At 32.6% G+C, this 70013-nt stretch overlaps 7 protein-coding genes across 11 annotated transcripts; 6 read left to right on the top strand and 1 right to left on the bottom strand.

Moving 5' to 3' along the window:
• The first annotated feature begins 10321 nt into the window (after window positions 1-10321).
• On the top strand, window positions 10322-21542 carry FAAH (fatty acid amide hydrolase). Of its 2 annotated transcripts, none has more exons than XM_022303237.2 (20): window positions 10322-10769; window positions 10895-11004; window positions 11115-11175; window positions 11605-11795; window positions 11911-12040; window positions 12149-12226; window positions 12306-12453; window positions 12946-13058; window positions 13241-13316; window positions 14273-14344; window positions 14892-14943; window positions 15495-15575; window positions 15664-15747; window positions 15923-16026; window positions 16531-16623; window positions 16852-16920; window positions 17705-17769; window positions 18825-18886; window positions 20413-20508; window positions 21201-21542. In XM_022303237.2, exons 1-20 carry the CDS (start codon window positions 10691-10693, stop codon window positions 21255-21257), a joined length of 1821 nt encoding a protein of 606 aa, XP_022158929.1. In that variant the 5' UTR covers window positions 10322-10690; the 3' UTR covers window positions 21258-21542. The 2 variants fall into 2 exon arrangements, with proteins under 2 accessions (XP_022158929.1, XP_022158930.1); XM_022303238.2 differs by having other exon boundaries at window positions 10325-10759.
• A 3404-nt stretch (window positions 21543-24946) lies between these two features.
• TBL12 (trichome birefringence-like protein (DUF828)) lies at window positions 24947-29009 on the top strand. Of its 2 annotated transcripts, XM_088123034.1 has the most exons (5): window positions 25394-25587; window positions 26127-26205; window positions 26348-26485; window positions 28060-28309; window positions 28391-29009. In XM_088123034.1, the coding sequence occupies exons 1-5, from the start codon at window positions 25542-25544 to the stop codon at window positions 28673-28675; spliced, it is 798 nt and encodes a 265-aa protein (XP_087979160.1). In that variant the 5' UTR covers window positions 25394-25541; the 3' UTR covers window positions 28676-29009. The 2 variants fall into 2 exon arrangements, with proteins under 2 accessions (XP_022158933.1, XP_087979160.1); XM_022303241.2 differs by lacking the exon at window positions 26127-26205 and having other exon boundaries at window positions 24947-25587.
• Window positions 29010-29075: 66 nt separating this feature from the next.
• LOC111025389 (glutamyl-tRNA reductase 2, chloroplastic) lies at window positions 29076-31904 on the bottom strand. The gene is made up of 3 exons (XM_022303240.2): window positions 31275-31904; window positions 30542-30783; window positions 29076-30452 (listed from the first exon to the last, which is right to left on the bottom strand). The coding sequence occupies exons 1-3, from the start codon at window positions 31534-31536 to the stop codon at window positions 29325-29327; spliced, it is 1632 nt and encodes a 543-aa protein (XP_022158932.1). The 5' UTR covers window positions 31537-31904; the 3' UTR covers window positions 29076-29324.
• A 3490-nt stretch (window positions 31905-35394) lies between these two features.
• LOC111025385 (peptide methionine sulfoxide reductase B5) lies at window positions 35395-37898 on the top strand. The gene is made up of 3 exons (XM_022303236.2): window positions 35395-35779; window positions 36799-36955; window positions 37492-37898. Exons 1-3 carry the CDS (start codon window positions 35472-35474, stop codon window positions 37654-37656), a joined length of 630 nt encoding a protein of 209 aa, XP_022158928.1. The 5' UTR covers window positions 35395-35471; the 3' UTR covers window positions 37657-37898.
• Window positions 37899-40584: 2686 nt separating this feature from the next.
• Window positions 40585-52827, top strand: KEA3 (K+ efflux antiporter 3). Of its 2 annotated transcripts, none has more exons than XM_088122692.1 (19): window positions 40585-40792; window positions 42041-42439; window positions 43524-43625; window positions 43952-44032; window positions 44661-44762; window positions 45374-45451; window positions 46757-46825; window positions 46992-47042; window positions 47269-47382; window positions 47466-47567; window positions 47659-47793; window positions 48196-48377; window positions 48469-48604; window positions 49423-49494; window positions 49613-49714; window positions 49913-50074; window positions 50186-50275; window positions 50400-50561; window positions 52306-52827. In XM_088122692.1, exons 2-19 carry the CDS (start codon window positions 42071-42073, stop codon window positions 52573-52575), a joined length of 2379 nt encoding a protein of 792 aa, XP_087978818.1. In that variant the 5' UTR covers window positions 40585-40792; window positions 42041-42070; the 3' UTR covers window positions 52576-52827. The 2 variants fall into 2 exon arrangements, with proteins under 2 accessions (XP_087978818.1, XP_022158931.1); XM_022303239.2 differs by having other exon boundaries at window positions 40585-41057.
• Window positions 52828-55946: 3119 nt separating this feature from the next.
• Window positions 55947-66201, top strand: LOC111025391 (putative sphingolipid transporter spinster homolog 2). 2 transcript variants are annotated; one of them, XM_022303244.2, is made up of 16 exons: window positions 55947-56424; window positions 57589-57720; window positions 58132-58233; window positions 59680-59784; window positions 59911-59986; window positions 60232-60306; window positions 60503-60605; window positions 60674-60739; window positions 61614-61683; window positions 62572-62663; window positions 62796-62872; window positions 63297-63410; window positions 64028-64147; window positions 64781-64909; window positions 65455-65533; window positions 65778-66201. In XM_022303244.2, the coding sequence occupies exons 1-16, from the start codon at window positions 56306-56308 to the stop codon at window positions 65909-65911; spliced, it is 1593 nt and encodes a 530-aa protein (XP_022158936.1). In that variant the 5' UTR covers window positions 55947-56305; the 3' UTR covers window positions 65912-66201. The 2 variants fall into 2 exon arrangements, with proteins under 2 accessions (XP_022158936.1, XP_022158935.1); XM_022303243.2 differs by lacking the exon at window positions 55947-56424 and adding an exon at window positions 56532-56840.
• Window positions 66202-67891: 1690 nt separating this feature from the next.
• Window positions 67892-68377, top strand: LOC148211690 (uncharacterized). The gene has a single exon (XM_088122546.1). It carries the CDS (start codon window positions 67892-67894, stop codon window positions 68375-68377), a length of 486 nt encoding a protein of 161 aa, XP_087978672.1.
• Window positions 68378-70013: the final 1636 nt, after the last annotated feature.

Raw genomic sequence — 70013 nt, 5'->3', positions numbered from 1 at the left:
ATTTTATTAGTTGCAAACTTTATTATTATTATTTTACCATTTATAAATGAGTATGCACAAGGAAGGAAGGTGGTTTGAAATTTCTTAATTTTTTCAAAGAGATTACTATTTTTGTTGGTATGGCCCAAAAATTAACTAAGGAGTCAAATTATTAAATTATGAAAAGTGGCCTCGATCTATGAAGTTAATTTTAATTTTGACAAATTAAAACCAACTACCTAGATCTTGTATATTTTAGCCGATTAAGAAAATGGTGATCATTTGTAGGTTAAAAAGTCAACCACATCATAAAACACAGTAAACGAGTAGTTTTAACTACTTTAAAATCGAATTAAAAAATTTACCATGAATTAACATCATTAATTATTTATTTATTTTTACCTAGTAACAACATGGTTGAAAAGAGACAAGAGTTCAAATTCCAATGATAATTATCTAAGTAGGACAAAAAAAACTTAATTTTTCTCGACAACCTACAATGGTATATTAGTGAGAATAATTGATGCACACTTAAAGCTACTTCAATAACAACAATTTACACGTTGAGTTGGTCAAATTATTTATTTATTTATTATTATTATTACTTGAGTTTGTTCCGTGACGTCGTTATTTTAAATTAATGACAAAATTACATTTGGGATCGGTTACAAATTGACACGGGTCTCCGAATCAAATTAAAAGACATGGAGATTAACAAATCAAATAAAGTTATTTGTAATTGACAAACACATAAACTGATCTAAAATCCACTCAAGACTTCAACCAGCTATAAAGACTGAATCAATTAGATGAGTCCAAAAGTCGAAGGTCAACTAAGATCAAGGCTCGAGTTAGCCCAATGCTCAAGTTAGCACGAGACTCAAGCTAGCGCAAAATTTGCTACTGATTAGGGGTCAGCCTTCATTATGTGGAGAATAATATTTCCTTCCAACAAATTTAAGATTCTATGGAGAACACAACTCCCATAAGACTTTTGATCAATATTATAAGACCGGGACTTTTGATCAATATTATAAGACCACAATAATTTGATCCAAGCTCGAGAACAACGTCTTGACCCTCAAGTCAAGTTCAAGAGAAAAGAATAAGAGAATAAAGATTATAGATTTTATATAAATTAATACAAAATAAAGTTAAAATACTTGAATTAAGCTTCTTTAGAATTATCGTGTTGAATAAAATATGAAAATGATAATTTGAATCTCCAATCTTTTGATAAAAATATATACCTTAACCAATTAAACCACGTGAAAGTCGTGAATAATTGCATAAAAAGAATATGCCTGTGGAGCCCCATAAAAGTTTGGGTTCAATGAATTTATAGTGGAAATTAAAGCTGCAAAGGAAAATGCGTAGGGATCTCATTCCCTACTTTTCCACGTCCATTGGAAAATGGGTAGTTGGCTATTTCACATGTGATTAAGCTTCCATTTTTATAAACTTTGTTTAAGTCAATTTACTTGTATTTTCAAATATTCTTTTTTGGTTATTTATTTACTTTGATTTCATTATTTTCCCTAAATTTTTTATATTTCATTTAACAAAAACGTTTACCTTAAAACCAGAGCTTTTTATATATAAAAAAAAATGTTTTGGTGCATTTAACAAAAACTTTTTGGTTACAACTAGAGTTTAGTTTTTATTTAAAAAAAAACATTCAATTTCATCCTTTAATTTTTTTTAAACTCATGCTCCTTTGGTGGGAGATATATACTAATTACTATTGAACTATACTCGGTTTGACATATATTTTGAAGTCAGAAATATACATATTTTGCTTTAAAAAATACATATATTTTGAAGAAGTTTGTAATATATACCTCTTAATTTTTTTGTTTATTATTATTTCTTACTAGGAGTGATATTATTTTTTTCTCATTTATTTATGTTGTTATAAAATTAAAATAAATTAAAAGTACTTCGTATATGTGCGTGGTAACGAACTAGGATTTGGTTGGAGAATTTTTTTTTCTTTTTCTTTTTTTAATTTAAAATTTTAAAAATTATTTAAAAAAAAAAAGACTCTTATCCAATATCCAAAAAATGGACACTAATTTAACGTAGAGTTGGTGGAAGTGGGACCAAAGCATTTATTATTAGTGCCAGATGGAATGGGGAAGCCAGCCGATGGCATCACCTAAAATTTGACAACAAATTAAATAATTAAATGAAATAAAATATCTCCACCTCATAGATACTCATTATATTTACTATATTAAATATCCCTTAAAATATCCTATTAATAACTTACAATTTTTCGTTGAGAAAGAAACAATTAAAATTTGCATTCAATAAATAACGACAATATAACTCAACCGGTTAAAGTATCTATTATCGATCAAAAGATCGTGGATTCGAATTCTCACCTACATATTATCATAAGATTCTCAACAAAACTTAAAGACGTGTAAACAAAATAACTGATCACGAGAGCCGTATTCTCATTAAAAGATTATCAAAATAGCAATTACCTTCTACTTATATAAGTGAAGTAAAACACCTTATAACAATAAATTCAGTTTAGTATAATTCTAATAACTTATAAAGCATGTTGTACATAAAAAAGTTATTCACTTGTCTATTTATTTATTTGCATGACTCAATTATAATAAACTTTATAATGAAAACGATTCAATTGTTACCAGGATTAGATTATTAAAAAATATAAATGAAAAAGAGTACAAAAGCTAGAATGTTATCGAAAAACTTTTTGGATTAAAAATGAATTTTTATTTCCAATTTTAAAATTTTCAATTAAACAAGAGGGGATCAGATGATCGATTTTTAAGATGATAATAGGTGTCTTATCTACTTAGTTTTGCTCAAATTGACCAATTAAAAGTGATAAAATGATGTTGCTTTATTGAGTTTGTCGTGGATTAGATTGAGTTAAGGAATTTTTTTTTTATCTAATTTAACTATTCAAGTTGTAAATTTATCTTATATTATCGTCCCTAGTTAAGATAATACACCAAACTAACTTCACAATTAAATACCAAAGTAAGTATAACTTAACGCTAAAACGAGCATAGCTCAACGGTAATTGACATATATCTTAAAAAAATATAGTTGAATTCATGGGCATGCCTTCGTGTGGCAGCAAGAGGGCACGGGGAGGGGCAAAGTTGGAAAGTGGGTTAACGCGTGAGATCCGGCGTGATGGAGATGAGAGTAATCTGGGGATCCATTGGGCGTGATGAGTAAGAAAATGACAAAAAAGGACTTGGAATTGTAATGGGTATAAGTTGGAGTGGTTGGAAGAAACAAAAAGTCTTTCCTCTTCCCTTTAATGATTCAAAAGCAAAGCAAGGAATCCAATTTCCCCATCTCATGAGAGCTATAAGCTATTCAAGGGAAATTAAAATTTCTAAAAAAGTCTTTTTGGAGTCTTTTTCATATTCAACCCATTCGTGATTGATTGGTCGAAAAGAAGACAAAACGAACTGGATCAAAGAAATAAAATCGAAATCGTCTTCTTTTTTTTTATTTGCTAAAAGTTCAACCCTCAACCGATGTTACATTCATCGCTCGTGAGATCTTGATTCTCATGATCAGTATTTGGAGGTTGACAGTTGTATTTGGTTTAAATACTATTTTGATCTATATATTTTTTATTTTGGTTTATTTTGGTCGTTGTACTTTTAACTATTCAATCCTTACACTTTGATTTGAACTTTTTTTTTTTTGTTAAGGGCATGTCATTCTAATTTTGTTTCTTATTTTCAATTCCGTGAATATTTGTTTGGTAGATTTGTGTTTTCGAATCCTATGATCATAAAATTCTAAAAACAACATTTTTATGTTTTCAATATTTTTATATTTTGAATTTGAAACTTTAAGAGACATAATTAGCTCAAAACGAAGAAAAAATATAAATATACTATATTTCATATTATAAACTCATTTCATTTTTTTAAAATTAAAACATAATATATTATAAATTATATAATATTATAAAAAAATAATTCTACAAAATCTGTTAATAAATAAATTAATATTAACTTAGATTGAACTAAACAATTAGTTAATAACTAGTACTAATTTTAAAATAAAAATACATTGAACAATCTTTTTAAATTGAGATTCAATTTCCAAATTTGATACCAAACACATATTCGAACACACTCAAAACATGGAATACAACTCTATTTTTTATTGAATCTCTTCTTTTCATTCAGATTACCAACCAAATATCTCGTAAAATTTTAACTTCAAAGAAGTAATTAATGTCTTATCCACTAAGTTATACTCTTATGGACTCAAATGAAGCTTTTCTCGTATTTCATAAGGTTATAAAGTGGGGTTTATTTTAAAAAATAAAACAATTAAACTTCTAAATATTTTTTTAAGATAAATGGTATTAAAAAAAAGAGAGAGATGATTTACTCTTAAAAGAGAAAATTTACTTTTTTTTTTTTTAATCCTTATATAGGAAAGTAGTCTCTTATCTAGAAAGATGAGTTTAGATAAATTAATATCTCTTAAAGAAATTATTTACCTTTATCCAAAATTGGGTCTTAAAAAATATTTACATGCTGACTTAAGCATGCTACATATGTTCAACTTATCAAAGACATTGAATTATTTTTCTTTGCATTTCAATATTCTTAAAAATATATTTATATTAATCAAAATATTTAATGGTATAAAAAAAATGAACCTTTTCCCAACAAATTTATGGAAGTCACCTTTTGTTTGTTGCAATAGACTTTTGCATGTGATTACCTTTTGTTGGAATAGAAAAAGCCAAGAGAAGAAGTGGTCAATCTAGGACTCAAAAGGGAGGAAAATAAATTCTAAATCTAATCCACAAAACTTTAAACATTATATTTATTTAGTTCTGAAATTTTTTGTAAAATACTTTCTAGAAAAATACCCGTATCACAACAAACTTTTAATTTCATCAAATGAAATCTATATATTCCATGTTGGTTAATTCACTCAATAGTTTTAATCCAAAAACTGTAAAAATCTCAAAAATTTACTATTGGGAACTAGAAGGATATTGGATACATATGATGAGAAAGGACACGTGACTCCTTTTGTGATAATGACGAATGACAAGACGGTCACATGCTACTCGAGTTAGAGCATAAGCTAGTGTAGAGATAATCAAAGTCCAAGTTCTTGCCTCAACAAAAATAAATGAATTAAGCTATTTAGATTCATAACCGCTTAGGTTATTTGCTGAATCTACCATATTAAGCGCAATTTATAAATTTCACTAGGTAAGTGGCCACCATGGTTTGAATTCATTCCCTCTAAGTCCTTTAGTGTTTACAAAAGCCCTCATTGACCACTCGAGCCATCCCATGATTGTTGAAATTGATTTTTTTAAAAAATACAATATTAAAAATAACTATATATATATATATATATATTTTAAAAGTGCATTCTAATTTCTATGCATTTTCTTGTAATGTCATTGAAATTTGAATGATGTACTATACTAAGTCAATAAATATATTAACTCATTGGTTGACAGATGTGAATTTATGATTAAAATAGTTATATTACAAATATACTGTACACTATTTTTAAAAAATTACGTTTTAATCTTTGTATGTATGCAAAGGCTAAACATATAATTTAATCACTAATGTTTGGGTTTATTTTTTAATTTCCTCCTTTTTTTTATACAATAATTGAGGTGGAAGATTGAACTCATAATCTCTTGATCAGAGAGACATGTGTCAATTATCGTTGAACTAAGCTTATATTAGATTAATTTCGTCCTTTAACCTGTCATAAGTTTCGATTTCTCCTTTTATGTATTGATTTTTTAAAAATCAAATGTCTTTTGGTCACAAAATATTAAAAAATTCATTGATAAAGCAAAAAATCATTAATAAAATGTAATGTGATGTCATAAATTTTTTAATAATTGAGTTACAAAATGGACTTGTTGAAAATGTTATTAATATAACAACAGGAGCCTAGTAAAAATATATATCAATTTTGAACTCACACCTTCTTATTTAAAAATATTTAAACGATGAAATTAAAATTTTGGAATAGATATTGATATGAGTTGACGAGAGACAAAAAAAACAAAAGGTCCTTAAAATAATATGCTATAAAGAATATATAAAAATGTTAAAACTAAAAAAGCGAGAAATGGAAAAGTGAAAATGAAAATCAAATATACAATATATAGTCTTCTAGAAATTAGAATAGGACGAAGAACTAATGGGTAAATACAGTAGGTCAATCACGAGACTCAACAAACACCAATCGTATGAAAAAAGTGAATAGAAATTTGACAGAAAAATTTTATGTGGAAAAATAATAAAAAAAATCTATTTATAGATTATTTGTAACTATTTAAATACATTTTTTAAAAATATATAATTTTGTCTTTCGATAAAAGTACATATGTATTTTTTTTTTCTTTTATAAATAAATGATCATAGTCGGATAAATTTTATTGAAAAAGTTTACTCATAAATTCTTACAAATAATCTACCATGACAAAGGAAAAACACTTCATCCCATTTAGGTCCCGTTTACTTGTAATGAAAACTTATCAAATCGTAGGAATGTAATCAAATGGTGGTTGGATCCACCTCAAACTTTGTAATCCCATATAAAAAGATGTAATCCAATTACACTCCTACACCCCATCAATCTCATTCTCATTCCTTATTCCGTTGACCCCACATCAATATTATAATTAATGTATCACTTTTACCCTTTCTCTCTCATGTATGGATTAGATCCGTATAATTTTTAATTAGTTTTTTTCCTACTTTTATAATTTCTTCTCTATTTATACTTCAATTTTTATTAGTTGGTGTTATTTTATTATATAATATGATAAATTAATATTAATTAATATCAATAAATTTTTTAAATGAATATTATTTACTTTTAAATATTAGAATAATAAAACTTAATAATATATTATATTAAAGTTTGGTTGTTCTAATAAAAAATATTTTTTTAATATGTAATTTTAGTTTAATTATTCATTATGGATTAATACTATATTTAAAAAAGATTAGCACAATAATATATTTGTAATTAGCTAAAAAGGGGAAAGAGGTATATTAATAATTATTATATATCTGATTCCGATTCCAATTCCGATTCTAGATAGTTTTAGTAAACAACATCATCAAAGGAATTCTAATTATGATTCCAGAAAAATTCTAGTAAACAATATCAATAGAAGAACATTACGATTCTGGTTGATTTTATTACGATTGATTTTCATTACAATTGATTTCCATTACAGTTACGGAGAGGTAAAGGTGGTTTTAATGGAAGAAAATATCACATCAAAATTCAAATCTCCATGTCAAACTATTACTTTTGAAGAAAATTAATTAGTCAAGTAAAGTAGCTTACCATATCCAACTACCTTCCATGTCCTATTAAATGCCCAGCGTTACGTAGATTTTGGAGGTAATGTTTATTATCTTTTAGAACCTATATATATATATATATTTTTTTTTTTTTTATTGAGGGAGGGTAAAGGTTCTAGAAATAAACTTGGGATGTATATACACTATGAAGACTCGTTTTCGCTACAGTTTTGGTGACTTCCCTAACAAAGCCACTACCTGTGAGTCGTTGGCCCCATATCCCTTCCGTGTGGTGACATGAGGGTCAAAAAAAGAAAAGAGAGAGATGAGGTTTCTCTCGTTTTTGGTATAACGGCTCCTGGACGTGTGTATATATATATAAACGATATAACGGCTCCTGGACGTGTGTATATATATTTATTTATTTATATATGTGCAATTCTAATATCCGATTAAAAATAATAATGTTTCATTGCCACATAAATTATCATGTTTTCCAGGTTTCTAATTATATAATGGATGTTGTGATTAATCTGAAGGTAGGGGTTGTTCGACCATTGTATTTATGATATAATATTTTTTAGAACAATTGTAGAAATTATGATATAATTATAATGTTTAAATATGAATAAAATATCATCATTATCCACAGGGAATAGAAATGAAGGGATGGAAAAAATTCATTTTTTTTTATGGTGGGTGTGATTCACACAAATTTTTCATTTATTTAAAAATGGGTAATTACATTTCTCTCTTATACCCTAATCAATCCATTTCTATTTATTATTACGTAGGTCCGATATATTTATTGTAATTACTTTTTATTTATTTCTCATTTATACTACTAATAATTTTTCTTCTAATAAAAAGTTATACCACAGTTGATGTGATTTTATTATAAAATATTATAATTGATATTTATTTTAAATTTTTAATTCATCATAATAATAAAAAACTAGAATTCATTATTGTTAAATATTATAATAATAAAAATTTAATAACATTATTATTAAATATTATAATTACAAAATTTAATAATATTTATATCAAAATGATGATGGTTCTAATAAAAAAGTATTTTAGTCAATGTAATTTTGTTTTAATTATTCATTATTAATCAATATTAAATAAATTGTCATGATACAAAATATTTACTATCTAATATTTACCAAAAATCGGAATGGGCATGAATTGAAATGAAAATCAATCAGAAGAATAATGAGAATGTTATTCATTTGATGTTGTTTACCAGAAATTTGTTGAAATCTGAATCAGATTTCTTTTGATGTTATTTACTAAAATTGTCTGGAACTGGGATCGGAATCGAATATATAACAATTACTAGTATACCTTTTTCTCTTTCTAGCTAATTACAAAGATATTGCTGTACTAATATTTTTCTAATTACAATAATAATTTATTTTATTAATATATTATTGATAGTAAATATTTTTTATTATAACAATTTATTTAATATTAATAAATAATACATCAATTAAAATATTTTTATTAGAAATATTATTATTTAATATAAAATATTATTAGATTTCATAATTATAATGTTTAATAATAATGAATTCTATTTTAAAAAATGTATTGATATTAATTAATATAACAAAGTAAAATTTTAAATTTTTAAAAAATTAAATATAAATTTATTAATATTTTATAATAAAATCACATCCATTAATAAAAGTGATATAAATTTTTATTAGAAAAATATTGTATAAATGAATAAAAATAGAAAAGTTATTGCAATAGATGTGTAGGGACGGGAGGATTGTCACACTTTTTTTAATATATTTTGTTTATAACCTGGACAAAGAAAAATATTAAAATATTAAAATATTAATTTACACACAATTTCAAAACTTAATTCAAACCACGGAGAACTCCTAATTCAGAACAAATATTAAATTTTACAATATTAGTCCTCCAAAGTCCACACAAACATAAAAATTAAAATTTTAAATCTTTGTTAGAAACAACAATTCACATCACGAGCAACAAGTTAAAAGATCTTGATCTTTGATTCCATAATTTGTATGTTAGTCATAAAATTCAAATACAATAGCAACCATTAGTTTTGAAATATCAAGGATAAAAATAAGTATTTATCATTAAAATAATATTTAATTATTTTAAGGATAAAAAAAAAACCAACTCAATCATACTTCATAGTCTACTTATTATAAAAAAGTAAGTTAGAAACTAAATTAACATTATTAATATATACTTCGTAGTTATGATTCAGATTAAAATAATTAACAACAAGGTTAATATTCTCAAAATCAACTCATTTAATAGTCACTGAGGTGTTTGTTTCAGCAAGAATCCAAACTTCTACTTGAACAAAATATGAATATAGATAAATGAAGTCTCAAATGTAAAATTATAACTTCAGAAATTCCTCATTCAAATGATTAAAGTACGTCCAGAAAATAATAGCCACTGATTAACGGAGACGACTTCCTTCACTGATGACGAACGGATCCACTTCACAGACGGATATGCTTTCAACACATATAATAAAATAGTTAAAAATCATGTGATAAAAATATAAAGCAAAAGAAAAAAAAATGCTACTGCCATTACCTCCTTCACTAATGGCGACCGAAGCTGATGTAGAGGAGTGGTGGGACGACAACTGTGTAGTGGGCGGACGATGGAGTGGCGACAACAGAGACCAATCCGAGACCCAACCCCACTCGATCGAATTGGAAATTTTCCAACCCAACCCAACCAAATCCTTGATTTGTTAGATTGTTTTAATTTTTGAACACCTCTAAATAAGAATGAAAAAATTATGTGAATCCCATAACTTTACTCCCATTCATTCTATGAGAGAATGAAAAAATTCCTTCCTTCACTCCCATTCCCTTGAACATGGCCGTGGAGTAATTTGTTGGGCTCAATTTGGATTTAGTTACACTTGGATGAGCTTTCCAAGATTTAGCCAAAAAAGTGAAGTGGGGTTGAAGATCAGAACTCAAGAGTGAACAACTTTTTTGGAATTTTCCTGTTTATGAACAACATTTTTTGTATTTTCTCTCACTTCCCAAATCACAGAAAACTTCAAATTCAGTTCAATTCAATTCACTTCAACCAATGACTGGCCCAACCAATTCATTCGCATTCATGCTTTGACTTAGCGAGCAATTTGGGCGGCATTAAACCTGCTAGAGCCAGCCATATGATCCCTCGACGGCTCCATCTACTATTTTCAACTTCGAATTCGTCGCCTTCCAATTAACCCTTCAATCATCCGCCATTACCGTCTTTCCCAGACTCGCTTCCCAAATGCAGTGACTCTGCTCCGGTGATTTTGCGTCTTTTTCTGTCTTCCCCTTCGTTTTCCGGCGAAGTTTTCAAGCCCCCTTGAGATGGGTAAGAAGCGGGTCATGGTGCCGGTCGAGAAACTTGACTTATCGGCGGTCAAATATGAGAAAGAGGTGATCCAAGGTCATCTTCTAAATCCCATTTCCAGCTTTTTAATAGTTTGATTTATTTTTTGGACGAATTTCGATTCAGTGATCGAAATTGATAGGGGAGAAGTGGGGTGAAATTTGATTTTTATTTGGTGGCAGCTCCTCATCTGGCTGGGTTTCTCTTCAAGCTTTTCGTTGGGATTCTCGAAATTCCTGTTATCGGTTCTTTCGTAGTCTCCATATTGAAGAAGCAGAATAAAATAGTTGAGGTGTTTGACTGCTCATTTCTTTCTTTCTTGTCTTCTTTTTGTTTGATTGTTTTAGCTACTATTTGTGGCTAGAGATCATTGAAGTTTCTTTCTGCTTTTCCCATTGGCAGTTGCTGCTGAATACAGTAATACCAGAAGCACCCATGTTCAAGCCTGAATTTCCTCCTCAAGGTCATTTGTTTTTATTGATTCAGTGCTAGTTAGTTGCTTAGTCGTTCAGCTTATATATTAAACTTTATGCTATTATATCAGTATTTTTCTTGAGATGACCTGGTCATGATTATGAAGAAAACAACTTCTGATAGTGTAATAAATTTTGATTTAGTTTTCATCATCATATCTATACAAGAGGACATTTACATGAATTTACTGTTCCTTTGTTCCTTGCCATTTAAGATTGGATGTGAAATTCTGTCGCATGCATGGAAGGGGAGTTGAAATGGTGAAAATTTGTCATATACTGGGATAAAAATTGAAAAGTAGTTATAATTTAGCTAGGCATTTACATATGGTCAACCTTTTGAACAACCAAAAGGCATCCAAATAATGTGTATTATCGTCCCAGCTCTGAACTGCTCAATATCTATCATATGAATTTAGAAGAAGAGCCTGTTATATCCACCCTTGACGAAGATGGGAAACCCGAAGACCGAGTAGACATAGCTGTGCGGTGTCTTATGCATTATGATCCCACTTCCCATGTTAAGAGAGACCCGCCTTCACCATTCAGATACTGGAAAATTCGTGACTATGCTTATGCTTATCGGTCAAGGCTTGTGACCCCTTCCATGGTATTCCATAATTAGCTACTAGTTTCTTGAATTTTGTTGAGGTGTGGTTAACTCATTTCACCAACTGAACCAAACCAACTAAAGTTTTTCCATTATACTTATGACATTATAATAGGTTGCAGAACAAATAATTCCAGTTATACAGGAGTTCAATCACAAGGAACCACCAGCACCATTATTGATTTCTTTTGATCCCGAGGAAGTCATGAAGCAAGCTGCTGCTTCTACACAGAGGTTTGCAGAAGGTAATGGCTCATTTTTCTTATCCTTTCTGCACATTCTTTGCTATTTCTTGTGATAAGGGAAGGTTTAATATAAGTTGCAATAATCACCTATATGCTTTGGCTGTTCAGGAAACCCATTGTCTATCTTGGATGGGATATTCATAGCAATCAAGGATGATATAGACTGTTATCCTCATCCAACCAAAGGTTAACAATCTTGGGTAGAACTTAAGCCTAAGGCCTTCTGTGAAGAGTTGTAGATTAAGGTTTTCATTTTTGCTAACAGGTGCATCAACATGGATGCATGAGGTACGCTCCGTGGCGAAGGATGCAGATTCTGTTTCAAGGTTGCGTAGATGTGGTGTCATATTTGTAGGGAAAGCAAATATGCACGAGCTGGGTATGGGTACAACTGGAAATAATCCAAATTATGGGTATGTGCATTGCTTATGGACTTGAAACGTAAATTGATGTTTGAGATGCATTTAATGTCAGGCATAAGTAATGCTATATCACTTCAACTGAGAATAGATCTTGTTCAGTTATCTTTTAGGCCCTATTGATAGCTATTTGGTTTTTGAAAATTAAGCTTATAAACACTACTTTTACTTATACGTTTCTTAGGTTTTTTTATCTATTTTTTAAAAAACGTTATCTAATTTTAAGCCCAAATTTGGAGACTAAAAAAAATAGTTCTTAAAAGTTTGTTTTGTTTTTGAAGATTGGCTAAGAATTCAAATGTGTCCCTAAGAAAAGTGAAAAATATACCAAAGAAATTGTGAGGAAGCCAGCATAATTTTTAGAAATAGAAAACAAAAATTAAAATCGTTATCAAATGGGTCTAAGTATTGGAGGTTGCATTCTTGGTTGTATGATTGGAAATTGTCTTGAGTCTTTAATTATCATTTAGTGGTTTGGGATTGCAGAACAACAAGAAATCCGCATGCACCTGATAGGTATACAGGAGGATCATCCTCGGGTCCTGCAGCAATTGTTGCTTCTGGTCTTTGTTCTGCCGCACTTGGTACAGATGGGGGAGGTTGGGAAAATACTTACTAGGTTTTGTATTCTTCATTTTCTGTAGATTACCTTTTTATGTAGCACAATGTCCAAGGATATTTCATTCCACTGAAAAAGGTTTATTCTCTTCCAGCTAATAAAACTGGAAAGTCATTCATTGTGAGTTCAGAGTGAAAATTTTAAGATAATGTATAATTGCAGGTTCGGTTCGTATTCCTTCCTCTCTTTGTGGTGTTGTGGGCTTAAAAACAACGTATGGGCGGACAAGTATTAAAGGGTAAGCCCTTCAACTACTATATATTCAAGAAATATACTTCTATTCTACCTTCAAATTGCCTTTCCAATCAGACCAGGAATTTAGGTGCTTAAATATTTGATAGAATGACATAGTGGACGCCAGGAGATGTACTGGTATATCATAATAGGAATTCTGGAATTCCTTTCTGACTTCTTTGCATTTCACAAATTCTTACCTGGTCTCTTTGTTTTCCTGAGTCCAATTGTGCAATTGACATTCATCAGATCTACCGAATTTGGTACCTCTAAATGTTAGTTTGCAATGTTCCATTCCAGGCCATGCTATGCCGATGAAATGAATTTGATACCTTTTCATGTTGGAATTAAAAAATTATAGTTCTTAATTTAATCTACGTTGTGATTTTATTGAATTGATCTATGCGCTTCAAAGGTGAAAATTCTCCTGAAGTTAAGGAAGGGAACAGCAGAAAGAACTTCATCCTGATCCTTTTCATCTAATTGCCTAGGCTTAACTAATATCTTGTTCTACTTTTGACTGTAATGTACAGAAACACGAATGTTGCATTCATGAGTATTACCGTTCTATCCTCAAAACTTATGACATGTATAACTAGGATCTGGCAAGATGTAAGATGAAATGAACTTTACCAAATGAAGTGCAAGACAAATATAGTACACGAAGTCTGACTTTATACAGTACACAATCACATAGGATCTGGCACGAAGTCTAACTAAAATTTTAGTTGGTTTGGATCTTCCATAGTATTTTCTTGCAATACATTTTGAAAAGTAGTTTTTAATAACATGTTTTTGTTTAAAAAGTTTTGTTAAGAATTAAGCTTAATTTTTAAGAATGAAAAAGTAAAAACAAAATTGTTATCGAACATGGCCTTAATTACTTAGAGTATGATCTATGTACTCATTCTACTCTCATGGAAAAATAACGAATCTCAATGCTGAACTTTTCCATTGCAGTTCACTATGTGATTGTGGGACTGTCGAGATTATTGGACCAATAGCGTCATCAGTGGAAGATATCATGCTAGTGTAAGTGATTTGTATTGGGCGTCACCATATGTTGTACCGCATCGGTCTAAGCATCCTCATGCCATAGGTGACATTCTGATCACATTGCATTACTTAACAATTATAATAAGATGGGGTTGGCAAAGGCTTGAGGTCTCTTAGTCATGCTGGCTTAGAGGTCTCAAGCTCAAACCTTCCGATAAGCTTAATACCAAAAACTCTTGATGTCTCCTGGATTTAGGCCTTGGGATGGACGTTAGTGCCCCTGGATATAGGGGAGCAAAGTTCTGACTCCCAGTTACAAAAAAAAATAATGATAATAAGAGAGACGAAACTAAATAAATGCCATGGCAGATTGTATTTAACCTTCAATGGCTAACTGTATGACATATTTATTCGGTCACTGTTGTGATTACTTTCTTGAATAGCTGGTGCTGCTAATCAAACAAAATCATACACGAATCTTTAGATTTTGAACTATATGCTGACCATTGTTATTATTTAGTAACATACTAACATGTTGACTTAGAGCACTGGTTACAGTCTTCCCCTATATGTCTCTTATCAGGTATGCAGCAATATTGGGTTCCACTCCTGAGGATAAAATCAGCTTGAAACCAGTAAGAATTATAACCCAGTGAATAAATAAAGATAGAAACTTGAAACCAGCAAAGGTCTTTGGTTCTGTTTTTTTTTTTTTTCCTCTTCAAGGAAACAATACTTTTCAGTGATAAAATAAAAAATGTACAAAAAGCTACTCGGAGATAAGAAAAACTTAACCCAGAAAAAACTAAAAAAAATAGTAGTTATGGACCTGTATATGAATATGTATAGAACAGCTCATCTTTACCCAGACCCTTATTGTCGAACTTCAAAACTATATCCCATAGGGTGACCCTGGTGGTTAAGGCTTGTAGCATCTGGATGGGTTCTCTCCAAGGTTTTGGGTTTAAACCTCCACTATAATGTTATTAAAACCCGTCTTCCCCAGGATTTATTAGGACGAGCCATAAGTGTTAAGCAAGGAGTGGGGTCTCCAATTCTCCAATTATGCATCTGGATGAGTAACAATTGGGCTGTTATTGTTTCTACTGATGAACTGTTGATTAAGATAAATATTTTTCTTTCTTATATCAATTTACAACTAAATCATTGCTATGCACATTTCTAGGCTCCACCTTGCTTGCCGATTTTATCTTCACATGATAATTTGAATGTTTTGGGGTCACTACGACTGGGAAAATACTCACCGGTAACTTATTCTCTTGTGATCCGCTTGGTTATTTTTTTTATCATTATATGTATCAAATGTTCTATTGAGCATAAAACTCCTCTGGCAGTGGTTTAACGACGTCTATTCAACCGATATCTCTGAAAAGAGTGAGGACATTCTTGAAAATTTGACAAAATCCCATGGTTGTAAAGTAAGTTCACTGTCGCTGTTCCTTTCCTATCGTTCATTGTCATAATCTAATTAAAAAATGGCTTTCTGAATCTTAGCTCTATAAAGTATGCTGAGAGCAACGTCTTGTTTTTTCATCTAATGCATGTACTCATTATGCTGACACATTTTGTATGCTTTATATTGAAACGTGCAAGATTATAGAAGTTGTCGTGCCTGAGCTGCTTGAAATGCGCACTGCCCATCTTGTTTCGATTGGTTCTGAATTTCTTGCTTCAGTGAATCCTGATTGTGAGGATGGGTATGTTACTTTGGCGTTTTGAAACTGGCACTGGAAGATTTATCACATTTCCTCCATATTAAGACAATCTGGTACTCTTTTAGGTTTTTGTCCCTGGAAAGAAGTTCCCAAATTTGAAAGAATTCCTATTAAAGAGATTGAAATTTTCACAACAATGAACTTTAAACTTTTGTTTCTCAACGAAAAAGAATTTAAGTTTCAAAAAATTTGATTTCCTTTTAGGAAGAGTCTAATTTTCAGACAAGGCTCTTATTTCGGTGATTATTTAGGCAACATGTATGCTTAAGACTTTTTTTCGCTACAGCTTTCTACAGCAAAAACCAGTAAAGAGACCTATTAAAACTTCACTGTTATTTGTATGGAGGACCAACCTTATAATTATGCCTGCCACACTAAACACTTTTTCCTTGTTTAGCTATCTGAAGTGTATGGGGGACTTTTTTTCTGATAAAGATCATATACAAAGTTTAATTTCCTTATGATGTGAATTTCTATTTTCTTCAGAAAAGGTAAAAGATTGACCTATGACAGTCGTACTAGTTCGGCACTATTTCGGTCATTTACTGCATCAGATTATGTGGCTGCCCAGTGTCTCAGGTGAGATAGACTAGTGACCAGAAAACCATCCATAAAAGATTTTTCTCAAATCATTAGACTTTATTGTTTATTTTGTTCCATTAGTTTCATATAGATATTGGTAAACATCTTTGTATCTTCGAAATTTAGTTAGTTTTTTTGTGTGTAAGAATGTTTATCTCAATGATCTGCTCCCTTCTAATTCTCTCCCCCACAAAATGTGGATTATGAAGATATATTTTGTTTCAGGCGAAGAATAATGCATCATCACATGGAAATTTTCAAGCAGGTTGATGTAATCGTGACCCCGACAACTGGGTATGTTTTTTAGTACACTCCTGTCAGTGGACTGAGTCTGTTTTAATGCACTTGATCGTGTAGAGTTCTGTCGTCACTCTTTAGATAGTAGATACAAAGAGACTTCTCATTGATATACAAAATATAGGAAAGAATCGAAAGATGGATCATAATCAAAAACGAAAAAGAACATGAATTCTGTTATTACAATTTTTTTTTTTAATAAAATTCTGTTATTACATTGATATCATGTTATGAAAATTTTGTAACCAATCCATTGAACAAAAGAATCAGTATACGTCATTTATTATTATAATGTTATGAGTATTACCGGGAATATATTAGGGATGTTATTAGGATTCTAGTAGTGGCATAATAGTAATTACTTGGTAATCTGTGAGGGTGGGTTATAAATAGAAGAAGTCAGGGAGATGGGAGGTGGACATGGTAACTTGGTCTGTATAGAATACAGAGGATATACATAAAATTATCATGCAAGGAAGTATGAGCAAGCATACCAAATAATCTCAGATGTATAATATCTAACACGTATTGACATGGATGCAATTTCATACGTCCCGATTTTTGGGGATCTACTGCTTCTGATCTTTCAAATCAAATGTCCATGTTCTTTAGAATCTCTATATCTGTTGAAAATTTGAGTTACTAATCAGACCACATTCTGTTCTATGTAGAAAGATATCAAACAATAATTTATCTCCCTTTGCTAGCAATAATTGCCACTCTAGACTTGCTTGTGAGTTACATTTTCTGTATCTAAATTATGCTCCTTTAATTATAACAGCATGACTGCACCACTTATACCTGCTGATGCTCATAAATATGGCGAGACGGATATGCCGGTTACAGGTTTGTGATCATTCTACAAATTATGGTTTAAGTGTTCTCTGTTTATAAGTTTATGAGTTTGAAAAACAATTGTTACTATCTTAGTCTGATATGATTTTTTTTTAAATGAAAAACCCAAAAAGAAAATGTTCTCAAACAAGCCTTCTATTTTTGGAAAACATGGCACCTAATGAACTTTTTTAGCGTATATTTATGTGTGTGTGTATATATATACACTTTGAATTCATTCTCTATAGTCCACAATATCTTCACAAGGTTAATGCCGAACTTTAAGGGGTCGTTTGGTGTGTTTATGCTACCCATTTCCTAATTTTTGTTTCCAACTTGTTTGAAATATGAGCATTTGCCAACTGCTACAGTTTCTTGTTTCTCATTTTTAAGAAATGTTATTTTGGAAAACAACAAAATGGGTTTCTAATATTTATAAAATGCATAATAAAGTATTTATAAAAAGAATATACAACATAAAATTTCTAATATTTTATTTTAAAATATTAATTTCGATGTGAAACTCTTATTTTTAAATTTAATATTTGAGAGAACAAAGAAGCAATAAATAGTTACCAAAATACATTTCTATTTTTTTCAATGAAAAATAAAGGATAAGAAACAAGAAACGGTTACCAAACACAATTTATTTTTCTTTCTTAAAAAAAGAGGAAACAAAAAACAAGAAATAGGAAATTAGAAACAATAAATAAGAATGATACAAAACGAGCCATAAACAACTTAAGCCACTAAAAAGGAGTAATTGTTTGAGCCAACAATCAGGATGAATTCTGTTACTTTTGCAATATTTGATTAGTATACAACCAATTCTTTTGGTTTCTGTATTTCTTAGAAATTTTAATTCAGTCTCCCTTTGTTTCAAGTAGGGTATGTTTATTGCCTTTCCCTAGTAATGAGTCTACAGGCCCTGGTAGTTGGTTGTACAAACAGTTTTGGTTAATGACGAGGCAGAAAATAGCATTCCTTACCTGAAGCAGCCACATATCTATATCTATATCTGTATATACTTCCACTCATAACAAGTTTCAGGGCATGATTGATGTTAGGTTATCTCATGCGGTTTATTATTGCGGCCAATCTTATTGGACTCCCTGCCATTTCAGTCCCGGTGAGTCCTCCCCTCCCTCAAATTTAGTATCAGTAAGTTTTTCTGTTGTAGTGTAGGTGTTGAGATTTCCTAAAATGAGAGTGAGAATTTATCAGAAGTGCAGCATGCCATCATACTATTGAAAAGGCATCCATTTTTAAATGAATCTTTAGCAATATCAAAAGAGGAGCCAAAAAAAAGCCTTAGTGGTTCTCAAAGAGTGATTCCTTTGCACCTACTTATTTTAATGAAACTCTGATAGACTCCCAATGACAGAAAAATGTATAGCCGAAAGAGAGGTAAGGGAGTACGTGAGTGATATAATTCTGATTTATTACTATTTAGGTGTGGGATCGGTTGTGGGGGACGGGGGACCTGGAGCATATTAGTTAGTTATGGTAAGTAAGATGTAGGGAGGAAGATAGAATCTAGTAGGGTGCACATCGGTCAGTTGAGGTCGGTTTTTGGCTAACCGACGAGTCAATTATCGTCGATCAGAGCTCGATGGTTTTATAAGGCTCTACAACATAACCGAATACACTGGTAGTCGATCGGTTTTGGATGAAACTGATGCAAGGTTAAGCTTTTGGCGAGATAGATAGAAAAAACCTTGTGAGACAGAGAGAAAAGGGAAGCTTAACCTTGAACAAGGTCTTCCTCTCAAAATGAAATAATATTAAATAATGAAAAGGAAGAAAAAGACGAAATGACAGAGGAGAGGGGGGAGAAGAGAGAAAGGGAGATAAATAGAGAGAATGGAAGAAGGGAAGGGAGAGAAGATAAGTGACTGAGAGGAGAGAAAGGGAGAAGGAAAGAAGAAATGAGGGGAGAGGAAAATAGAAAAAATAGAAAAGTAACCTTTTTCTTTAGTTTAGTGTACTACCGCTGGTTTTCTCAAGGAAGTTTTGCAGCTGCAGTGCATTTAATGCAAATCTGCAGTAATTTTTTATTTTTTTTATAAATAAGCTTAAAGGATGGTCAATTCAGTTGGAAACCACTTTTTCGACTAGGGGTGTGTTCGGGAGTAATGATAGAATTAGTGATTTTGGAAAAAAGAGATTTAAGTATGATTTATCAAAATCACCATCCAAGTGATACCTTAAAAATCAATTTTTAATTTGCTAAACATGATCAATGAAAATGGAAGTGATTTTGACAGCAGCAAAAGTGATTTTGACAGTGTTAAAATCACTCCCAAACAACTGTCAAAATCACTCCCAAACCGATCCTAGATTGGCCGATTGATTAGTTGGTTTTGAGTTTTACAAAACCAACATTGACCAAACTGTTCATCAGTCCAGTCGACCGACTAGGTTCAATTAGTTTTGGTCAGGCAGATCGATTTTTCAAATTTTTTTGTTTGCCCGATATTCTTTTTTGAGTAATTTTCTTTGTACTTGCTCTCAAATGAGGTTAGGAGAGGTGTAACTCTCCTGGCTTGTACCCCTTTGATGCATAAATAAACTGTGTTGATAATGAGTTTAATTTCCTTTCCTATATCTGCCATTGTCATTTTTCTTGTTTGGGTCAATTTGTTCATCTTTCAGATTGGTTACGATAAACAAGGCCTCCCAATAGGCCTTCAACTGATCGGCCGTCCATGGGGTGAAGCTACAATATTACGTTTGGCTTCTGCAATTGAGGTACAACGTTTTCATTTCTTGCTCATTTTCTGTTTCCTGTTTCCTGTTTTCTATTAAAGAAAAATAAAAAAAAATGTCTGGTATATTTTTTTTTGGTCGCTATCGTTTGGTTTAGTTCCAATCTTGTCCATGTAATTTTAAAGTTTCAATTGGGTTCTATAATTTTGTTAAATTCACGCATCATTTATAAACCATTTTTTACCTACCTTAGAACCCATGTATTTTCCTAGACCTTAATATAGTGAATAAAAAAAATACACCAATTCATTTCCATGTAGATAGGTATCATATATTCTTTGTGGTAGTTGCTTGTAATGGTAAAGACGAACTATAGAGACCATATCAAAATTTTTAGAAGTACAGAAACCAATCGAGTTTAAGTCAGACAACATTAGCTTAGCTCAGCGGTAATTGACATATGTCTCTAATCAAGAAATTATGAGTTCGAATTCTCCACCCCACTGATGTACTTAAGAGTCTAAGCCAAAATTATAGGGACCAAATCGAAACTTTTAAAACGACCGGAGATAAATTGAAACAAAACTCAAGTTATAGGAGCTAAATTGATAATTTAACTTCATTTTTTTTAAGGGAAGAGGAAACGAAGAATAGAAATGTTACCAAATAATCCTCAAGTAACCATTTATATTATATTCCCTTTTTGGCAACTAATAATCTTGTGGTTTTCCCAGGAATTGTGTGGAAGTCCAAAGAGGCCAATGTCATTTTATGATGTTTTGAAAAGTTGAAAACTGACCCATCGATGCAACTTCAATGGCTTCAACCTCTGTAATCGATCGATTGAAAACTTCAATGATCGGGAAAGAAAAGTAATAAAATGTTCTTCGCGATGTAACAATGAACATTTGAATTGTAGTTTCCATTTTGGTTCTCTCTATCTTGAGATTGGAGAATGTACACAACACAGGTGATTCTGTGAAAAACCTTCCATCCATCAGCCTCTAAGAACATTGAGAGAGCTAAGAATGTGATTATTTGCCTATATAATAGGAAATCCTTCAATATTTGAGTTAGTTTTCATTTCAGTCTTATGCTTTAATCTTGCTGTAATTTCAGTTTCTGTTTATTTAGTTTGTAATTTTACCATGTACGTTTAGCTTTTGTCCATTAATAACTTTTGTACTTTCAAAACGTTCATTTTTATCTATTTTTTATTATAATTTCAATACGATATTATATTCAATAAACTTATTGAAATATAGTTATCGATTAGCCGATTTCACTAGGTATATAAAATTTGTGTTAATTTTTTTTATTTGGGATTAAACAAAATCTAATCTAACAAGTTATTTGTAGAGGTACTTAAAAAATAATAGCAAAATCTAGGAAAATACTAGGAGACTACCTAATGTTACTCGTTAGATTTCACATTTCTACGTTAGTTAAGACAAAATGTTACATTATGGATTTCATTTATGACATTTGATTAATGGTTTAGTAGTCTTTTCAAACTTGAATAAGATAAGACGAAAGTTTTTTTTTTTTTTTTTTAAGTAGGGACCAGGGAGTAATGTAGATATCAAAATGAATAATAGCAGGAGTTTTTTCTCTTTAAATTATATTTAAAAAATACTCCTTTAGAACGTAACATTATGTTCCACCTCTATCAACAGAAGCTTAACTTAGTTCATGGGCTGACACTTGTTCCCAACAAAGATTATGAATTCGAATCTCTCACCTCGTTGTAACACTAAAAAATACATGTACCACCTCTAAAAAAAATGTAGGGTAAAATACACTTTTAGTTTGAAGATAAGTTTATATGTTTCAAAAACTGTCCCTAACATTTAAAAAATGGTCCTTGAACACATTTGATCGTTAGTTTGACTAACATAAATATGATGTGACAGTTTAACTTTCATACTCATTCCATTTGAAAGTTGTCACATATAGAGTATCTTTATTATTATAAGAAATAAAATATATTTTTTTACGTGGATCCACATATTTTTGCTCCACATATTTTATTTTTCTCTCTCGTAATTTCATGTTACATTCTCTCTTATTTGTTACTCTTGTAAGTGATTATTTATTTTATTTATTTCTTATTTACATCTTTCACTTCTCCCATTCTCAACTTTTATTTGTTAATTTTTCTCTCTTTATTTTGTTTCCTTTTTTCCTCTTTCATTGTTTTTTTCTTTTTTTTAGTACAATATATGTATGCATTCAAATTTATGACTTTTTTATCGGGATATATATTTTAACCAGTTAAGTTATGTTAAGTTTATATTTGGTAGATTTACTTTCTTTTCTTGATGTAACTATTATTTCACTTTCTTCTATTTCTTCAAACCAATAAAATTTGTATTTGAGTAGTTTTATATATTATTTTCTATTGTCATTTGTAGATTTCTAAAATAAGAAAGAATGTTTGTTTATTTTATTTTGATATTTTCGTTTTGTTTGTAATTTTATTTTCAAATAGTTAAATAATTGTTTTGTATCATTTAATCAAATATTATAATTAGATTTTATTTGTTGCCTATTTTAATACGTTGTTTTTTATCTGTAATTTTTTTTAAATAGAAACAAAAATTTAAAAAGTAGATGCTTAACAATACTTAAAAAGTAAAACGTATTTTATTTGTTACTTATTTTGTTATCCAACTTTTTTTAATATACATATATATATATATATATATATATATATATATATATCGAATAATAAAACATGATCAATTAATTTACATATATTAAAAATATGTCGGAACTTATTAGAAAATTCAATTTTATTGAATTATAGCCATTTATTTGAAACAAAATTTTTAGATAAACTAAAGTTGAACAATATTTTGAGTAAATGACGACAACAAAAAAAAAGTGTATTTATAATCAAATAATAAAATTCATAAAAATGATGAATTTAAAAAATGAAAAAAATTAAACATAACATACTTGGAGATCTATTTCTTCACGTGGGATGAATACATTAAAATATTTTATGTATTCAAGAAAAAATGAAAAAGATATAAAATGATTAGAATAAAATAGATAAAAAAAATACAGAACCAAAAAAATTAAAAATAGATTGAAAAGTCATACATAATTTAAATGATGAGTACAAATAGTTGAAGTTTAAACATTCTATAAGAAAAATTAAAAATTTAAGTTTGAAGGGAAAAAATTAAGGAAATGAAAATCGAGAATAAGAGAAGCAATCGAAGATGTAAATAACAATGAAATGAGAAATAGATTAAAAATAAATAATCACGTATAAGAGTAATAAATAGGAGAGAGAATGTAGAGAAAATAAAATACATGGAGTAAATATTGCTTTAAATATGTGGGCTCCATATAAAATATATCTATTTTTTATTTTTTATAATAATAAATATACTTAACAACTTTTAAATAGAAGGAGTATTGAGAGTTCTCCGGACTAGAAATTTTTTTGAGAGGGGATGTCACCTCATCGTCTAATCATCAAAAAAGTATATTATATTAAAATTTTTGCCAAATCGGCTAAATATAATCACCAACTTAAACCGCCACATCATATTTATGTTAGTCAACTAACGGTCAAATGTGTTCAATGACGATTTAGAACCATCTTCTAAATGTTGAAGACTAAAGTGTCAGTTTTTAAAATCTATAGAACAAATAGAAATCGTATCTTAAAATTCAGAGAATAAAAATATATTTTACCAAAAAATGTAACTTTCTACCCATCTCCTCTCAAAAGTTTGTCCATTTTCAAATGTTGTATTAAAAATAAATTAAAAGAAAATAAACTAAACTAAACGGTCAAAAAGTAAAACCTATCCCCTTCTGTCAATATCGCTTAAAAAGGAAGAAAAAAAACCATTTTTGCAACAACGAAAAGGAAATAAATATATAATATTAAAGAAAAAAGGAAATAAATATTATATATATATATATTTTTAGTAAGGAAATAAAGAAACTGAATAATGTTACAGCTGGATTTTTTTTAAATAATGCTTTTTAAAAAACAAATTACACAAATAATGTAGGTTTGAAAGTATTTTCAAAAGTAGGATAGTGAAATCGCATCAAATCCGATTTCAGGTAAATCTCATTTAATGACTGCGATTTTAGAAAAAATAGTAGTTTGCACGCCAAAATCGCATTTGCTGCGAGTTATATATGCTATATATATAATATTTTGTCAATTTATTAAAGGATAAGAATTGTTCAGCAGTGGTCACAATGTTCATTCTTAACCCTCCCATCACAGGTTCAAATCCCTACTTTTAACTATCACCTAACTTATTTTTATCAATTTGAATATATAACTTAATTTTGTAATTTTTTATCTATCACCTAACTTATTTTTATCAATTTGAATATATAACTTAATTTTGTAATTTTTTATTTATACTACATTTATTCTGTTATTACTTCTAAATCTACGTTATTTTTGTAATTTATTTTTTAAATTACATTATTCTTGAATTTTCTCCGTTACAGCTCTCCACTGCTGATTTCCCAAATTCATAACTTGCCGCAAGGAACCAGTGATTCAGTTTTCTCTTCAATCCGCCGCCATAGATGAAGCTCTGCAATGCATCGTAAGCTCATCCGCCTCCTCTTCCCATGGCTAATCCTCCTTGCCCTCTTCATCCTCTTTTTCTACTCCGCAACTGTGTCTTTCCACGCCCCCATTTCGCCATCTCCACAGAGAAAAAAGATTTCTGCGCCAGCCACTTGCAATCTCTTCAGGGGCCGCTGGAATCGGGACCCCAATCGCAGACCCATATACGATGAGACATGCCCATTTCATAGAAACGCCTGGAATTGCTTGAGGAACCAGAGAGACAATATGGGTACCATCAATTCGTGGAAATGGGTGCCCCGGAACTGCGATTTGCCGCAGATTGATCCGTTCCGGTTTCTGGATCTGATGAGAAACAGGAATTTTGGGTTTGTTGGTGATTCCTTGAATGAGAATTTCTTGACTTCCTTTTTGTGTAGTCTTAGAGCGGCTGATTTGGGTGCCAAGAAGTGGAAGAGGAAAGGGGCTTGGAAGGGTGCTTATTTTCCAAAGTTCAATGTCACAGTCGCCTACCACCGTGCGGTGTTGCTCGCCAAATACAAGTATGATCTGTAGCTTTTTTGCTAATTTTGCAATTTCACATTTCCAACTAATTATAGAAAGTGGTTATTCATGGTTAGAATTTTTAGATTTCTTTTTCTTTTTCTTTTTCTTTTGTGTGTACTAAGTTAGCTAAACGATTGAAACTCCAGAATCAAGGTTTATAATTTAGCAACCATGAATTACTAAATTCTTTATCATGACTTTGTTAGAGGATCTTTCGTTCAAACTTCTTTACAAATTTTGGAAGTGTGTTGAATCCATCTAATGATGTTTCTTCAATTCTTCGAGGCACGCATTTTCAGAAATGTGGAGACTTTTGAGGTTGTAGAGTAGAAATGTCAGATCTGATGGTTTTCCCCCTTATTTTGCTGGTTTGTGGACTGCAGTGTAGATGGAGAGTTATTTTTGTAACGTTTAATCATTTTAGTTTAAGCGGATACGATAGCTTATACTCTTCAGCACTATTTATACTATATGTTTGTTTTTATTAATCAAACTAATATGTTTCTGATAAAGAAAATTGTTGCATCAATACCAGGCAGAGTATATTATAGCTCCAATATCATGTCTGTGACATTTATTTTGGAGCTATCTAGACCATGTCTGAGTTTCCATAGGTACATATTGTTATACATCTTTAACAAAAGTTTTATTTCAATCAGGTGTAGGTGCAGCATGCATGTATCTTTTGTTTCATTTCCTTCCTTCCCTATGAATGGTCAAATTTGTCCTTATGTTCTTGTAACTGATTGAACAAAGGTGGCAGCCGAAGTATTCATCATCAGACAATCAAAGTCAATTGGAAGGAGTGCACCGTGTGGATGTTGATATTCCTGCAGATGATTGGGCTAACATCGCCAACTTCTACGATGTTCTTGTATTTAACACTGGCCATTGGTAATCCTTTTTTCTCTTTCTTTTCTTTTTCCCTTCTTTAGCAATATGACGGTTAATCAACCAATCCTTGCAATGCCCTTGATGTAATGCTGATATCTGTTAGATACTAAGTAGCCTATATGAGGGACTAGTGAGTGAGCTTTTCAGAAGGTATTGGTAAAGTGGTCTATTAGTTGGGGGTTGGAGGGAGGTAGGGATGGTGATAGAAGGGTAGCATTTTATTGTGGGGACTTTTATGGCTCAAGGGAGGGAATCAAGTTGCTTGAAATACCTACATCAGTACCATTTTATTTGTATTCCCTCATTCTTTTGGCTATTTAATATAATTAGGTAAGTTGGATATCCCGGGTATAAGTTAGAGGGAAATTAAGGGTTGAGATAAACATCGATACTGATGTAAATTCAACTAGACTTTGATATTCAGTATGTTAATGCTGTTGTTTAGTTTCTGAGATCCTTCCAGTTGGTAGACTTGAAGTTTAAAATGTTATCTCCAAGATACAAGCACCCAGTGCGTGATGACTACGATATTCTTTCTCATGAAGAGAGAGATTGTGATGGTTTTTTATTATTTAAATAGGTCAACATTCCATTCCCCATTTGAAATATTAGGTTGTTTTCATGGAAAAATATTTGGAACTCAGAAAGGATGGCCAAAGAAGTAGGAGTGTTGTTATCTTAAATTTTAGTAATACGACAAACATCCCCCCGGGGTGACCCATATGCATTTTGCCTCATATGTTTGGAAGTTGATTGATTTCTGCAAGAGAGACCTTTTGGAGGATCTTGGGGTGTACTCTTATTTGGGCCATTTGGTTAGAAAGAAATAGGCGAACATTCGAGAATAGTTTTCCACTAAGCAATAGATTTTTGATAAAAATTACTCTCTAAGACTTCCTAATTATTCTTCTTATGATGTTCAAGTCGATTGAGAGTCTTTTGTAACTCCTTGGCCTGATTAAGACAATCTCCTCTTCCTGCCTTTTTGTAGTTTCCTTGCTAGACCTTTCTCACTTCAAAATCTCACCGAAGTTTGTAAATGGAGCACTGTTGTTCGAAACTTGAGCTCTATGCTAGGTGTGAATTTAGATTAATCAAGATCTTATTCTTGCTAGTCATTCTTTGAACATTTCATGAAGTGTTAGAGGCCTATCCTGTGTGGTTTTGGAAAGCCAAGACTCTCAAGAAGATTGATGTGCTGTGTGATTTCTGAAAATTGGTTTTAGAAAATAAATTTTCTTACTAGTTTTTCATGACTCTTTTCAGTTGTTCGTAATTTTATTTATTTATATTTTAAGAAGAAACCGAACTTTTACGGAGAACGGAAGAATGGATAAACAAAGAGCCACATAGAGAGCCATGACATACTTTAGTGGCGTGTCCTCTGGTAACTCATCGTTGGCAAATGTTTAATGTTACATAAGTATATCTAATAAGCTTGTCATGCCATCTAAAGTAACACTTTCGACATTATTTCTTATTGTGTATGCTTGTTTTTTCGTAATATTTCGAATGTGAATGCTTTGAAGATTTGGCAAATCATCTTTGGAAGTTACTTATCCATTTTTTATCAGGTGGGGTTATGATAAATTTCCAAAAGAGACACCTCTAGTCTTTTATCGTGCTGGTCGACCGATACTTCCAGCTCTGGAGATGATGGATGGACTTCAACTTGTTCTTAAACTTATGGCCTCCTACATACAAAATGAAATTCCTGGCAAGACCCTTAAGTTCTGGCGTCTACAATCTCCTAGACATTTTTATGGTGGTGAATGGAATCAAAACGGCAGCTGCTTGTTCAATGAACCTCTTGAAGAATCCCAGGTGAGAGCAACCTTTGCTTTGCATTTCCCTCTACCAACTTTCCTCTTCCACAAGGTGATTTAAGTAAAAATACCTGGACAGCTAGACATTTGGTTTGATCCAAGCAACAACGGGGTGAATAGAGAAGCCAGAACAGTAAATCGTCTCATCGATGAGGCGATACGTGGCACAGATATTGAGGTTCTTGATCTGACTCACTTGAGTGAGTTCAGAGCAGATGCCCATCCAGCAGTTTGGTTGGGAAGAAAAGATGCAGTTGCAGTTTGGGGCCAGGACTGCATGCACTGGTGCTTACCAGGAGTACCAGATACATGGGTCGATATTTTGTCCGAACTCATCAGTTATCACTTGAAGACAGGTAAATGACGATTCATTTTCAAGTTCAAGATGTTCATAGGTTCCCCACGACGACCCTCGGCATCATATTCTCTTCCAGATCTCGAAAAACGACGACAGGGATGCAGAGCTAGTCCAGCAATGGTTCAGTTTGATGAGAGCCATTTTGATGGAAAAGTAATCTGATCGTGATGTGTTCCAACAAAGTACAATGAAAAGATGAGCTTCTTTTCTTCCATTTTTTTGCCTCTTACAAAATGATTCTTACCAGATTACAGGTAATATTGGCGTTGTAATATCTTTCTTAATTGTTACAAATCAACAGTTATACGCCCTTATCACATAGTTCACCATTTTGTGGATATCTATTCAGAATTTTTAACAATTCATGAGATGATCTGTACTGTGATAAAAGAAACAACAGCAACAATTTTCACCAGACTTTCTTTATTTTACTGTCCATAAAATAACAAATGAATTACACATGAATCTACTCTCTCTATAACCTCATTTCTTTACTTGGTGATTTTCCCTCCAAAATTCCATCGATGCGGGATTATCGTCAATGGAAGAGGAACCAAACCACCAACAGTGTAAAGTTACAAGCAGTCACGAGGCAACATGAATGCTATAACTGTAAGGAATATCAACAAAATACTATATTAAAAAAAAGGGCTTATTACTTCTGGCCACGTTCAACTTTTGCTCTAATCTTCTCTTCCAAGACAGACAAGTCTGTCTCAAGATCAAACATTCTGTTAATAGCATACATATTCTGAAGTATCTCATCCAAAGTCCGGCTATCACTGCCATCGCATCTCAAGTGCTGTATTGGACCATGAAGTAGTTTGTTGGCTATACCAAGGCTAAGATCATTAATGGCTACTTTCTTTTTCTTTGGGATGTCTTCACCCATCTTGGACAGACATTTGTCCAGTTCAGAGGCCCTGATCCTCTCAACATAAGCTCTAAACTTCTTGATGGTAGGAACAGTTTCAAGAGAATCCTTCCAGGCATCAAATTTGTTTAGTTCTTCTGCAATTATTGACTGAGCCTCCTGCACTTTCTGTAGTCTATCCTCCTTGTTAGCAGCCACAACTTCCTTGAGATCGTCTACGTTGAAGACGGATACAGTCTCAAGTTCCGATACACATGGCTCAACATTTCTAGGTACTGATATATCGACAAAAAGGCGCCTTCCTGTTTCTGTACGTGCAGGAGGGAGCATAGCTACATGTTCTTTCGTGAATAACAGTGTTTTCGATGCGGTGCAGGTGAAGATGACATCCGACTCTGCAGCACACACTAAAATCTCTGAAAGGGGTTTGTAGATTATCTCAACATCCTTGAGTTCCTTGCTTAGAGAATCGACACCGTCCTGAGTTCTGTTCACAACCACCATATTCCTGCATCCTTTTGCAATCAAGTGTTTAATCACAAGTTTCCCCATTTTTCCTGCACCAACTACCAGCAGTTTAGCAGTACCATATGAAGATTCTGGAAGTTTCTTCTGTGCAAGCTCCACAGCAGCTGAACTGACAGAAACTGACCCTGACGAAATGTTGGTCTCGGTTCTAACCCGCTTACCCACACTGATGGCATGCTTGAACAACCCACTAATCTTTCTGTCAAACCCAGCCACACCTTGTCCTGTTTTCACAACATGTTTTACTTGAGCAAGGATCTGACCTTCTCCAAGCACAAGAGAATCGAGACCCGCAGAAACTTCAAAGAGGTGTTGAGTTGCATCTTTATTGTATAATAGAACTCTGTGCTTACAAAGCTCTGAAACAGGAATTCCACTCCTCTGCAAGACGTGAAGGAGACAAAAATCAGGAATATTGACCCAGAAAGTCATTGGATAAAAATAGTACACCTTGAAGTAACTATACGCACCGTCGACATCCATTCTGTCACTTCTTTAACCCCACGATGCTGCGACAATGCTACAACATAAATCTCTATCCGGTTACAAGTACTAAGAACAGCAGCTTCTTCTATATGGTTCAGACCACAGAGTTCACCAATGGCATGAGACCATTGAGCTTCTGGAATGGCAAGTTTCTCACGTAACTCTACTGGTGCAGTGTGAACATTAAGCCCAATCACCACAATACTGCTCCTTTCTCTTGTATATCCTGCCCATATGGAAAAAAGGGTACAAACAATTAGCTCCTCGTACAGCTTTCAGAGCTACTCATGACCTACACTCATTCTTGTGAAGAAAAAAAATACATAGTTCATAATTCTTAAAACATAAAAGCCTCAAAGAGTTGCAGACTGCTATTGAAGTGTTTGCATAATCTTCTTCATTCAAAGAAATGGTTCATCAAACTAATGAGTCACCATCAGTGTGAATTCAAGATTGGCCATTTCTCATGAAACTATTTCAAAAGGGATGGTCTTGACCATGAATCCGTGGTTAAGGCATCTCTACGAATCTCCCACCCCAAATATGATGAACAACCAAAGGAGTAAACGACCGATAATAAAAATATTCCAAATTACACTTACGTCATTGCAAAACAATGTGAGAAATTCTAGACTATCAGCAGAAGAAAATTCAAGCAAATGAAAATTCAAACACAGGCATCATCTTAATAAACCCGAAATTTATCATGACACTCACTGTCAGCTGAAGACGTTTTAAGCAATTCGAGAGCCGAAAGAGCAGGCGGGATCGAACCGATCTGACTGCTCCGAACCGAGGCGGTATTGGGGTCGATCTCGCATCTAAGGCCCCAAGAAGCTCCCCTCTGCAACACCAATCTCTTGGTCTTCGAGGGCTTGACGAACACACGAACTGGGGCAGAATACGACGTCGAAGGGGCGACAGATTCTGCACTCGAACGTGTAAAGCACGTCGTGAAACCACCCACAGTAGCCGCCATCGGCAGAAACAAAGAACCCAAAACAAGAAAAACAAAAATGCAGCTGCTAATCTCTGAAACCCGTCACCAGATCGGACCGTAGAGGCCGAGAGAGGGGCGGAGATCTGAGGAGAAGGCGACGGAGAAAACAGCGCGGCAGTGGGTGGCGTTGGGCTTTTATAAGCTGATTTGATTTGACGAGAGGAATTGGATTCAAAGCTCCATTTTTAGATTATTTTTGTATACAATAAAGAAGAATTCAAAGATGGGGTTTGGTATTTGGTGCGAAAAGTTTGACCAGAGATTGATAGCGATACACGTTTTGGTGGAGGGGGTCCAATGGCGGCCGGCGTGTGGTCGGAAGGAAAGTTCACTGCTTTGGGAGCGAGAATGAGAAAATTGTGCCCTAATTTATGCTCGTTGACAAAAATGGAAAATAAATGTGTCCTAATTTTAAAATGAACTTGTTCAATCAAGAAAAATCTCAAACAGAATATTCTGTTTTCACAACGTTCATTAATGGGACTGGGAGGTAAGTCTTTTTTTTCTTTTTCTTTTTTTTTTTTGAGAAAATTACAAATGTTAAAAAATATATTATTATATTTTCTTATTAGTGTCTAATTGGTTCTTACACTCTCAAAATACATATGTTCAATCCCTTTAAGTTTGAAAAATGATTCGAAATAGTCTTTTACATCATTTGATAGTTAGTTTAAACACGTGGAGCCCGCATGATATACAAAGAGGAGAGCGCTGAGCATATCGAAGGGGAAAATGTCGAGCACATCGTACGAATAGTCAAAAGGGAGATGTAGAATGTCGAGTGGTCCCCACAACTCGTATTATGCTACGCCACCATCTTTATCTGACCTACTTAAAAGAGTAAAGACTATTTCTACGAACCAACACAAGTTGCCAAGCACGTTTGACTTTGTAGTTCTTATGGTTTGAGCCACCGAAAATGAATGTGCAATTTGTTGGTATTAGGTAGTGACTATCAATTATTTTTTGTCATTGTTAACCATGTCATGCATCCATGATTTCATGAGTCTTCTCATTTGGATGTGGTATCGGTTCATCCATATACCTCTCTTCTCTACTCGAGCGTCACAAAAAGGAACACTTAAATCCTGTATGAGGTACGCAAAATCTCACATATACTCTTACAGAAAAACCTCTAGTATTCCATACTCGTTTATTCTCATCCAAGTTCTAACTTAGGCATCAGAGTGCAATCAACAAAAACTGCACCAGTGTTATATTTCTATGTGCAGGTTCAGTTAGAACTCGAAGACAAAAGCGTACGTGGCACTTTCGCAGAAATCGACACAAATAGTAACCATATTTATAATTATGGGATAGTTTATGCATTTTTGCACTATTTAATAATTTAATTGCAACAACTTTATTAGCTCGGGTGATTTTATGAAATTAAAAGTTTAATGGTTCGATCCTATAAAATTTATCATTTTTCTTAGTCAATAATAAAAAAATATATATTTTCGAATACGGATGATTAGACAAGATGCCATTACGACAATGACCTTCCAATCCAAGTTCGAGAAGAAAACGGTGAGTTGGGAACTTGCGTATTATTGTTTCGCGTTTTTTTTTCTTTTGGAAAAAAACGTGTTTTACTCCATTATTAAATTAATAATTAGATATTATTAATGTAAATTAAATAACATTGAATATTGCAATTAAATAATTTAGACTCAATTAGTATTGATTATAATAATTGTTTTATAACCATTTACCTTTTTTGTTTTCTATTTTTAAAAACTAAGTTTAAAAATATTACTTTCCCTCTTGTTTTGTTATATAATTTTTATAAACATTTTTCAAATTTAGACCAAATTGAAAAAAAAAATTAAATACTCGTTTTTATTTGAAATCTGGTCAAGAATTCATATAAATTTTTAAGAGAATTGAAAACCTTATTAAAGAAATTGTGAGCAAACAAACATCACTTTTAAAAATAGAAAACTAAAAACGAAATAAACAACAATTTCATCATCAATTATATCAAATTTATTAAACTTGATTTATTAATTTAGCTTCATTAAAAATTAGGGTATTAATTTTTGTTTGACGGAAAATTAGTTTTTCAATTAGACCTCTATAACATAAATTAACTACAATTTTATGGCTAATTGTAATAATTAATTCAATGACCTAACTAAAATTTAATATATTAGATAATCAAATTTATTTATTTGATTAATTATATTTTTTTTAGTATAACAAATGGGACAAGATGCTTAAATCATCCCACTTTATTCATATTGACAATTATAATTTTTATTAATTGTTTGGAGGTAATTATAATTTGTTATTAATGGATACCTTGCCTGTTTTTTGATACAAGAATGACACTTATAATAAATAATTGGAGAACATATAATATTGACTAGTAAGTCTCATCTTCATAAATTTATCCTCTTCTAACATAACAAACAACCTAACTATAATTAAAGATCAAAAAATTTACAACCACCAACGTAAGCATAATTAAACCGTAATTGCTGCCTACTTCTTCGAGATCGGAGGTTCAAAACTTCAAACTCTTGATTTGTTGTACTAAAAATAATATATTGACAACTAATTTTGCAAATCAGCCCCTCATTAAAATATGATATCATTTTCACACATTACCAAACTTTAATTTATTGATAAAAATAAATTGAATTAATTATCTATTAAATATTAATCACTTAACTAGTAATGTGTATGGCTCTGAATATCAGTTGATACGATCGACATGAGAGATAAATCGACATTTCCATCATATAATAAAAAAAATCGACAAAATATGAAAAATATCAACAAAGTGTCTCTAATATATCATAATATAAATTTTAATTATTTTTTAACTTATTTAGAAATATGAAAATGTTTATTTATTAATTTAAATATTTTTTACGATTTTTTAATTTCTATAACTTTAACAGAAATATCCATCGACAACGACCTTTTATTGATATTTACATAAAATTAGGATCTCGACATTTCGATCCACATCAACATTTAAAACTTTGACAATAAATTTTTTATTTTTAATAACTAGTAATGAATTAAATTTATTCAACTAAACAATTCAGTGGATGCTAGCTCATTACAATTCCTGTCAATACGATTATGTATGGTCAAATATAATAATATTTAATTTCCAACAATATTATTATTCTTTATTATGCATGGTCAATCAACATATAATAACATTTTTAAACCCAAAAGATTCCTCAGTGCTTTTCCACAAAACATTTTAAATTGCATCTATCTAGGATACGTTTATTTTTAAAAAAAATTTTAAGTATAATTGATTTTTCAAAATCATCTTAAAAATTAATTTAAAGTGATTTTAAATTCTCCTAAAATTAATTTTTTAATTTGACAAACATGATCTATGGAATACATAAACACCACTAAGAATATAATTAGCCCCTATCGTTGTAATATAGAAGTTAAAGAAAAAATATTTGAACTCTTTCAAATAAAGCAAGATAGCACATGTGTGCATGTAACTACTATTGAACAATCGTGACGTATTGGGTCAATGTCGATGAGACATTGTTAGTCTCGACAAAACCAATCTTGTTGTAGAGTTCAACCAAATCATATTATCGTCTCTAGTTGTAGAACTTAGGTGACTAAGCTTTCTTTTCGAACTTTTGGTGCAACATTCACGATAAAGCTAAGATTTAAGTGCGATAGATTATAATTCGAGGTGGATAAGATATCTATTATAATGTCATAAGATTGATGGTTTGATCCCGACCCGAGTCGGGAGAGAGAGGTAATTTTCTCCGATCCCTCCACAATATTTGATCCAGATCCAAATCCAAATCATCAAAAGCCCAAGACTCATGGAGAAAATATTCCTTTTATCCAAGTCCAAAAAATCCCTCGTCATCATCATCTTCATCTCTGCTTATCTTCCTTTCTCTCTCATTGTTATGGGCTTCACCATTCTCCGAACTTCCCCTCTCTCCTCCTCCCGAGCTCTCGCGAAGCTTCCGCTTTCTCTCCTCTCTCCGCCGCCTCATTTACCGCCTTCTTCGCTTCTCAAAACCCATTTCGGATCTTCTTCTTCCGCCATTTCTGCCTCTCGATTCGGTGGGGCTTTTTGTCCGAGGCCTCGTAGCTTCCGTGGGGGCCGTGTCACTGCCATGTCTTCGCCTGGGTCGGTCCAGAAGTCGGAGGAGGAATGGCGGGCCATCCTCTCGCCGCAGCAGTTTCGAATTCTCAGACAGAAAGGGACAGAGTAAGTCCCCGATTCTCACCATTTTTTGAGTGGTTTTTGTTGTACGTTTTGTCGGTTTTCCAATTTTCTGCTTCTGGAAATTGCTGCTCGCTTGAGTTTTGAAGGAAATCATCTTATGCGTTCCTTTGAATCACTTAATCGCTACTTCAATTTTAGCAAATAGCATTACGTAAACGCTACAGCTATTATTAGTTTTTATACCTCTCCAGCAACCTACTTCACTTCTTCTGTTTCAATTGCATTAATATGATCGTTTTCTTGCATTCTTTGAGATAACTATTGGTTCCATCGTCGCTTTCTATATCAACCTGCTTCAAATTAGCAACAAATGCTGTGGAAACTTGCTCTCTCAAGATTGATTTTAAATCCTTTGAAAACAGGATTCGAACTTTGTCGAGATTTGAAATTACTCAAAATCGTTAGCAACCAAACAGATCTTTAGATAACTTTTGGGATGGTTTACCAAAAAAGTGCCTTTAAGTGAAACCACGTCTTCTCTAAGTACTTTTGGGATGGTTTCTGAAAGAAAGAAGACTTTTGGGATGGTTTATGAGAGAGTGTTTTTAAGTGAACCATGTTTTTTCTAAATACTTTTGGATGAAACATGAAAGTACTTTTAAGTATTTTTAGAAATTTTAAATTCACTTTTGGTTATCTAACCATGAAAACTTTGAAATCTACTTTTAATGGACTAAGGGTGTGTTTGGGAGCGACGGTAGAATTAGTGATTTTGAAGAAAAAAAAGATTGAAGTATAATTGATTTTCTTCTCGTGATAGCTTAAAAATCAATTCAAAGTGATTTTAAGCTTTCTTAAAATCAAATTTTTAATTTTCCAAACATGATCAAGGGAAAGGGAAGTAATTTTGACAATAGTAAAGTGATTTTGGTCATCAAACACACCCTAAAAATAATTTTCACCCTCTCAAATCGGAGTACAAGTCTATTTACTACGACCTTACTTGAACAAGATCGAATCGGATGAATGTTGGATGTAATGTTATTGTTGGGGTATTACAGGTATCCGGGAACTGGTCAATACGATAAGTTCTTCGATGACGGAGTTTATAACTGCGCAGGATGTGGGACGCCCCTTTACAAATCGACTACAAAGTTCAACTCCGGTTGTGGTTGGCCGGCATTTTATGAGGGTCTTCCTGGAGCCATTAATCGCACTGTGAGTCTCCGACCTCTGTCATTCTTAAAATGTAGATTAGAAACTTGCATGTCTCATCACATTATTCTGAGTTGACCCACCATTTCTCCATCCACTTCAATGGTTGTGTATATTAGTCTCTGCTGTTGAAACTATTAACAAAATTATTACGGGACATGCCTATTTAACTCAGCTTATTTAGCACGACGAAGATGACATGTGACTAAAAGAAGTGAATAACTAGATAAAACGAAGTTTCATGTGCAACATGCACCTTTTACGTGTCAAATCTCTGTTATAGAACATGTCATTCTATTTTGTCAAATTGTCCTGATTCTTCTGTCATTTGTTTACCATGTCGTCAAATTAGCCAAAACTTGATTAGTAACTGTGTTGACTATAGAAACTACGTAGAATTACAAATTAACAATTCACTCAAATAGACACAACTATCAAAGTTCATGCACTAAATTTACCGACTTAACTGAAAAGAGAAGTTCCATTTACAAACACATTGTAGAGTTGAACTAATGAGATGGTTTTGCAATAATTACCAGGCTGACCCTGATGGAATGAGGGTTGAAATCACATGTGCTGCCTGTGGTGGTCATTTGGGTCATGTTTTTAAAGGAGAAGGCTTTAGAACACCAACAGATGAGCGCCATTGTGTCAATAGTATTTCACTAAAGTTTCTGCCTGCTGATTCCCAACCATCCCAATAAGTTATTTCCCCATCATACACTTCTGTTTTTTCTTAATCCTGTGATTATATTTATATCCTAACTTAAATAAGTCGTTGATGTTACTACTTCTATTCTATGTATATTTTGGTGATTGTGTAAAATGAATTGTTCTGCCTCTATTCTCGATGCGTTTTCGAGTGTACAATTGCAACTTTTTTGGTTCTATTTTGACAATGTGGAAACATATAGTTGAATTAATGTAATTATATGTGATTGTTTAAGAGGTCTAAGGAATTACAATATGAGATTCATTTTGTATTGAGATATGTTTAATTCCTTCCATTTTTGCATCGTCAATTTTTTAAATAACTACGTCGAAACTCTCTAATTGTAAAGGTGGAACTTAAACACTAATGCAATCTTGTGTTCATATTATTATAAGTTATCATCTTAGAATTTAGCATGATTAGTTTTGCTCATCATTTTATGGACATATTGTGTCACACATGCATGTAGTTAAGAAATTTGCAACTAACAACTCCCAAAGTTGCTAGTTTTATATCATATTCTGTGGCACCACCTATGCACCACCTATGGGGAATCTATTTTTAACAACTGTGGCGATAATTAGGGCTCGTCTGGTAACGTTCTCATTTTTTATTTATTGTTTCCAATTTTATTAGGAAATCTATGTATTTGATAACCATTTTTGTTTCTTGTTTATTGTTTCTCATTTTTTAGAAACATTTTCAAAATTGTGTAGAATTTTTGGAAACAACATAAACAAGTTTCTTGTTTTCATTTGTTGTTTCTAATTTCTAATTTATTCCAACATAAATAAATGTCTTGTTTTATCATTCTTGAATCCATGAGTATTGAGAGCAAACAGTTCTATTTTTTCTTTATTAAAAAAGAGGAAAAAAACAAGAAATGCTAATGTTACCAAATGAGCTTAGCGGTGCCATGCATTAGACTACTTTCAACGTTGCAACGATCTCAAACATAATACTCTAAATGTGTATGTGATGAGGGGTGTTACAATACATTGAACTACCCTTATTAAAAATCGTGGAAGGTACACTAAAGTATTCTTTTTCTTTTTTTTAGTACAACATTTGAGTGTGGGGATTCAAACTCTTAATTTCATGGTTGGATACATACATATGTCTTAATTTGCTGAGCTATGCTCTGGTTGGCACATACTAAAGTATTATTGATACTTACGTCATATTTTACCATAGACGGTAGAGGGGTGAGAATAGTGAGGTAAAATAAATAAGTAAAATGCTTGCTCTTCATAAGCGAGGACTAATATTGCCATCCTTACTATTAAATGTTTGATAACCAAGAGAGATAAATGTAAAAGAGATATTTTTTATTAAAAATAATGAGTTGTCATCCATTTAGTGGTGAGGATGGCTGGATTGGTCTTCATTTGATCCAAATATTTTTCGATAACTAATAATCACAATCTCTACGTCCCCCTTTTGTATCAGGGTCACATGCACAAATGCATGAATTTTAATAAACTAACCATGAAGCATTTTTGCGGAAACTATAACCTATGTTGCTCATGTATCTTTTAAATCCATCGTGATACTTAAATCTAGAATCGTAATCAATATAAACATAGCTGAATGGAGGTAAGACACATATTAATATTACAAAAGTTGATGTTGAATTCTTTACTCCATATTGAATTAAAAAAGAAATATATATATGCGAGGATAAATTAATAATAAAATTTATAGTCATATACTATTTCTTAGTATTTTATGGTATTACAATACTGTATTTTAAGAACATTGTCAATTTTGGACCACCTTTTTTTATTTTTTATTTTTGTGCAGAATGAACTTGAGATTTTTTAATACATTAGGGATAGATTTGAGAATTTGGAAAAATGGATAATAACCTAACCCTATGGATTACTCGGTAATATTTAACCTAAAAACAATAATTAAAATTTAAAGAAAATAAATGATTAAATATTTACTTGAGTAAATTAGGTTGTTTTAAGTTTTTAGGGTCGTGTACAACATTTTTCAAACCTTTAAATTTTGTATTTAATAAGTTCATTCAACATTTTTTAATATTTGGGAGTCTATTAAACACATAAAATTGAAAGTTTCGGATGTATTAACATCTTTTAAAGTTTGGGAACTTATTAGATACAACATTAAAAATTTTATAGCTTATTAGGGTTTAAGAACCGATTAGACACAATTCTACGAGTCCAAAAACTAAATTTATAATTTAACTTACCTCAAAATCAATATAAATATAAATGCGTTAAAGATATCTGCTCCTTTACTCAGAAGTTCAAATCTTTACCTTCATATTTGTTAGTGCTAAAAAAATCCACTATTAAATAAAAATATTTAAATGTTATTTTTGCCCGAATACTTTTAACTTTTTGTTCATTTTTAATTATTGTAGTTCATTTTGATTTCTGTATTTTTAAAAACTGACCAATTTTGTCTACGATTACAAAATTTCATCACAAAATTTATATACAATAGAAATTCTTTACTATAAATTTATAATTACATTTCAATAAATTTAATGAGATAAGGTCATGTTAAAGATTATAATTGAAAGAAATGTGAAAGAAACTAAAATAGTGAACGTAATAGAAATATACCATTCTAAAAGAAATGTGAAAGAAACTAAAATAATCAACTTTTCAAAGTACAAAATAGAAATAGACAAATTTGAACCAACCATTGAAATGAACAAAATTAATTTCTAGATTAAAATGAACCAAATTTACAAGTAAACGAAACAAAATAAACATTTTGAGATTGAAACTAAAATTACCGAAAGTCGAAATTTGAAAAAAAAAAAAAAAAAAAAGATAGTACTTGAAGTTAAATAAAATTACAAAATTTGAACTTTCACGTGTTTCTCAGTGATGTATATAAAAATTGTTTGCAGGCCATATGCATATTTTCAGAACTTGATTCTGCACCACAAATCCATTACACGGTGATGGGTTAGTGGTTCAGATTTTCTCTCTCAATTTCCATTGTCTTCTTCCGGATGTAGTATTGGATTGCATGTCTGATTACACCAATTGCCATGGTCGCAAAAATGGACACGTAAAACATTGCCAGCCTTTCTGGGGCGTACGCTTATTACAACTCAAAATCCAATTCTATCTTCCCATGGCGATGTGAGCATATCCTTTGTTTTCTCTCCAAAAGCTACTTACTAATCAAAATCCCAAAAAATTTGAGCCCCATTTTGATCTTTCTTGCCCCCTCCTTCAGTTTTGACTGGATATTTATGTTCTAATTTTCTAATCTGGGTTTTGAAGTTCTGGGTTTGTCGTTAAGCCAGCAAATGTTTCTCACTGTATTCCAATTGGGTATATTGGCTTCATGAGTTTAGGCACTATGTTGGACCCGGTTAGTTGCTGCCAAAGCTCCCAGTCCCAGGTAGCAATTTGTCTATTAGTTTTTGTAATCTTTTCATGATATGAAGTTTCAAAATCTTGATGGCGTGGATGTGTGTTGTTGGACTCAGGTGAGTTTGGTACCACTTCTGAATGAGTGAAAAGTGCTTTTAAACACTCTTTCAAATTTTCATGAGGTTTGATTACATGGGTCAAAAGTGATTTTCGAAGATTTTAATCACACCGTAAAGAAGTATTTTGGGTAGTGCTTCTTTCTGATGTAGATTAGCTTAAAAGGCACTATTCTCAAAAGTGATCGCAAAACTCACAATTGGATTGGAATTTCAAGGCCATTTCTTAATGTGTATATTTTTAGATATAATCTGACTTGGAAATTGCATATCTTAATGGGTTGCAAGGTTCGGTCTCTTTTGAGGGATGATTGATTTGGAATATGGAACAATATAGTGCCAAGAGTATGTGAATTGTGAAGTTACTGGGATACTGATGACTTTATCAAATTTCTTTCCGCCATGTTTTTTGCAATATATAGACTGTAAAGAGATTTGGACAGTGAATTGTTGAATATTGAATTGGTCTCCCAGTGGTAGGTTACTAATTATTTTTTACATTTGTACGTGTTTTGCATTTAATTCAATAGTCATTTCTTCTTGGAAGCTATTTGAAGATTATTTTTCAACTGCTAATGCCATATAATAAAAATAAAATTGTGTGGAACTGAAGAGGTATTAGTTTAAAATCTTCCAGGTTCTGACACGATTAAATTTATTGTTTTCTTTTATCAGAAATTTGACGACGAATAGCTAGTTATATTACCAACTTTTGGAACCCAGTAACTACTTCAATAAGGCATTCAACAATTCATTTAATAGTTCTTCAACCTTATGAAAAAATTATTTTACCTCCACGGTTCTGTTTAAAATAACTCCCATTTACACTTTCAAACTTGAGGAGGTTTATTATGCCCAAGTTTCTCAATTGTTTCACTTGTTTCTTACTATGCAGATTTATAGTGTAGTTAAACAGAAGAATCCTATGAGGGCCTACTCTCATATTATTCATCAACTTTGTGGACCTTCCTTCAATTTACATAACTTACAGTCGAAGAAAGTGGCTGTTCCATCATTCACCATAAATTGCTTGAGGAATGGTTATTCTTTAGTACCTGTACTTTTCCACAACAGTTCTACTACATTAGCATTCAGCTCGTCTAAAGTAGTTGGCCGGGATGGATTCAATTGGTCTAATCATAGGCCTAAACAGAGGGAAAGATTAAGAACATGTGCGGCCGTTGATGTTGCAGCTGCTGTTGATGTCATCAATGATCTAGGATTGGATACATTGACATTCCTAGCTGTGACAGTCATAGTTGTTCCTCTATTTAGGAGAGTTAAAGCTAGCCCTGTAAGAATGATATTTTCTTTCTCCTCCGCTTATTTTTCTTATTTTCATTCGATCTTTATGAGATTGAATTATCTTTTTGAAGTGCATGAATATAATGATTAACCGTCAGGATGCGAATACAACATTTGTTTCAAAATAAGTGGTATACTATCATGTTTAAGATTGGTGGAGTTTACTGCAATGTCAACTTTGTTCCCTTTTCTGTGGTTCTATAAAGTAATTTAGGTAGCTCCATATTCCATTTTCTGATAAAATTTATATACTTATACACATGTGCATGACAGCATGATACATATAATACTTTTGGGGGTGGGTTGGAGGAATCTGCTGGGCGTCTTGGTTCTTTTCCATTTTTCTTGTGATAGTTTCATTCTTCATCTTAAGCAGATTGGCTTTTATAACTATATTTTTGATATTGGCTTATTTTTACATAGCATGGGTATGATGTCATTCTCTGAATAAATATATTACTATTGACAAAGATTGTTAGAGTTTACTGATTTCTCTCCTCATGCTCTTGTTCTTAAAGTTGGATCGTTAGAATTTAGTAGTGAAATACTTTAACTGTATGAGGTTTCAGATTTAGTTCCCAAGGGCCACTTGCATGAATTTATCAATGTCATGTGGATGACAGTAGTATCTTAAATCTGATAGCGATATATGGACTTGTAATGAGGGTGTTGTCGGGTCAGAGTTCTGGGACCAAGATGCTCTAATTACTGCAGGTCTAACTTCAGATTAGAGCATCAGAAATAAAAGATGTGACCGATTCAAGTGTTATCAGTTTTGGACTGGTGAACGAAATAATATTTTGAGAGTTTTGGGTTCCCAGAATTAAAAAGAAAAATATTAAGAAACTGATCAATAGGCACAGGCAGATATAGTTAATGCAAGATTTTACATTATATGCACAGATGTTTAACTCTACTAAGATTCCTATTTAGGCAGACACGTATACATGCACATGCTAGAGCTGTATATAACAATATTTAGTGCTGTCTTATGGAGATCTTGAATAATACGAATTACTATGCAATTTTTTCATGTTTGATTAAAAGTCTGACCTTATGGTGGTTGTTTTCAGATACTTGGTTTCTTCTTTGCTGGGATTGTACTTAATCAATTTGGTGTGATTAGAAATCTTATAGATGTTAAAGTTTTGTCCGAATGGGGAATACTTTTCCTGGTAAGCCACATAAACTCTTTCTTCATGGGCTAGTTTGTGGGTATTATGCTGCTTTGTTATCATTGAATGACGATCCATGTATGATGTTGCATTTTGCATAACAATTAACTTAAATTAAGATTAAATGAATTAAATAAGTTATTGGATGTGGAAGAAAGACACTGTGAAGTATTATAGATCTGACCACCTTTGGACTGCCATCATATTCCCTTCCTTCTTATCTTCATGAATCATGATTATTATTATGTGTAATTGTTTGAGCATGTATGTTAGCATTTGAGTGTGTTTGTTTAATCATACATTACACTAACAGTATTCCTTTTTAGCTATTTGAGATGGGTCTAGAGCTTTCATTTGCCCGTTTAAAGGCTCTTGCAAGATTTGCTTTCGGCATGGGTTTGACACAGGTATGATTCTACAAAGAAAAATAGATTCTTGACTGGAATAAATTGTGAATTGAATCTGTTTACTTTTCCTTGATTAGGCCTACTAATACCATCTATAATTTTGATACATAAATCAACGGAAACAGGTTGAAATTTGTTGTCACATCATATAGTCATCTTATCTGGGTTTCAGTCTTTCAAATAAGATGCATATATGGAGAGGGAAAGTCAGAGTGAAATAGGTTAGAGAAGGTAATTTTGAATGCTGAGTTTCAATTTCCAAATTAGACGTCATCGATTTGCTTATAAGAATAAAAAGTTGATTGGTGACAAAGTCATGAAGGGGGAAACCATGTCTTTTTGTATCTCCCTTTATTCCCCTTCCATTTTTCCTGGACTCTGGAGGGGATGAATTGTTGACCCTTTTGTTTTGGGGATAGGGAAGTGTTGTAGTCACTTTTAACTTTGGAGGAGATCAAGAAAGTTGTATATAGTTTGAAGTGGTAAGGCACGTTGTCCTTTCCACATTGGATATGCGATAGCTTGTAGTAGAGGAGCGCTCAATTTCTATAATCTAGTTCGTATCTTCTCCTTGTAGTTTAAGTCTTCTAACTTGTTCACTCACCCACTCCCACCTTTACTTTTGAAGGTCATATTATCTACTATCGCTTTCACAGCATTTGAACTTCCCCCTAATGGGGCTATTGGAACAAGAATTTTGGAGTTCCTTTTTCATGCCAGATCTGACTTGGTAAGCAATCTGTTTCAATTGATATCCTTGATCTGCATTACATACATGTAAATTCTGAATCCCAATTTATTTGGCTGTTGCCTGTTAAGGATTAGAATAGACTACCAGCTTTACTTTTTGAATCACGTCCATTGAAATTGAAAATTTATATTTATCTTTTTAGCTAAAAAATGGTCTAATTTAATGCCCATATTCCAAGGTTGGCACTTGGCAGTCTTTGACTTGATGAGTTGAGATTTGGGGGAATATCAGTCTTTGACTTCATTCTCTCTTTCAGAAACTATCATTTACCCCAAGGAGATATTTGGTGACAAGTTGGGCTTGGACTATTTTTATAAATGATAAATCCACTCAATGGAGGAAGATAGAAAAAACAAGAAAGAAAATGGAGGGGAAGGAAAGATAATATTAGACCAAGTCCCCATGTGTATAAACATTTATAACATTTTGCTGCTAAATTTTGAGAACTTCAGATTCAGACAACAAAATCTTTCCTTTTGTGTTATGATTGCAGTCTTAGTATGGAAGCGGTTTTCAATTCCCTCTCTTATGCTATGATGACAATGTTGCATTTACTTACTAACTTTGAGATATGATTTTCTGAACTGTAGGTTAACATCAGAAGCATTGATGAAGCTATTGTGATTGGTGCTGCCCTTTCTCTTTCTTCTTCAGCTTTTGTTTTACAGGTAGCCTAATAAAGTACTCTCAGAATAGAACTTTTTTTTTTATCAAGAAACAAACTTTTCAGAATCTATCATTGATAAATGAAATAGAAGAAAATGTTGAAGCCAAATAAAAAACAAATCTCTAAATATTACAAGAGATTAGAATATTGAAGAACAAAAAGCCTAATATCTTGACAAAACGAGTCAAAACAACCAAAATTACTCCCTTCAAGCTAAACAAACTCTTCAAATGGCAAATAGGAAAAGCATGAAAAAATCTTCAAACTTCAAAAAGACTCGTTGTCCTTTAGATGAAAGGATTGACACTTCTTAAAAAGAATGAGGGTGAGACTCGCAGAATAGAACTTGTACATATGTCTAATTTTCCATACACCAATTCATAGGTATGAGAAGGGATTCTAGGGAGAGTGCAATGTCATAATACTTGTGTCAAACCCATGCCGTACCAGTCACAATAGACTCCTCTACAGTGGGGTGTATTTGTTGCTTTCGGCATGGGTTTGACACTGGTTAAAATATGTTGCAAAGAGGCAGTAGGGAAAGTGCAATGCTGGAGTAAGTGATTCTGGTCCTCTACTGCCTCTCTGCAACATATACAAGGCTACACTACTATAGGAGGAGGCACATAGCTTACATCGAAAATTATTATTTGGTTCTGTAACTGGCGTAAATTCTAATTTCTACCTAGCTTGTAGTGAAGCAAAATGTTTTTTTTTTTTTGATGCCTACATTTTCTATAATTTCATGAAAAGATGCATCAATCCATTGAGGACGTGAAGACAAGACTATTATTAAGAATGGAGGAGAAGTAAAACCTCTGAAGATTGTGAAACCTATGTCCTCCTGTACTCAATCTTTGGTCAAGAACAATCCTGCGATTGATTCTTAAGTTATATAACAGTAACAGTTGTGTAGCATCACTAAAGTTTAGAGGCATGGGGAAATAGGGTAAAAAGAAGACCTACACCAATTTTCTGTGATCTCCACAAAAATGAGTACGATTCTTATTATCTAGAGATAACAACTAAAGTAGAATTGATAGAGCAATCAATGTTAATCATGTATTGATTGATTTAATATCTCATCAACCAAATCCTCTTTCATTTCCATTCAATGACAAGATCTAGGTCTTATCATTACTAATTTCATTAAATTTAGCCCTTTTTTTTTCTTTTTTTTTTTTTTTGTGAAAGAGCCAAAAATATAATTTTAACAGCAATTTTTTTAGTTTATCACATTTTACATGTGAGGATATGCTAAAGGTAAGCATTTAGGAAAGTTGACCTTACCTATCATAATGAATAGCTTCTTGCAGAGAAAGGTGAGCTTGCAACAAGGTTTGGCTCGGCAACTCTAGGGATACTTCTTTTTCAGGTTTTTCTTTTTTTTCTTTTTCACTTTAAATTTATTCTCTGGACTTTTTCACGTTGGTCCTCTTTAGTATATTATATACCTTCTTTTGAAATATTTTGGTCCTTTTTTCAGGTTTCAATCAGAATTATTTCTGTAACTTTTCTGTAATGCATACTGTTTGTTGCAGGATATTGCTGTTGTCCCTCTCCTGGTCATACTTCCGGTTCTTGAGAGCCAGGTATATTAAATGAGTCTAGCCTTGTTTAGAGAACGATCTGTTATTGGGGGAAAAAGCTGGGGAATTTGAATCCCTCTGCTGCTCATCTAAAACGTTTCTCCCGTGATTGCTTTATACACTCAACTATTTCTCCCCTTCATCTAGATGTCTATAACATAGAACCAAGTTAAACAATTCAGTTAACCTCGTGTATTACTTCTTTTCCTTTCACTCTTCATCCTCATAGAATTTGGGCACGCAAAGTATCTGGCCAATGCTTGCACAAGAAAGTTTGAAGGCCTTAGGTGGACTGGGTCTGCTCTCCCTTGGAGGGAAGTTAATACTTAGGCGAGTTTTTGAGGTTTGCATCATGCTTATTTTATTTCGGCAATATTAGTAAGGGTCCAAGTCTATTTCAAGATTTTAATAGAGATTAATATTCAGGTAGTTGCGGAAGCAAGAAGCTCAGAGGCTTTTGTGGCACTTTGCCTGCTGACAGTTGCTGGCACTTCACTAATCACTCAGAAATTGGGCTTTAGTGATACGGTTTGTTTCATTTTTAAATGCTTGAGAACAACAAATGTGAATAGTTTAGTTTTCATATTTATATCTTAATTATAATTGATGTACAGTACAGCTGGGAGCATTTTTGGCTGGAGCAATATTAGCAGAAACTAATTTCCGGACACAGATTGAAGCAGATATTAGGCCATTTAGGGGCTTGCTCCTTGGGTTATTCTTTGTTACCACGGGGACTTCCATTGATACGCAGGTGCAATATCTTCTGTTTGCCATATTAGATTAAGATTACATTATTGGTTAATAATTAATATAGTTATGCAATAATAATCTGTTAGTTTGAATGATGTATATTGCAACTAGGAGAATATAGGTTATAGCCACAAGAGATCTAATTACGTGCAATGTAATATTTCTTAGCTGAACCTCATAAGTTTTTTAGAAGGTATAAAAAGAGTGCATGCACACTTTCTGGCTAAAGGGTGTGACGTGGAAACAAAATTTTCACAATTATGCTCTGTTTTTTCCTTCTTTTTGATATGATCTGTTAAAATTTTTCAATATGTTCTTAGAAGTTAGGCCACATCCCAAAGTACTCTTATGACTTGAGGGTTCCACTGCATCTTGTTTTATAAAAGGTTTCATTTCTATGCAGCTCCTGTTCCGAGAATGGCCGAATGTTCTTGCACTTTTGGCAGGTTTAATAGCAATCAAGACCCTTATAATAACAGCAATAGGTCCCCGTGTGGGACTCACTACTCAAGAAAGTGTAAGAATAGGATTACTTCTATCTCAAGGAGGCGAGTTCGGGTTTGTAGTGTTTTCTCTAGCTAACAGGCAAGTCTTAACTTAGATGGTATACGTCTATTATCCACCCATGAATCCTTGTTTCATGTTTGCTTACCATTTACCACTTCCATGATAGCAGGCTTGGAGTGCTACCACTTGAGTTAAACAAGCTGCTCATCATTATTGTTGTCTTGTCAATGGCTCTAACCCCCTTGCTTAATGAAGCTGGACGAAAGGCATCTGAATTCATTAGCGAAAAGTACGAGACAGAGGACGTATGTTCTAACTTTAAGGCTTCTCTTTGATACCCAGTGTCTGATTTGCATTTAACTGGACTTGAATTTGGCTTTGCATTTGTTGATGGCAACAAAATTGTTACTCAGTGGCTGATAATTCTTATAGAGACCTCTTGCTGCTACCTTGCTATGTGACCCATTAAGAGAACATTTCAGGATTGTCTTCATCTCAGTTACAAGTAGTATAAAGTATAATTACCAATGAAAGGCAAAGATCCTTTCTGAAGGCAGAGAATCCTCCATGAAATGACAAACTTAGAACCGTTCCAGTTATCAGTTATGGTCTTAAAAGATAGAATACAAGGAAAATAACTAAACTTGGACGGCCTCAGAAAGCTTAAAGGTAATATAGACTCAATATGTTATAAGACATTCTTTGAACTTTGGTAATTGTCCCCCAGGCTTCAAATAAATACTCCAAATAATTTTCGGTTTAGCTTATCTCTTTGAAATCGGTCTTTTTTTATATTAAATTTAAAGCCATTTCAGAAAATGTCACTGCTCTGCTTCTGGGAAGACAATTTAATTATACCAGAGAGATGCAAGATTGTTGCATAACTGCCATTTAAATGGAATGGGCATGAATAAACAAATGATCTGTATCGGTATCTTTACTTGCTAAGGTTCTAACCGGAAAACTAGCAGGAAATACTTTTTGAAGTAAATAATTTCTCTAATGTGCTGATAGAATAAAATAGGGAAAACAAAAATAAGAATGCTTGGATGCTGGTCTAGACCAGTTATACTTTTACTGTGTTGGTTTAGTATGCCTAATTTGAAATGGGAAATTTTCACAGAAAGCTGCAGAGACGGTAAATTTTGACGCTAGCGAACCTGTTGTCATTGTTGGATTTGGACAAATGGGTCAGGTATGTGTGTGTGTGTATATATGTATGTATTCTTTTTTCTGATTTATATTATGAACCATTATATAGAAAGGGTTCAGCCCCGAGTTTTTCTCCTTTGAATCTTGTCTTTGCTATCTAGGTCCTGGCAAATTTCTTATCTGCACCTTTGGTATCTGGGGGAGATGGCGACACTCCTGGATGGCCATATGTGGCTTTTGACATCGATCTTTCTGTAGTGAAGGTTGGCTAGATTTTCATTTTTCACAGTGCTGTCACGAGCGATTTCACTTCCCTTGTTTGCAATATCATAGAGTTCCTGTAAAATAGTTCTTCCAAGAGCTTACTTTGAATTGTCCATCCCATTTTCTTCTCCTCCACAAGTTTTGTGCTATTTGGTTATCTGACTTCTTACACTGTTATGATTATTTATCATCTTCAGACATCTAGAAAACTTGGTTTTCCTGTTCTCTATGGAGATGGATCTCGACCAGCAGTTTTGCAGTCCGCTGGAATCTCTTCTCCAAAAGCTGTCATGGTTATGTACACAGAGAAGAAGACGACAATTGAGGCTGTTCAAAGGCTCCGGCTTGCTTTCCCAGCAGTAAATTTGCTCTCCCTCTTTCATTATCCTTTAAAGTTTGTTGTTTAACTTAGTGGCTATTCATTCTTTTTGGTCTGATTTGTATAACACAAAAAAACTTCTACAATACAGATCCCGATTTACGGCCGTGCTAAGGATGTGGTGCATCTATTAGATTTAAAGAATGCTGGTGCTACAGACGCTATCCTCGAAGATGCGGAGGTAACAGGGTCAAGTGATCAGAAAACAATGCATAATTATTGACATTTGGTTTTGTAATCTTTGATATATTCTTCTAGATAAACCTGGATATCTTGACTAATAATTCTTCAATTTATTTGTGCAGACTAGTTTGCAACTCGGGTCAAAGCTTTTGAAAGGGCTCGGCGTCATGTCTGACCAAGTGTCTTTCATAAGTCAGATTGTTCGGGACTCTATGGAAATACAAGCTCAGGATGCACTCGACAAATCTGACGAGCAAGAGTTAGAAATTATGAAGCCGATGCAGGTTCGTATATTCAAATAAAACAATTGTCAAAATTTTTGGTTAACTAGATATAGGTGGGAGAAAAAGGGAAAGGAAAGCAAAAAACATGCTAGAGGTGTCAATGGATTGTCTTGCTTGCATAGACTATACATCTAAATTCCAGCTGAGAGTGGATAGAACTTTTATCTGGGAGCACTTACTGATTTCTGCGACCTATTTGGTTTGACTTTAGTGAGTTTAGCGGGCTCTACCGTGGCAAGCTGTCAAAATGTCTTTTAATTGAATTCTTCAGTTGTTGGATCAGTTCTACTTTCCCTTTTCTTTTCTAGAAAAGGATGGTTGAAAGATAATAGATTTGACTTTTGGGACTTCATTTGCCAAGAACTGTAGCGATCAATACGATAGAATCCTCTTTTGGGATATGTTCGATTAAATGCCAAAAGAAACAATGGCAGCCGAAACTATAGACTTCAAGGGAAATCCGAGTTTCTTCCACTCTCACTCTTACTTACATCATACCCTTCACTTCTAATCATCCCAGCTCTCAACGTCCATATAAATTCCCTATCTTTTATTCTCACATACTCCCCTTCTTGTTCCTTCTAGAATTAGTGAAGTGCACCACTGGCTTCTCCTTTCAATCACAATAATTGTTAGACATGAAGTTAAATGACAGAATTTTGGTGTCTGTTTATATTTTTACTTGCTTGTTTCATCCATTTTCTTTGTTCTTTTGACAAGAAACTGATTCTATCAAAATAATGAAATATACAAGGTCAAAGCAAACTAAAGCTAAAGGATTAAAAAGAAACCCTTACCATTTGGTGCAAATAGAAGGTCATTGGTAGAAAAGTGTTAAGCGTGTAAAGGTATCTATAAAAAGAATAAATTTACTGGAACTCATCAACTTAAGCTTTTGGGTAGACTTCGGTAGATTGGTGGTTTAACATGGAGTGAGAGCAGGAAGTTTTGTGTTCGAACTCTTGTAACGTCATTTCCTCTCAATTTAATATTGACCCACTTGGACGAGTGAGGGGAGTATTAAGGTATCTATAAAAAAAATTAAGTTTACCGTACGCCATCGATCTAAGCATTTGAGTTGGTTGGTGATTTAAGAAAAAAGTCCTTATGCAGGTTTGTTCAAGGGGAAACAAGAGCACCATTCCCCAACTGACCCAACCGATTGCTCCTTCTTCCTTCGTAAAAATCTCTAACCATAGCTCTAATAGCACTAACCCACATTGTCCTAAAAGTAATCCATTTCACTCAGCATTATTAGTAGTCTCTTCTCAATGTTCTTGGTGCTAGGCAAGTTAGAAATTTGTTGGTTAGGGTATAAATATTGATCGTTTGGCAAATTAGTTACCATTTCTAGTGTTTGTGATTCTGAATTGTTAAATCACTACTAAATCCAAAAGCATAAGTTTATACGCTCAATCTTTTATATACATTCGTAATACTTTCTCTCAGATATAAAGCTCAACACATAAATCATTCATATAAATTTAAAAAAAAAAAAAAGACATTGCAGACATTCAAACTTAGGAGAACCTTTAAGGTAGAGGCCTCTTGGTTCAAAACAACGTCAAATAACCACGAAACTTAAAACCTTAAACTTATAAGTTAGAAGTTAGAGTATATTTAATCTTGTATCATTGTATGTGTATTCTTAATAGGAGCATTTTACATTTTGTTACATATGAGATATGACTTTGTTAGTATTCACTAAGAAGAAAATGACAATGTTACTGGTTTGATTGATTAGATACGCGTCAAGGACTCACTCGAGTCGGGATTACCTAGTTTATCAACGTCCCCCGAGGACAACCTGTCGAGGCTGAACCAGGAAGACAACTCTCTGATCTTAAATGGCAAAGAAATGGAGCAAAGAAAGCAAGATGCTGTTTTCCAGAAGGCTGAAGATTTAGATGGAAAGGGAGTTCTATACTGTGAACTTGATTCAGAGAACAACTTTTTAGATCAAAATGTGGCAGAGCCACCAACCCCTTTCATAGCAGCCACTGACGAGGTTTAGAAAAGTGAATGGCTTACTGAAATGAAAGGATTCTTGTGTTCCAAAAGTTTTGTTTCTGTCCATTCACTTGTCAAGAATTTTTTTCCCACAACTTTTGACTTTGTTTAGTCTTTAGTGGGCATAAGATCTCATCTGGCTACTGTTGTAAAGAACTTGTCAGAAAAGCTTTTGGCCCTTTCCCCAAAGAAACCACACCACCATGTATATTGGCTTCATTTGATTGATATTCTATTAGTTGTCACTAATTTTGGATCCTGGTTCTTTGATATCAAATGGCGTGGAAATAGTCACTAATATCTAGCCAGTTGAGTTGTGCTCGGGTCTTTTCTAGATTAGTTGAGAAGCTTGTTCATTGCCTCGAGATGGTTAAGGAAAAGGGATTTTGACTATTGGGGCGACATTGTTTTTCTTTACCTTACCTGTCATGTTTAAAGTTGTATGGTTCGTTCGGAAAAATAATATTCTTAAGAAATTACATTACAACTATTCTTAAGAAATTACATTGCAACTCAGGGCTGTGAATTCAAATTGCTACAGTTTACAGAGATGTTAATGTTGAATTTATTTTATATAATCCTAAAGATGGTTTTTCTTCAAGCAAGAGATTGTTTTGACATGTAGCACAAGTTTTTTTTAATAAAGAAAAAAGACGGTTCTTTTTCGTGTACTTATCCTATACTTATAGTTAAAGTTTTAAATGTTGATGTTAATGGAAATGTGTCGATGGAAATATTGATAAGATATAGATGTTGATGGATATTTTTTTTGAAAAATTATAAAAAAATATATTTAATTTAGTATTTTACCTCTTTTAAATAAATTTAAAATTCTTGTTATTAATACTAATATTAATAATATTTTGTTGATATTTTTTAATACTTTTTTTGTTTGATACAATGGAAATAACGATTTACTCTTTATATCGATGTTAAACCAATAAACATATAAAAATATTAATGAGTCGATGAAAATTTAATAGTGTAGAGCTATGGCATAAATACCTAATTATAAAAATGATCGAGCAAAAGCAGGCTGACAAATTCTCCATTATTTGATTGAAAAAAGGAAGCACTATGAGATAATGCCCAATGGGTCCACTTTTGTGCAATGAAAATGAAACTCATCTTTTTTGTAAAAGGAATTTTTAAATAATTCAATTTCAATATTATCATATTTAAATTTATTGTATGGGCTCCATTTCTAATTTTTCTTTTCATATGTGTTTTAAATTGAAAATTTTCAGTAATGCATAGTTTGGTTGTCACTTTATTTTACTTCCTCTTTTTATCTCTCACACAAAATAAAAAGGGGAGAAATTAATCATCTTTATTGCAAATATTGATTGCTACAATCAAGCACAATCTTCCTAATAATCACAAAACTTTCTCATCAACATTCTCTCTCTCCTTTTTTTAATTGACATTCTCTCACCTTAAATAAATAATTTGATATTCTATTTTCTTTAGTAGAGTGAATAATAAGTGAATAACAAAGAAAGAGAGTTTAGAGGAGAGAAAAATGATAGATATTTTTCTGGGTTGTTTTCATTCTTATGCGAAAACAATTCAATTAACAAAGATTAAGGGTTAATTTGAGCATAACTCAATATATATCTCAAATAAAAAAAATTTGGGTACGAACTTTCACCGTATTGAAAAAAAATATATATATATATATATATAATAAAAAAAATAAAATCATTTGTTATTAAAAAAGATGACATGTTTATTTGTTATTAAAGTTATATTTTTATATATTTTTTTAGAAATATTGATTGACATCGATATTTTACCAACATTTCATAAAATTAAAGATCTCAATATTCAAAACAAATTCGAATTCATGATATTTTGATCAGAGACCGGTGACAATTACCGTTAAGCTAAATAAATTCTAATATACTTTAGAACCTTCATTAATTATCCAAATAAAACCAAATTAGAGATAATAAAAAATGAAAAAAAAAGAAGTAAATTATAGATACCTTAATAATATAAAAAACTGAAAAGTACAATTATCATCATCATTACCCACTAAAACTTTTTGACTGTGACTAATTTGTCCTTTCTCTCTGTCTTCCCAAATGAGTTGGCACAAAGGCCAACCATAGAAGCCTTTTGCCAAAAGGTCTTAATTATCTATTTCTTTTTATTCAATCAATTTGGCTAAGTTGGAATCTTTTAAAGTACTTTTCAAAGAATAAAATAAATAAAGTCTTTGAAAGTATTTCCATTGGGTCTAAATTGGATATTCTTTATGCAGTTTTTGACATAATTTTCAACTTAAAATTTTACTTTTCTTTTCCTTCATATTTATTTATTGTTTATATGTGCACATTCTTGATTTGGACTCCTTTTTATTTTCAAGATTCCCTTCCATTAAGTGAGAGTGAATTTAATTATTATTATTATTTTGTTTTTTAGTTTAACCATGCATGGTATTCAAATTTTCAATTTTTAAATGATTTAATTGACCAAAATAAGATTTAAACATTTTACCCCTATTCCATGAGATAGGTGACCAACCCAACAAAATATATGATTTTATATTTGATTCATGAATAGCAACAAAAGTTTCAAGAATTCAAAGTAAATTAAATAGAAAGTTTGAAAACTCAGTTACTAAAATAAAACAAACCCAAAAATTTAGTAAGTAAAACAAAATATAATTCTTCATGGTATAAATTTGTTTTTTAAAATAAATAAAATATTTAAAAGTGCGAGGATAACAAAAGTTTTATTTTTAACCCAAACAAGAAAATGAAAAATGACTATCAAACAATATAGAGTTACTTGAATCAAGAAAATTTTCTATATTACATTGTGGATTCAAAAATATTTAAAATATAGTATTAACCATGAAATAAAAAAATATATATTTTTATATTTTTTTTAAGTACAACATGTGGAGGTGGAGAATCAAACTCACAACCTCCTGATTGGAGATATATGTAAAATTATCGTTTAAATTGAAATTTTCTTCCTCCGCATGTAAAAAAGAATAAATAAATCAATCAAATTTCGAGAGGTTTCATGAAGTGCTTCTTCAGAGTTAAACTTTCATTGGTCCATATTTCGAGAAAAATATCTCTTGTTATTTATTTCCATTTACATAAGAATGAACACTAGATTTATATTTCGAACATACATGAATACAATATCTATAGGATGACTTATGTCTATGCTCGTTTGACAATAAAAATGTATATTATACAATGACGTGTTGAAATGTGAACGCAAGGAGTATGTTATATACATAGATTTTGATCGGTAGCCTCGTCAAATTTTTGTTTAAATTTAACTTAATTTTACAAAAAGTGTATTTAAATTTTTTTCCCTTGTGGGAGAAAAAAAAAAAAAAACGAGAGAGAGGGAGAGAGTATAGGATAGCAGTTGAAATCAGAATCTTAACAGAAATAGTGAACCCATGATTGAATACAGATCAATTTGTTGTTTTTTGAATTATTTTCCTCAATCAGAAACAACCTTCCAAATCTGAAGCTTTTCGCTTCCAAAAATTTCTACTATTTTCTCCCATTGTTGAACTTGAATCTCCATTGCCGTGGAAACTCAAGGAAAAACCACACCAGATTCACTGCGAAATAGGAGCTCTCTCACCGTCTTCTTCGCTCCTCTCTGTTTCCTTCGACAAACAAATTCCGAATGCCCGTCACTTCACCCACCCACTAAATTATCTTCTTAACATATCCTAATTAATCGTCTCTTTCGACATGATGCCCAAAAAGGAAGAGCCAGCGGAACCTGCAGAGAAGCGTAATCTACCGGGTGTGGCGGACATGGCGAGCTCTGTTAATGTAGCTTCTAACCCTTCTTGGTTTACGCCGTTTAGGTACTCCTTTTTCACTTTGGTTTCCGGGAGAATTTTGTTCAGTGGAGAGCTACTTTTCGCCTTTTTTAAACAGGATTCGATTGTGCTGTTACAGTAGCAAAGCAAAAGTTCATGGTGGTTTTTTAATCACAAGAAGATTAGTGTTTCAGATGCCTAATTTCGTTTCCTTAGTGATTATATGATGGTTTGTAGTAATGAAGAAAACCCTTTTGATTTATCATGTCAACTCTCATCTGATTAGTTTTGTTGTCGTGAGATTACTTTGATGTGCTTTTACTGCGGATGAGTTCTGTTTTTCCTGTCTTTTGGAAACTTTGGTTTGGAAGGAATGAGGGCTTACTGTATGCTCTTGAGCACAACCATCAAAGGAGCATTCATGGGGTTACCAGTGGAGAGACTGGACATCGAGAATTAAGGTTTAAAATACACTTCAGTGATAGACAACTCTTTTAGCGAACTATGATTTCTAAGGTGGACGGGATTTGTCTTGGCATGCATATCTCTTTTGAATCACCTTACTTTAAATGAACTGTCTCTCCTATCACCCGCTCAAAAGCCCCAAAGACTTCAGCTCATCTAAGGTTGGTCTTATTGATTATCTCCTGAGGAATTTGTTGTGAATTCACAAGCAAGGAGGACTTAAAAGAAGGATATTGAACTTTAAAGGTCAAGGCTGCCTGTTTTTCTTAAGATGCTGGAGGAATTTGTTGGAATGCTTTAAATTTGAGGTGTTCTTTTGGGGTGTGATAGAATTCTTACTCCAAGTTCTTGTTTGCGACTCCTCCAGAGCAAAAAAGGCAAAGTGGTTCGTACGATGCTGTTTCTTCTAATTTTTTAGAGGTCTGGCTTCAAAGGAATAAGACCTTTTCCATGGAAAATATAGATCTTACTTAGAACCTTGGGACATTTTGGAGCCATGTATCTCTAATTGGACTGAGCTTTTTATCCTTTTTTTTTCTTTTCTTTAGTTTTTTTAATTTTAAAATTCTCATTATATGATTAATGCCAATTGGAGAGTGTTTATGTAGCCTGCCTTGGGTATTATCTTCCTCCTATTTTGATCAATCTCTCAATTTTAATTGAAGTTTTTTTTTTTTTTTTTCCTATAAATTCTTTAAAAAGATCCAGCCATCTAATACTATTTATATATTTTGGAATCTGCAGACTGCTTGTTATATTTTGTGTCATCAACTTGATAAATTATATGGATAGAGGGGCCATAGCAAGCAATGGTGTGAATGGGCTTCGGAAAACTTGCACAACTGATGGTACATGCACATCTGGTACCGGAATTCAGTAAGATTTTTTTGGACTCCATAAGAAACTTATTTTTGGCATTTTTCTAAGTCATATTGTTAGTTCGTCTTTCTTTTCTAAGTAATATAATTGGATTGGGGGGTCGCTAGGGTCAATATTTGTTGCTTGCTATTATTGTTCTCCCATTTAGATAAGAGAAATTTTAGGATGGAGCGCATCTTGATTTGTCTTTTAAGTCGAGATGTTTGAGATTGTCAAAAGTTTTTGGTCAAGTTTTTTGTTTTTGTTCTGTATGATCACTCTTGTGTGATGCTGAATTAAACTAGAACCGTCGGTGATACTAAGTTAATTGGATTGAAATGTTAATTATTTTACTTTTGTTATTAATAATCTAATGCTGTTCCATCTCTTTTGTATTCTCAAAAATATGTTTTGGATTATTGTTCCTAGGGGCCAATTTAACTTAAGCAATTTTGAGGACGGAGTTCTATCATCTGCCTTTATGGTTGGACTTCTCGTGGCTTGCCCAATATTTGCATCCTTAGCTAAGAGGTAACCTAAATAATTGTTGAATACCTATCCAACCACTCAAGGTATAACATATATGACTTTTTAAGGCTTATAACACTTAAGATTGAAATTCACAAATGTATGATATGAATAATCAATCATTCTTTCCTTAACAAGATATGAACTTTTCATTGATTAATGAAAAGTGTTAAATTATATCTTTTTATCTTTTAATTTCCTATTGTATTTAGTTTAGGTTTCTTTGTTCTATTAGGTAAGTGTTTTCTTATCTTAATAGGCAAGGGTTTCATTTTTCTTTTCTTCTTTGTAGCTGCTATTTATAGCCTTGTATCAATTCTTTGAGAGAGAATTATTTTTCTTATCAATTAATATGGTATCCGAGCGGGAAAAGGAACAAATTTTTCGAAGGATACAAACTCCTGCAGGAAGAGCAAAGAGCCAGAAAATAAAAATTAAAAACGAACATTACAGACCATCTCAAACAGCTATAAAGAAACGATAAAAGTCTCCCAATTAGAATATATCATGCTAACAAAGTAATTTGAAAAAAGATTGGAAAGAGCGTACCATCGAGAAGTTCTAGACTTAGCCATGTTGAAGCAATCATCCGCAGCTCTACTTTTTCTTTCAAAAAGCTCCTGATTTCTTTCATACCACAGCTCATATAACAGTGCTTTAACTCCATTGATCCATAACAGTCTTGGAACATCCGAAAGACTCGTACCAAATAGCAGATTAGAAACTATCTTTGGGACTACAAACTCAAATGCCTAGGACATTTTGAAGAGAAGAAGGCGAGATCTCCAGCAAGCAAACGCATAAGAGCAATGGAAGAATATGTGCTCCTGACTTTCCGCATGATTAACACAGAATACAGAAGGAAGGATGAAAGCCATACCCGGTAGCCTCTTTCTAAAATTGTAATGATGATGTGTGGCCCACTGCAAAACTGAGAACCATCCCCCAAACATGAAGGAATCCTGCTCCTTTATAAAACCTAGTTAATCCCACTCTTTTCCTATTCTTCTATTCCATGATCACAAGGTTTGAAGATAGAAAAGAAGGTTGTTGCCCCTTTAAATATTACAAAGTATTATCTGTTGACAAGATTTTAAGTTGATTTTCAGTAAAATTTTCATATGAAACATGAAATTGTTAAGATAAAAGCATGTATGGAAAGAATAGGACAAGAAGTCGCATCAGGAAGAACCTAAAATCATAAGTTCAACCAGACATCCAATCTTGATGGCTCAAACCAAAAATGGTGAACCAATTATCTCATAAGAAATCAGCTAAAGGAAAATTGCAAAATAGAGAATGTTTACTTAGCATCTTACTCAAGCAAAGAACACATATACAGGAACAAGGAAAAGAAGCAAATCCTTTTGTTTTTCAATATTTATTTGCCGGTGGTAGTGATTACATTAACTTTATTTTTTATTAAGTCATCTTTTTTAAATTTTGCAGGGTAAATCCATTTAGGCTTATTGGTGTCGGATTATCTGTTTGGACTTTGGCAGTAGTTGGCTGTGGTTTTTCATTTAATTTCTGGTCTATCGCAGTATGTCGCATGTAAGCAAATATCTTGTATTTATTCTCCTTTTCTCTGCTATTTTCTATCATTTTCTTTTTCCACTTTCTGTTTTAATAATATGAGGATCCTCTTCATGAACCTAATTCTTTTCCTCTGATCTGTAGGCTTGTTGGTGTTGGTGAGGCTTCATTTATAAGTCTTGCTGCCCCATTCATTGATGACAATGCACCAGTTGACAAGGTTCATTTATTTCCTTCTAGAATCTGCTTGAAATTTCATCACAATTATATACCTGCCTGTGTGATCCTTCAAGTTTGTAAACGCGATATGTCCATAGTAAAATACAGCTTAGTTTAGATAAATATAAACTTAAAGTTTCTAGAGTGCAGTTTTTTCCATCGCCACTGTCACCTCAAAAGTTTGCAATCAGGCATTCTTTTATTATATTATCCATCTAATTGAAGACATTATTTCATATGTCACAGAAAACAGCCTGGCTTGCAGCATTCTACATGTGTATACCAACTGGTTATGCCATTGGCTATCTTTACGGTGGATTTGTAAGTTTTTATTCATTTGTATGCGTTGGTGTAGTCTCCTTATCTCAAAGAATAATTCATAACCTAAAATTTCAGTAAATTTTCTTGCATATTATGATTGATTTTCTTTATGCCTTTCTCATTATCCTGTCTTGTTTATAGCATACTTCAAATTAAATATTTGTGTATACAAATAACATTCACTTCTAATTCATAGGTCGGTCAACATTTAGGTTGGCGCTATGCATTTTGGGGGGAGGCAATATTGATGGTTTCATTTGCTGTTCTTGGTTTTATTATGAAGCCATTACAATTGAAGGGTAAGGATCAAGTTTAAATCATAGCAGTAGTTTCTATTGTGCTCTAACTAAATTATTGGCGGATGCAGGTTTTGCTCCTCCAGAGACTATTAATGCACCAATACCCGTAGATACAACTGCCTCATCAGTTAAAGGTGCCTTTTATAATTTTTTTTTTTTTTTTGATAAGAAACGAGACTTTCCTTTAAGAGATTGAAAAGAATGTGCTTTTTGAAATTAATTTAAGACATCAGATCTTTGCCGACGTAGTTGGTGATGTTGCTGTTTACACTCCATTTTTCTTCCTTAGATGGGAGTGGATATAAAAATCATAGGAAGATCATGGAAAGCCCATATACATTTATAATTCAAGTACAGTTCTGTTAATTTGTTCTCATATCTCAGTTAAATTAATGTTTATAATTGTTCAAGTATTAAGTAGGTTCAGTTATTTAAAAAAAAAGTATTTAATAGGGTCAGTTAATGAATGCTTTATCAAGATATATCTAGTTTGTTGTAGGCATTAACTCGACTTTTGATTAGATTATTCTTTTTATGATTTCTATTTATTCAAATATTGAATGGTGACTTGAAGCACTTTGTCTTATTAAATATACAAAATCAGTTCTTGGGATTCCTAAAAGTATTTAAGTTTCTTATTAAAAACAGAAAACTATGTTTCTGATCGAGTACTTGATCTAATTGTAATTAGAAAAATCACAATAATACTTTTTGCAACCTCCAGTGGCCTGGTTAGACTAATGTCTAGCTCGTCCTGGTACATTTATCTATGTCTTGATTTAATCTTTTTTTTTAATATCTATATTTTGATTTTAATACTAGTTCATCCAATGTCCAAGAAGTATAGGGGGGAAAATATATTTCAGTGATATAGATTTTTCTCGCATCATTTGCTACATATTTGGGTTCATTATTAGTCACCTTCTCCATTCTCTTTGTTTTTCTTGTACATATTAGCCATGATTATGAGCCATAATAACGTGTTTTGGATCTGTATGTGTGGATCAGATGACTTGAAAACTAAAGATGAAGTATCTCCCAAGAGTTTCCAAGAGAATAGTGAAGAAAAATCTTCCAAGTAAGCGACTTGTTGCGAAGCTAGAATCTAGCATAGCTTCTTAGTGGATATGGTAGTTTAATTATTATAAATTATTATATATTATCATTGATAGGCAAATGAACATCATTTGCCAGCAACTTTTTTACCTCATTTTATAGGATTCTGATATTAACCAAAATTTCAATGGTAAATAGTACAGGACACCTCAGCTCTTGCTGAATATTGATAGCATATTTTAAATTAACCAATCTTGTATTTTTGAAAGTTTTGAAGAGCTCGATTCATTTTTAATGGCTAGGGAATGTTGAAGGGAAAAAACGAGACATGACATGGACACTTCATAACAAAAAAGTGAAAAACCAATTTGTTTGAAGATTACCTTGTATATGTTAAAATAATTAAAGTTATTTTCAAATTAGATTGCATGAACATTGCATTTGTCTCTCTTTTTGTAACCATCTTTCTGCATTGATGTTGTCTTTTGAAGTTCTGAAAGTGATATCACTTGCGTTGCATTTCTTGATACTCCACTTGCATTGAATTTTTTAAATAACTGGAGTATCATATTAAAGGTTTCAATTTCACTCTCTACATTATGCACATGGCTCACTCCAAGACTGGCTTCGAGAGATAACAAAGGTTTTAAGATCTTAAGTTTTCAACCTAAGATCTTCAACTCAGAATTTTGGAGGGTATCTCTAAACATCCCAGGTGTTACCGGACACCCTTGGGAAGAGCACATACACTTCATTGTACGGTGTCAATGTAAAGGATTTTAGTCTAAATGAAACCAATGAAAGTCATATTCTCTTCATTCACTGTAGGTATAATGTGTAAGAGATCAAAAGTAGAAATAAAATGCTAGTATGCCATCTGATCCTGTTCTGTCTTTATAACTTATGGCAGTTTTGCAAGAAAAAGTCTTAAAGAAGTATTGCAATTCATGAAAGATATGAAAGAGCTTCTGGTTGAAAAGGTTTTTGTTACCAATGTTCTAGGTATGTTCTTCACTTCTTCACTTGCTTTACTGTACTTTTTCTCAAGTATTGATCATAATGATATGAAGGTCTTTGGATTTTACTTTCAATTATGACACTTCAAATTTATTTTTAACTAAAATTTGTTTTTAGGTTATGCGGCGTATAATTTTGTCCTAGGCGCATACTCATATTGGGGACCCAAAGCTGGTTACAGTATTTATCAAATGGTGAAAAATCACTTTACCTTATGACTATAATCTTGCCTATCAAATCATTTACTCTCTCCTACTTTCTTTTTGTTGTTAGGGTGAGTTTGAAATGACTTTTGAAACGGTAAAAGTTGTTTTTGAGTGAACTAAAAGCATTTTTTTGAAATTTTCATGGTGTTTGGTTACCTAGTCAAAGGTAATTTTGAAAATTCTAAAAACACTTTAAGAAAGAACTTAAAAGAACATTTTAAGAAAGAACTTAAAAGTGTTTTTAGAAGAAGCATTTAATTAATATTTCTTTCAAAAGGGCTTATAGAAGAAGTGTTCCACTTAAAAATACTTTTCTCAAAATTCATCCCAAACTCACTATTAATCAGATGAATAAGTTGATGTAAAGATGGAGATATTGTGGAATTTTTGACATTTTGTAATATTTTGGCAGAAAAGTGCAGATATGGTTTTTGGAGGGATTACAGTTGTGTCTGGAATCGTTGGAACACTAGCAGGAGGTTATATTTTGGATCGTATGAACAACACCATCTCCAATGCTTTTAAGGTAGATTTTCTTTGTACTTCAAAGGGATTGGTTTCTTGAATCATCCTTTACTAGATTTTTAGTCATGATATGATGTCAAAATACATTTTATTAATTGAATTAAAATCACCCTACCTTTTAATTCGATGAAATAAATACGCTCATCCATAAAATTGAAAACTGCCCACTTTATATGATTGGCTAATAGTAGTTTATCAGTCTCAAAATAGCTTGCTATTATAGAAAAACGAACAGCCTCATAAATAAAATCATTTTTACATTCACACATCATCTTTTAATGTTTAGTGACAGTGCAGACTTGATGAATAAAAATTTTATACATATCAAGGATAAAGTTGAAATTTTTAAAAGATTATAGGCGAAACTGAACATTGGCACAAACATTAGAGGCTAAATTATGTATTTAGCCAATTCAAAAATAATGTGGGATCTTCTCCATTTATCTTTGTCATATCATATGTAACATTTGTGTACTGTGCTAAGATCATGAACTATATTTATAAATTGCAGAAATACCTTGGGATGTGTTGATATTTTTATTCCGAACTTTTTGAATGCAAGGCTTTTTGTGTATTATAAATTGATCGTTCGTATAATTACCTAAACTTCCATTTTAGCTTCTTTCTGCGACAACATTTATTGGAGGGGCATTTTGCTTTGGTGCCTTTTGCTTCAAAAGCATGTATGGCTTCCTAGCCCTTTTCTCAATTGGTGAAATACTAGTATTTGCCATACAGGTATGTTCTTCTTTTTCATAAAGCTTTTCCATGAAGTTTTTAACCTTTTTTTCCTTTTTATTGATTATTACATTATAATTTATGAATAGCTTCAAGTTAACACAATATTAAGAAGCGCGTGTTAGGCCTCCAATTGTAAATATGTATTCGACCTAAGGGTAAAAAGGGGAATTCGACCTTTGGAAATTAATATGAATCTCATGAAGGATGTCTATCATCATGATTTGCTATAATCAAACACCTTGCCTTTTCTCCAATTATTTAACAGTTAAATTACTATTTTGGCCTTTATGTCTATCATCATGATTTGCTATAATCAAGCCATTCCTAAACCGTTTTTGCCTACCTCTATTGCCCTAGTTTTACTCAAACCCCAAACTCTAATACAATTAACGTTTAAACTAAGAAAGCTTAAGCTAATATGCTGAAGTAGACTCTCCTCAGCTTGTGGATTTCGAAATTAACATGAGACCCAATAGATTAAATCACTGCTAACTCAAAAAATTATGCAGATAGGTCTGTCCATATTCAATCTTTTATATAATTTTACATTTTCAATTGATTGGTTTATCAGCATAGGAAAAGAAAGCAGGTAAGTGTTTATTGTTCATATTAATGTTTTCTCCACTGTAGGGTCCGGTAAATTTCATATGCCTACATTGCGTGAAGCCTAGTCTAAGGCCACTTTCTATGGCTATTTCCACTGTTTCAATCCACATTTTTGGAGATGTGCCATCCTCACCTCTTGTTGGAGTTCTCCAGGTTTGTGCTCTGTTTTGCTCTATACATTTTCACTTAGTGTAGTGTAAATAATTTTCTCAATTATGCCTCTTTACTTCAAATCTTTCATATGATATTCTAGATGTTGGTCTATTTTAGTTCTACACAAATTTGGAGCTCGTTTCTCAACTTCGTTTTCATTATCCTTTGAAGCCATATTTCTTAGGAAATGATTATTTAGTGAACGGGCACGCAGAATCACAATTCAAAATCCGTTTAGGGATGTAACTTATTCTTTTTAAATATTGCAGGCTAGTTAGACACATCAAAGTTTATGGATTAAATTTATAATTTAACATTAAAGTTATGATTGTTGTGATGTTGTTAGTAAACTATATTTCTCACAGTATCATAAAGTTTTGATTGTGTAATTAGAAAACAACCCATCTGATGATTGTTACGTAGAGATTACATACTTACTGCCTGAATTTGGCAAACCATGATTGTTCAACCATGTTTGATCTTTTTGCACAAGTGTTACAATATTACTGGTTCAGTGGCTCAAAATAAGATCAATGATTTTATAGGACCATCTTAACAACTGGAGGAAGACTTCTCTCATTCTTACAACAATTCTGTTCCCAGCTGCTGTTATTTGGTTCATAGGTAAACTTCCATACTTTCTTTCTGTTGATTGCATTAAATTGAGAACATAGGTGTCTGCTGATTCCATGTTTGTGCTGTCACTTAGAATTTAATAATCGATTGTGTCCTTCTCTACTTGAAATATCTAAGAAGCACATACATGTGACAAATATAACAGACACGGCAACGCATCAATTTCGAAGAAAGTAAGACACAACATGTTGGAAAGACTTATTATATTGACACGTCTCTTCTTGAACACCAGGAATATTTCTCAACAGTGTAGATAGATTTAATGAAGATAATGAGCAGCAAGTCATGACCGATAGATCGAGTGCAGCGCCCTCGCTCGATGCAGAGAAAGTACAACAAACAAACAAAGCTTCTGCTGAAGCTTAAGGCTCCATACTACCCACCTTTTCTAGTATGATCTTAGTGTATCTTCTTTGATGTAAATAGATAGACTTTTAGATGATTAAATTTTTGTGTCTTTACCCAATTCTTTCATATAAAAATGGTGGAAGAGTCTTTGCATTTAGAATGTCTTAACTTTCAATTTGTGTGATGGTGAAAGTTTAGGTTGAAAGTAAATATTGGGATAGAATGGGCTACTCTCATCGTGAATGTATATGAAGAATGTTCCTATTCTTTTACAAAAATTGAAATAAATTAGATTGTTGAATAAACAATTTTTTTTTTTAATTTAAAAAAGTCACATCGAAAAATCTTTAGTCATAGTAAAGGTTTAAATATTATTTTGGTCCTTGTATGACTTTGGTTCATGTACTTTCAAAACGTCTATTTTAGTTTCTATATTTTCAACTTTAGTTCATCTTGGTTTACGTACTTTTAAAACGTCTATTTTTGTTTCTATACTTTAAAAACTTTTTAGAACATTAGTTTAATTATTCTTGAATGATGATAAGATCCAAGTTTAGTTTATTCACATTTTGATGATGCTACTCTATAGTCAATATTTTCTATTTTTTTTTTAATATTTTGTTTCAATAATTTGAATAAGATTAACAAACTATTAAAAAGAGAGAGGAAGAACAAATGACCAAATGGACGGATTATTCCATGTATTCCACTTTTTTTTTTTACTTTTTTTTTTCTTTTTTATCTGTACCTACCATCTTTGATTTAGGTTTTGAAGTTTCTAGAAAGAAAAATATATTTAAAAGAATGGAAAACAAATAATATGGATAGCAACATCTTCAGAATTGGGGAATAATTGTTGTATTAAAAAAAAAAAAAAAAGAAGCAGCAGGAAATAATTAAGCAAATAAATAGTGTAACAAAGTTGATTATTGGTTATGCTGCTCAATTTGTTTAATTAATAATTAATTATTGTTTAGGTAAAAACAACCCACGAATTTGATTAAAGCAATTTATTTAATATGATCACCTAATATGTATTAATACAATATAGAGTTAAAATTAATGTATAATATTAGTCTGTAATAATTTGATGTGTTAAATTAATTTGAATATATTATGCAATTATATTCATTTACTTCTTATTAGTTATTTTTTAAGGCAATATCAAAATACTGTTCAACTAAAACAAATTACAAATTCACCCAAATCGCAATTATCAGAATTCTTCTATATATAGCACTTGGTCCCGACCCTCAATGGTATCAGAACCGACACGACTCTTTCTTTCTCCTCTTTTCTCTCTCATGGAGTAAACTCCTCTCTGAATCTCGACTCTTTCTTTCTCCTCTTTTCTCTCTCATGGAGTAAACTCCTCTCTGAATCTGGGGGTGGAGGAGAGATGGTTCTAAGTTCGCTCAAAGGTTATATTCTCTCCTTTTGATTCTTAACCTATCTATTAAATAAATCCGATTCGGGTATCTCTCTTGTTCAATCTCTTAATAATCTCTAGCTATTCATTCTCTGGAAATCATGATAAAGGCGTGGTTAACCTTCATGATTGGGAATTCATAGTCAGAAAATTTGAAGACGATTGAATAAAGGTCGATTGATCGAAGAATTCGATTTAATTAAGAGATAGATTATTATCAAAATCAAAGAATATGAGCTTAGAAAGAATTTATTTCCATCTCCCAAATACCTTCAGATTCCCTTTTCCCCCCCTCTTATGCTCTCCAAGTTCCTCTCCAAGATCTCTCCCCATTCCCAGCCGATCGTGGATACAGCGTCATCTTCTTCCACTTCCTCCACCAAAAAGAAATCTGAGTATGATTTCTCAAAAATCCTGAGCATAATTCAGCTGAAGCCCATCTGGCCAAGGTTGAAGATCGCCTCAAGAATTGGTCTATCCCCAAGATAGATCCAAACTAGGTATACAAAATAAATACCTTCAATTTCTCCCAGCAAGATGTCATCGTCATCACCGAGGAGAACGTTGCTATGAAGGATGAATTCACTGAAATCACCCTTCTCCCTGAAGAGACCCTCTTCAAGGTCAGAAACAAATTCAAATACCTCCATATTGGATGTGTCCAAGTAGCCTTGAAACCGCTCTTCAAAGAAGGCCTAGATGTTCCAGTCTATCTCGCCCTACGAGATAAAAGGCATCTCAACTTCACTCCCTCTCTACTAGGGATCGTCGAATCAAATCTGGTTCAAGGACCGGTTTACTTCAACTGCAAACCAGGACTTACCGTCTCCCTTCAGGACAAGAACATTATGGATGTGCTTTGTCTAGATGTTCACTCCGAAGGACTCAAGCTGAAAGACGGTTCTCTCCCGTTTGCCGTTTCATATCGCATCTATTACAAATTGATGCATACAAACCTTTCTCCTAAAGCACTCGACGTCTCTCCGAAAGGATACACCATGCTAATGGAAGTCAATCTCGAAAAATCTTCGATGACTATTCCGAAGACACTTTGATGGGATGAAATCTCTAGAAACACTATCTGGAGACTTCAAGGAGTATCTGCCCCCGTTAGAAGGATTAATACGGAGGCATCAATTACCTAATTTCCAGACGGAAATGTCGAAGTACAGTTCAATTCTGAGGCAAGATATCCCAGAATTAGAGAAGTTATGAGTAGCCGCCCAAGTATATCTTCAGATACCAGGTCGGTGAACACTGCTAACAGATCCTTTAAAAGATCTGAATCTATGCGAGCGTCAGTAGATTTCACTCATCCAATCCCTGACGTTCACTACGAAGAAGGATCATTCTCTCCAACCCAATCCGATATGGAAAGGAGAACTGAATCTGCCTTCAATCAAATAAACGTTATCTCGAAAACAGAGGAACGTTATAAAGAGTTATACAGCAAGTACATCGACATGTGGATTGCTGCTCCCAAATAAACAAGGAAACCTGTTGTCGCAACGTCATCGCGACGCGGAGCGGCCGACGGTATCCCCTGAAGGGTCTCTTTCGAGATAGAGGTTTGGAGTCGCCACCAATCATATACGAGGTGTGATTGGTCACCTATTTAAAAAAACGAACAAGATGGTCTACGAAAATAGAGTTTTAGTTCGGAAGTCGATTTGTGTGTAGGGAAGGTGTTAGAACCCCACAACACCCGTTCGAAAACGGTACCACATTTTATCATAAATCATCCTATTGTTTTACTTGGTCTGGAAAGAAAATAATTTTGTATTTTTATTTAAATGTCTCACAGTTTACTAATTCATATTTTGCAATAAAATATGAACCCAATAATTGTGAGTGACACGAAGGCCATTTAAGAAAAAGTTTATCACCTCGGGAATATTGGAATTATAAATAAATAAATAACAATTCCCTTGGAGAGGCTTGATCTCGAGCCTTGGATGTGAATACCCAAGTCTTTAGCCACTAAGCCATGTTTTGGTTTATAACTTAATTTTTTTTGAAAATAAAACCTTTGAAAATTTTATTTCTAAAATAAAAATCGAAATCTTATCTTTCTTTAAAGACTTTAATTTTAAACAAGATTTCCTATAAAAAAAAATCCGTTTTAAAAAAAAAATTAATTTCTTTCAAAATTTTACTTTTTTCAAAGACAAAACAAAACAAGTATTTATCAATTTTTTAAATTAGCATTTAAGTTTTTTGGTATTTTAAACAAAAAAAAAACTGTTAGTTTTAGTTTTAAGAAAAAAAAACTTCTTTCTCCACCTCTGTTCGTCGAGTCCGAGGTCTTCACGCGAGTCGTCGGAGCTTTACACACGGGTCGTGGGTCGCGGAGTTGTTGTGCGCGGGCTGGATCCGGAGCCAGGAGGTTCGCTGGTCGGAGGTTGCTGCAGGGGGAAATCGCCGCTGTTCGTGTCACGCCGCCGTTGCTGTCGGGCCGCCGGGCTGGAGCTGCTGCGCAGGGAAGGTCGTCAATCGCCGGTGAAGGTGCTCGGGTTGAATCCGGCGTGTCGCGGCGTAGGGTTGCCGAGGGCGCGGATCGGGTGCCGCCGTCGTGGGCCTTACTCGTCGGAGTACGACCGGAGTTGGTAGCTGATGGTGGCCGGATCTGAAGCTGCCGGGCTTGCGGGGTGCCGCTGCAGGTGTCGTCGGGCTGGAAGCTGCTATCAGAAT

Source organism: Momordica charantia, assembly GCF_013281855.1.
Source record: "Momordica charantia cultivar OHB3-1 chromosome 4 unlocalized genomic scaffold, Mcharantia_2.0 BLBB01000004.1, whole genome shotgun sequence".
NCBI lineage: Eukaryota > Viridiplantae > Streptophyta > Magnoliopsida > Cucurbitales > Cucurbitaceae > Momordica > Momordica charantia.
This window is presented reverse-complemented; position numbering and strand designations above follow the sequence as displayed.

What these genes read in the sequence shown, in the direction of transcription:
- FAAH (XM_022303237.2), top strand. Translation starts at nt 10,691, where the DNA reads ATGGGTAAGAAGCGGGTCATGGTGCCGGTCGAGAAACTTGACTTATCG. An exon ending in ACTTGGTACAGATGGGGGAG is followed by an intron (nt 13,059 to 13,240) that starts GTTGGGAAAATA and finishes GTATAATTGCAG; the next exon opens with GTTCGGTTCGTATTCCTTCC. An exon ending in CAAAATCCCATGGTTGTAAA is followed by an intron (nt 15,748 to 15,922) that starts GTAAGTTCACTG and finishes GAAACGTGCAAG; the next exon opens with ATTATAGAAGTTGTCGTGCC.
- TBL12 (XM_022303241.2), top strand. Translation starts at nt 25,055, where the DNA reads ATGCATCGTAAGCTCATCCGCCTCCTCTTCCCATGGCTAATCCTCCTT. An exon ending in GTATTTAACACTGGCCATTG is followed by an intron (nt 26,486 to 28,059) that starts GTAATCCTTTTT and finishes ATTTTTTATCAG; the next exon opens with GTGGGGTTATGATAAATTTC. An exon ending in AACCTCTTGAAGAATCCCAG is followed by an intron (nt 28,310 to 28,390) that starts GTGAGAGCAACC and finishes ATACCTGGACAG; the next exon opens with CTAGACATTTGGTTTGATCC.
- LOC111025389 (XM_022303240.2), bottom strand. Translation starts at nt 31,536, where the DNA reads ATGGCGGCTACTGTGGGTGGTTTCACGACGTGCTTTACACGTTCGAGT. An exon ending in TAAAACGTCTTCAGCTGACA is followed by an intron (nt 30,784 to 31,274) that starts GTGAGTGTCATG and finishes CCATATGGGCAG; the next exon opens with GATATACAAGAGAAAGGAGC. An exon ending in TGACAGAATGGATGTCGACG is followed by an intron (nt 30,453 to 30,541) that starts GTGCGTATAGTT and finishes CACGTCTTGCAG; the next exon opens with AGGAGTGGAATTCCTGTTTC.
- LOC111025385 (XM_022303236.2), top strand. Translation starts at nt 35,472, where the DNA reads ATGGGCTTCACCATTCTCCGAACTTCCCCTCTCTCCTCCTCCCGAGCT. An exon ending in CTCAGACAGAAAGGGACAGA is followed by an intron (nt 35,780 to 36,798) that starts GTAAGTCCCCGA and finishes GGGGTATTACAG; the next exon opens with GTATCCGGGAACTGGTCAAT. An exon ending in CTGGAGCCATTAATCGCACT is followed by an intron (nt 36,956 to 37,491) that starts GTGAGTCTCCGA and finishes AATAATTACCAG; the next exon opens with GCTGACCCTGATGGAATGAG.
- KEA3 (XM_022303239.2), top strand. Translation starts at nt 41,001, where the DNA reads ATGAGTTTAGGCACTATGTTGGACCCGGTTAGTTGCTGCCAAAGCTCC. An exon ending in GCCAAAGCTCCCAGTCCCAG is followed by an intron (nt 41,058 to 42,040) that starts GTAGCAATTTGT and finishes CTTACTATGCAG; the next exon opens with ATTTATAGTGTAGTTAAACA. An exon ending in GGAGAGTTAAAGCTAGCCCT is followed by an intron (nt 42,440 to 43,523) that starts GTAAGAATGATA and finishes GGTTGTTTTCAG; the next exon opens with ATACTTGGTTTCTTCTTTGC.
- LOC111025391 (XM_022303243.2), top strand. Translation starts at nt 56,707, where the DNA reads ATGAGTTCTGTTTTTCCTGTCTTTTGGAAACTTTGGTTTGGAAGGAAT. An exon ending in AACTGCCTCATCAGTTAAAG is followed by an intron (nt 60,740 to 61,613) that starts GTGCCTTTTATA and finishes TGTGTGGATCAG; the next exon opens with ATGACTTGAAAACTAAAGAT. An exon ending in TGCTGTTATTTGGTTCATAG is followed by an intron (nt 65,534 to 65,777) that starts GTAAACTTCCAT and finishes CTTGAACACCAG; the next exon opens with GAATATTTCTCAACAGTGTA.
- LOC148211690 (XM_088122546.1), top strand. Translation starts at nt 67,892, where the DNA reads ATGAAGGATGAATTCACTGAAATCACCCTTCTCCCTGAAGAGACCCTC.